At 38.6% G+C, this 53822-nt stretch overlaps 8 protein-coding genes and 1 long non-coding RNA gene across 21 annotated transcripts; 7 read left to right on the top strand and 2 right to left on the bottom strand.

The window, feature by feature from the left end:
• Positions 1-8396: 8396 nt before the first annotated feature.
• On the top strand, positions 8397-9899 carry LOC103445473 (uncharacterized). Of its 6 annotated transcripts, none has more exons than XM_017335063.3 (5): positions 8397-8532; positions 8818-8916; positions 9127-9225; positions 9303-9389; positions 9483-9899. In XM_017335063.3, exons 1-5 carry the CDS (start codon positions 8466-8468, stop codon positions 9797-9799), a joined length of 669 nt encoding a protein of 222 aa, XP_017190552.3. In that variant the 5' UTR covers positions 8397-8465; the 3' UTR covers positions 9800-9899. The 6 variants fall into 6 exon arrangements, with proteins under 6 accessions (XP_017190552.3, XP_017190553.3, XP_008382716.3 ...); XM_017335064.3 differs by having other exon boundaries at positions 8818-8950; positions 9167-9225; XM_008384494.4 differs by having other exon boundaries at positions 8431-8699.
• Positions 9900-10819: 920 nt separating this feature from the next.
• LOC103445474 (pre-mRNA-processing factor 39-1) lies at positions 10820-19720 on the top strand. Of its 3 annotated transcripts, none has more exons than XM_008384498.4 (14): positions 10820-10973; positions 11881-12359; positions 13017-13120; positions 13805-14034; positions 14642-14809; positions 15466-15829; positions 16319-16462; positions 17202-17354; positions 17445-17561; positions 17956-18036; positions 18176-18325; positions 18676-18984; positions 19122-19235; positions 19315-19720. In XM_008384498.4, exons 2-14 carry the CDS (start codon positions 11918-11920, stop codon positions 19414-19416), a joined length of 2478 nt encoding a protein of 825 aa, XP_008382720.3. In that variant the 5' UTR covers positions 10820-10973; positions 11881-11917; the 3' UTR covers positions 19417-19720. The 3 variants fall into 3 exon arrangements, with proteins under 3 accessions (XP_008382720.3, XP_008382719.3, XP_028954811.2); XM_008384497.4 differs by having other exon boundaries at positions 19312-19720; XM_029098978.2 differs by lacking the exons at positions 10820-10973; positions 11881-12359; positions 13017-13120; positions 13805-14034 and adding an exon at positions 14428-14504 and having other exon boundaries at positions 19312-19720.
• Positions 19721-21073: 1353 nt separating this feature from the next.
• Positions 21074-26574, top strand: LOC139188940 (nuclear transport factor 2-like). Its single transcript, XM_070807043.1, has 9 exons — positions 21074-21591; positions 21697-21831; positions 22593-22902; positions 23314-23570; positions 23791-23977; positions 24154-24278; positions 24359-24424; positions 25475-25556; positions 26109-26574. The coding sequence occupies exons 1-9, from the start codon at positions 21553-21555 to the stop codon at positions 26252-26254; spliced, it is 1347 nt and encodes a 448-aa protein (XP_070663144.1). The 5' UTR covers positions 21074-21552; the 3' UTR covers positions 26255-26574.
• A 117-nt stretch (positions 26575-26691) lies between these two features.
• On the bottom strand, positions 26692-29373 carry LOC139188941 (uncharacterized). Of its 2 annotated transcripts, none has more exons than XM_070807045.1 (4): positions 28915-29373; positions 27501-28356; positions 27160-27332; positions 26692-26925 (listed from the first exon to the last, which is right to left on the bottom strand). In XM_070807045.1, the coding sequence occupies exons 2-4, from the start codon at positions 28296-28298 to the stop codon at positions 26796-26798; spliced, it is 1101 nt and encodes a 366-aa protein (XP_070663146.1). In that variant the 5' UTR covers positions 28299-28356; positions 28915-29373; the 3' UTR covers positions 26692-26795. The 2 variants fall into 2 exon arrangements, with proteins under 2 accessions (XP_070663146.1, XP_070663145.1); XM_070807044.1 differs by having other exon boundaries at positions 27501-28342; positions 28915-29321.
• Positions 29374-33795: 4422 nt separating this feature from the next.
• LOC114827438 (uncharacterized) lies at positions 33796-34215 on the top strand. Its single transcript, XM_070806318.1, has one exon. It carries the CDS (start codon positions 33796-33798, stop codon positions 34213-34215), a length of 420 nt encoding a protein of 139 aa, XP_070662419.1.
• Positions 34216-36863: 2648 nt separating this feature from the next.
• On the top strand, positions 36864-38135 carry LOC139188661 (uncharacterized mitochondrial protein AtMg00810-like). The gene has a single exon (XM_070806317.1). The coding sequence runs from the start codon at positions 36864-36866 to the stop codon at positions 38133-38135; it is 1272 nt and encodes a 423-aa protein (XP_070662418.1).
• Positions 38136-40958: 2823 nt separating this feature from the next.
• On the bottom strand, positions 40959-41676 carry LOC139188485 (uncharacterized). The gene is made up of 2 exons (XR_011571955.1): positions 41537-41676; positions 40959-41437 (listed from the first exon to the last, which is right to left on the bottom strand). It is a non-coding gene; the product is annotated as an uncharacterized lncRNA (long non-coding RNA).
• LOC103445472 (hypothetical protein At1g04090-like) lies at positions 41484-45224 on the top strand. Of its 5 annotated transcripts, none has more exons than XM_008384491.4 (3): positions 41496-41909; positions 43150-43234; positions 43432-45224. In XM_008384491.4, exons 2-3 carry the CDS (start codon positions 43183-43185, stop codon positions 45033-45035), a joined length of 1656 nt encoding a protein of 551 aa, XP_008382713.3. In that variant the 5' UTR covers positions 41496-41909; positions 43150-43182; the 3' UTR covers positions 45036-45224. The 5 variants fall into 5 exon arrangements, with proteins under 5 accessions (XP_008382712.3, XP_008382713.3, XP_070662159.1 ...); XM_070806058.1 differs by lacking the exon at positions 41496-41909 and adding an exon at positions 42007-42261; XM_029109957.2 differs by lacking the exon at positions 41496-41909 and adding an exon at positions 42007-42434.
• An 865-nt stretch (positions 45225-46089) lies between these two features.
• Positions 46090-48288, top strand: LOC103412238 (uncharacterized). The gene is made up of 4 exons (XM_070806316.1): positions 46090-46110; positions 46311-46504; positions 47201-47388; positions 47842-48288. The coding sequence occupies exons 1-4, from the start codon at positions 46090-46092 to the stop codon at positions 48030-48032; spliced, it is 594 nt and encodes a 197-aa protein (XP_070662417.1). The 3' UTR covers positions 48033-48288.
• The last annotated feature ends 5534 nt before the right edge of the window (positions 48289-53822 follow it).

Raw genomic sequence — 53822 nt, 5'->3', positions numbered from 1 at the left:
AGAAATATTTGTCAAATAACCATTTTGTTAAACTGAAGTGTCTTTACTCATTTGGAAGTGATTTTGGTTCTTTCAAAAGCACATTCAAATGACCCCTTAAATAGTTCTTGAATTTGCAGGCGAGTTTAGTACGGTTACCATACCAAATTCTCATACCAATTATCATACCAACATTTTGGTATGACAATGTCTAGTATCATTATTTCGGTATGCTATAAAATTCAATTGGCATACGGTATGCCATAAAATTCGATTGACATGGTAATGTAGTATCGTAAGCATTGTGCCAATTTGGTATTGGGCTATTTTATATTTGGGCCCAAAAAAAGTTTTGTTTCATTTTTTTGTTAAGTAGCCCACATATTAAGATGAAACTCAGTATCATCTTTAACTTTTGAAATAATCTAATATAACTATAACCTACAACCAAGAAATCATCATTCTTCATTATTTCACACACATTTATTGTAACATCCCACATCGTCCAGGGGAGTGATCCTTAAATGTATATTTTCATCCTTACCTAGCACAAGATCTTTTGGGAGCTCATTGGCTTCGGGTTCCGTAGGAACTCCGAAGTTAAGCGAAATCGCAACGAGAGCAATCCCATGATGGGTGACCCACTGGGAAGTTCTCGTATGAGTTCCCCGAAACAAAACTGTCAGGGCGTAGTCAGGGCCCAAAGAGGATAATATCTTGCTACGGTGGAGTCGAGCCCAGGATGTGGTGGGGGCCCGGGCCGAGATGTGACAATTTGGTATCATAGCCAATCTCTGGTCGAAAGTGTGCCGACGAGGACGGGCCCCTAAGGGGGTGGATTGTAACATCCCACATCGCCTAGGGGAGTGATCCTTAAATGTATATTCTCATCCTTACCTAGCACGAGTCCTTTTGGGAGCTCATTGGCTTCGGGTTCCGTAGGAACTTCGAAGTTAAGCGAGATCGCAACGAGAGCAATCCCATGATGGGTGACCAACTGGGAAGTTTTCGTATGAGTTCCTAGAAACAAACCAGAAGGTGTAGTCGGGGCTCAAAGCGGACAATATCGTACTACGGTGGAGTCGAGCCCGAGATGTGGTGGGGGCTCGCGCCGAGATGTGACATTTATCAAGTCAAACCATGCATCAAGTATTAAAGATAAAAGTTAGGGTCACAATCCAAATCAAATATAAGCTAAAAAGACTTTGAGTTGCAAACTAAATGAAATAGAAGTTGTATTCTTTTCCACTTGTAAATGAGAGGTCTAAGGTTCGATTCTCACCAGAGGCAAAGTTGAACCACATTATTATGATAAACTCATTGTAAGGTTTAACTCATTTCCCCACCTTTTTAGTGTAGATACTATCCTTAATTTGTTAAAAAAAAAAAAGAGTTAATAATTAGTATTATATAATGGAAAATTTTATTGGCACTTTAAAATTCTTATTATACACTTCAAACTTTTAATATATAATAAGGGCACAAAAAATTATGATACTGTATGATAAGAGTATGATACGATAAAATGACAAAACATTCCACCCCAAACTATATTGGATGAAATACTCAATGAAAAGATAGATGTCAACTTGTGAGACAATTGCGTCGACCCGATTTTTTTTTTTTTTGGACAAATGCGTCGACCCAATTTATTCAATAAGATCGAGCCCGAAGCCTAGGTGACCAACAAAGTGCAATAAATGTAACTTTTATAATGCAGGGAAAATTACATCCTTGTTAGAATTTGGCTCCTAAACACACAAAATTAAGTCAAATTGTCACCTCTATAAATTTTGAGAAATCCTATGAGAATCTAACTTTTAAGAGAATCTTCTTAGCATTTCTCATCAAAATTTTATCGCAATGTAAAAATTGCGCGCAACTTTTAAGACACAAAAATCAAACAAAATCAGTTGACCTGTTGCAACGAAAATTTAATTGAGAATGGCTTAACATTTTTTAGATGGCCATTTTAAACATAATCTGTTGTCCAAGTAGCACTTGTGCAGTATCCCGAAACCTATATCGAACTTGGTATGAGATTGGAAACTAATCATTGTGTTTCATCAAATAGTTTAATTTTCTAACAATGTTGATCTACAAACTATTGCAAAATTATGACATCATGCTATAGATATTGTATAAAGTTTGATGACCACATTAATAGAAGTAAATCCCTAGATATTGTACAAAGTGTTAATCTAGAGTCCTAGATCACGTACATTATTCGTTTGTTACTTGTATACTTAGAATATTCTATCATGTAATCTAATCTCATATAGGACTCTTGTTGATAATGTATTATATAATCCGCATACGATAATGAATGAAGTGTGAATTCCAACAATTTCTCTTTATCTGGTTTATGTTTCCTACCCTATTGTTCTTCATTTTCTACATGGTATCATCCCTTTCAGGCTTTATTGCTTCCTAACCAATCTTCACCTTCCGCTATGTCAACCTCTGGTGTTTCTTCACCTCACTTACCCGCCCCAAATGTTGATCAATTTCTAAAACTAACGGAGATAAATTATCTCAACTGGATGCGTCAACTTCGTTCGTTCCTTATCGGGCATGATTTATGGAAATTCATTGATGGCTCTTTTCCTTCACCGCCGAGTACAATCACCATTACCACTCCTGCTCCTCCACGCACCACAACCGACTCTAATGGTTCTTCTACTGATGTTACATAGGCCATTCTCTCATCTATGGTCCCTAACCCTGCATACCTCACATGGTACCAACACGATCAACTTGTTGTAAGTTATATCACCTCCACTCTCTCTGAACCTGTTCTTGCCTTAACAGTTAGCCATGACATGGCCAAAGCCGTTTGGGACTGCCTAGAGGAACATTTCTCCCAGAACTCTATCGCCAATGTAGCCAACCTCTGTTTCCAATTACTAAATCTTCATAAAGGCATCCGTTCCGTCTCTGAGTTCCTGCAACACGCCAAGAATCTCGCTGATGAACTTGTTCATGTTGGATAACCTGTTTTTAACAACGACTGGGTTTTCATGGTACTTTGGGAGTTAGGACCCGACTATTGTATGCTCCTTACAACCGTCATTAACTCGAAACCTTTGTCATCCTTCACCGAGTTACATACACAGATTCTTGCTTTTGATCTTCAGAACCCCAACAGCTCATCCACTTCAACTACTACATAGACAGCTCTCATCACCACCCACTAACAACCCCAAAACCATCCCCGTGGAAATCAATCTCATCCACTTACCAAAGGTAGCTGGCAAGGTCACAAATGAAGATGTGGAAGACAACATCGCAACAACAATCATGGTCGTAACGGTCTTCAAAATCACAGCAACTGGAATGCACCCTTCCACCCTTGGAATGGGCCGAATATAAATGACCCTCCTCGTGGCATGTGATGTGGTCAGTGGAACTCACAAGGCTTATTGGGCTCGGTCCCTGGCCCTTGGTGCCCCAACTGTTTAACGAATCAACACTTAGCCCAATAGTGTCCTCATCGTTATCATGGGCTTGATTTTTTTCCACCTTTTGCTGGCTCCCAAGTCATGCAATACCTGGACCCCACGTGGTGCCCAGACAACGGTGCCACCCATCACATGACCGGTGATCCTAGCACCCTCTAATATCCACAACATTACAATGGTAATAATTCAGTTCAATTGGGTAATGGTGACCATTTTAACATAACGTCCATTGGTACTATTCCTATTTCTCTTAATTCTCTTCCCTTCACACTTAAAAACGTTTTTCTTGTTCCATCTCTTTGGAAAAATCTCTTATCTGTGGCTCGATTTACCGCCGATAACAATGTTGTTATATGTTTCTTTCCTCAATTTTTCCGTATCCATGACTCACGCTCTGGTTCCCTACTTTTTCAAGGCCCATGTAAAGATGGTTTATATCCATTGTCCCTTCCGTCACCTCACGTGCTCACTGCCCTCTCCATTGTCTGGCATCAGCGTCTTGGTCACTCGTCTGCATCAATTTTATCTCGTTTAGGTTCTGCTTTAGGTTCTAAATTTTCAATCTCATTTCCCTTTTGTAAAAGCTGTGCGTTGAGTAAATCAACTCAGCTTCCCTTTCATTTACATAATAAACGTGTGTCAATTCCGTTTTATTTAATACATTCTGATGTTTGGATGTCTACGGTTGATTCTATTTCTGGCTTTAGGTATTATGTGCTTTTCACCGATGATTATTCTCGTTACTCATGGATTTATCCAATGAAAAGGAAATCTGAAGTTTTTCATCATTTTCAAACCTTTGTGGCTATGACTAAAAATATATTTAATATGCACATAAAATTCCTTCAAAGTGATGGAGGCACTAAGTATGTTAATAATTCTATGTCTGAACTATGTCGTCTTTTTGGTATTCAACAACGTCTTTCCTGTCCTTATACACCACAACATAATGGCTTGGCTGAGTGCAAGCATCATCATATCGCCGACATGACGCGTACCCTACATGCTGCTGCACACGCCTCACTTAAATTATGGGTGGAACCAGTGTTCACCGTTGTTCATCTCATTAACTTACTTCCCACTTCTACACTTCGTTGGTCTACCCCTCATACACTTTTGTTTGGTCGATCCCCATCCTATTCTCACTTACGCACTTTTGGTTGTTCCTGTTTTCCATTTCTTGGACCTTATGTTAAGAATAAATTAATGAACCGATCCATTGAATGCGTTTTTATTGGGTATAGTGCTAACCATAAAGGCTACCGCAACCTTGATATCACTACGGGCCGTGTATACATTTCCCGTCATGTTGTTTTTGACGAGACAACTTTTCCGTATCAACAGGTCAAGCCTTTAGCCCCTGATTCTTTTGTTGAATTAGACCTATTTCCAATTGCTGATAGCTACCCAACACCTGCACCACCAGGCCAGTTGTCCCCGGTAGCAGGCCTATTGTCTGCCCTGCCTCTTGAACCCTCATCTCCCGTTCTCGTGTCGTCACCTCCTCGGCCTCCCAGTGCGTCAGCACCTAATTTGGAACCTGCCATCTCCAATAGGCCCGTTTCATCTCAACCCGTGGGTTCTGCTCCTCATGCACAACCCACTCATCCTATGGTCACTAGAACCAAAGCTGGCACTCGACGACCAAAAACATGGACTGATGGCAGTGTTATGTATCCCTTACCCCATGCATTACAAATTTCTTTGTCTACTGATGAGTGGTGCTTCTCTCAGGCTAATTGTAAACAGGAGTGGTGCGATGCTATGTTTGACGAAATTAATGCTTTAATGAATAGCCAAACTTGGATACTTGTTCCTCCATCGCCGCATCAAAATAAAGTGGGATGCAAATGGTTCTTCCGTATTAAACGAAAGCCTGATGGCAGCATCGACCGCTACAAGGCGCGTTTGGTAGTAAAAGGATTTCATCAACAACCTGGCATCGATTATGGTGAAACTTTCAGTTCTGTGATCAAGCCCGCAACCATCATAACTGTTCTCTCCCTTGCAGTTTCTCAAGGATGGGAACTTCGTCAATTGGACGTTAAAAATGCATTCCTCAATGGCCATTTGACTGAGGAAGTATATATGTCGTAGCCATTGGGGTTTGTTGACCCTCAACATCCTCATCACGTGTGTTGTTTAGTCAAGGCACTTTACGGTCTCAAACAAGCTTCGCAAGCATGGTTTCACCGTTTTAGTTCATTCCTGCTGAGTTATGGGTTCCGCCAAAGTCGTGCCGATGATTCCTTATTCATACTTCGCCATCAATCTCACATTGTCATCTTGCTACTGTATGTTGACGACATCGTTCTCACCGGTAGCCACCACCACATCTTGCAACAGATTGTCTTCCACCTTGGCTAAGCTTTTAATCTCAAAGACCTAGGTCCCTTAACCTTTTTCCTAAGCCTGCAGATGCATCGCACAGATCACGACATTCACATTTCTCAGACAAAATATGCTTCTGACTTGTTGCATCGTGCTCAAATTCTAGAGTGCAAGCCCAGCTCCACTCTTGTGGTTGCTAAACACATCATCTCTGCCCACATTTGTGACCTGTTAGCTTCACCATGGGAATATCGCTGCCTCATTGGCTGTCTACAGTATCTTACGCTCACTCGGCCAGATATCGCCTTTGCCATTAACAGTGTGGCTCAATATATGAGCGTTCCTCGGGTTCCTCATATGGTTGCAGTTAAACGCATTCTACAGTACGTTAAGGTAGGGGTGGGCAGGGCCCAAATTTAGAGGGACCGGATCAGACCCGCTTAAAAAAGAAACAGGACGGGTCGGGCTGGGCATTGCAAATCTGATAACTGGAACCGGACCTAACCCGACCCATTGGAAATGGGCCGGTTCGGGCCGGTACATGGGTCCTCTATTTTTTTTTCCCCACCCAAACCCTTTGTTGCCAGCGCCGCAGTCTGATTCCATTGCTTGTCGACTTTTGAGAAAGATGATGACGGCGGTGGCGGCAACAATAATGATGGATGATCGGACCGCGATGATGGGGACGACGCTGAGTTTTGAACCGGCAGAGACACCACCCAACACCTGTTCGTCATTCAATCCACCATCATAGAAAACCCCTAAATTAGTAACCCTAGGCCCTAAAACAACACAATAGATGGGACGCCCCAACCTCGAAATCACAACACATCAAGAACAACCAGAAAATCTTAGATAGAAAAAAGGTAGCCTCACCTGAGTTCTAAGTAGAGCTTAAAGCTCTCGGACTCTATGGAAGAACACCTCATAGTGCTCTAATGGTGCATGCAAACCACCATATAATTCCTTGTGTCCCATAAGTCTTGTAAGTAGAAGTTTGGGGTTTTGATTTGGACAAAAATGGCGTGGGTGAAGGTGGTCTCCTTCTCGAAGCTTAGAGAGAGAAAGTTCAAATGTTACAGAGAGAAAGTGAGGCTGCTCATGAGGGAAAAATGGTGTGGGTCATGAGTGAGGGAAAGTTGCAGACATGAGGGAAAAAGGGTGTGGGTCACGGGTGAGGGAAAGTAACATGACTTTGGGCCGAGTGAACAAACTACTAATAGTGAGAATAAGGAGAAACGGGCCCAGCCGGGGCCCTATTTTTCTTAGGCCTTTGCACCCCCCCCGCCTTGATAATTTTGTGAACTCGCCCCGGCTCACCCCGTTTTGTCTTTACAAATTTAAGACCCACCCCGTACCCACCCCGAACTGCATATAACCGACTCGCCCCACGGGCCTAGGGCCCGTTTGCCCACCCCTATGTTAAGGGCTCCCTTAACCAAGGTTTATTCCTCACACCACAGCCCCTACACTCTCGTATTTCGGCTTACTCAAACTCCGATTGGGCTGGTTGTGTTGACACATGACGATCCATGACATGTTATCTTGTTTACCACGGTACCAATTTAATCTCTTGGTGTTCAAAGAAACAACCCACAATTTCCAAGTCAAGTGCGGAATCCGAATATAGGGCTCTGTCTCATGCTTGTGCCGAGACTCCGTGGTTATCCTACTTATTTTATGAGTTAGGTATTACTCCAGTTTTCCTAGCATATCTTTACTGTGACAACTTAAGCGTCACCTATATGGTGGCGAACCCTGTTTTTCATGCACACACTCGGCATATTGAGCTCGACTATCACTTCATTCGTGAACGCGTAGTTGTTGGCTTACTAAAGGGTTGCTGAAGTCGTGCCACCAGCAGCTATGATCTAAACTCGCCCGTCCTCTGTCGTCGAGTTTGCCGGGGGAGGGGGTGTTAATCTAGAGTCTTAGATCACGTACACTATTCATTTGTTACTTGTATACTTAGAATATTCTCTCATGTAATCTAATCTCGTATATGACTCTTGTTGATAATGTATTATATAATCTGCATATGATAATGAATGAAGTGTGAATTCCAACAATTTCTCTTTATCTGGTTTATGTTTCCTACCCTATTGTTCTTCACTTTCTACACAAAGTTTGCTGACTACATTAATAGAAGTGAATCTCACTTATGTATGTGAGATCAACTTGTATTAGAAAGATGATCATCAACGTAATAAATAAATTTGGTCCACATAGCAATACTCTAATTATTTTACAGAGTCCTGTAACGAATTGGAAAAGTAAGACAACCATGAACTTATTAAAATAAAATGGATTTTGACCTTGTATTAGAAACCTAAACCCTCAAACTTCATAGCTTTTGATTTAATGGGGATACCAAGATGATATTGTTTCCAACATCTCACGCATCATGATATAACTTTACCACATCACTACTCCTAATAAGTTTGACAAACTACCACTTTAGCGTTTCAGTTTCACGTAATTCAATCAAGATCCACAATGTTTGAGGAAAAAAGATTAGACAAAATGCCCACTAACCCACATGTGCACTCATAAAAAAGAATCAATTCAACTTGGTTTCCAAGTCAAGAAATGGAGATTGCATATTATTCGGTTTATGAGATGGGACTTGGGAGTACTTCCTTCTTACTTCTCTCTGACTCCAACAACTTGCACGTGTAATTTGAATCGTTTTTTATGCTTCATGCCTTCAAAGTTCAAACACAAACAGATGTACAAGAACCAAATCCATTCAAATTTGAAAGTAAAGACGACAAATTACAAATTAAATTTCTTCCCTTTTGCCTTTTTGTGTCTTTTGCTTTTTCAGCAAACCTTCTATAATTCTTATCAACCTTCAATATTTTCCAATACCGATAATTTGGAAGTAATCTTTGTTTCCGGATTTCGAATCACAAACGAAACAACAGAGTGCGAAAACTCGAACTCGGAATTTACTCTTTTTTTCAAGTGTGTGTTCAAATTTTTCTTGTATTCATGATCTTAATTTTGTGTTTAACGTTCTTTTGCTTGTTTTGAATTCTGGAAGTGTATCCGAAGGTGAAGGTGAGGCTACATGATCAACAAGAAGATCAGTTTTCTCCACAAGATGATCACAGAAAGTTGCTGTTGGCAAACATCCATGCAGGTGTAATTTCCAGGTTTTTCAAGAACGAATACAAGTTACGTAGAAGATATTCTCGACGGATATTAAAACCATGCATATCGAAATTCAATTTATAAATAGTTGAACTACGATATAATTTCCATTACTTCTCGAGAATTATTAAGTTGATTTAAGCAAAAAAATATGTATTCGTATAGGACGATACCTAAGTTTCATACGTATATTTCGCAGCGAAGGAGATTAAAAGTTGTTCTTCACCATTGCTTGCCAGATTAACCATGGAGGCTTATGCACCTAAGCTACCCAGACAATCAATTTCTTCATCCAAAGGTTGAGCTTTAGCTTTAAAAAATTTACCCTTCTGGTTATTACCATCTAAATTTATCTGTACTTGTTAATGACAATAGAGAACAGCAAAAATCTTGGCAAGGCTACAACACCAGATGCTAAAGCTTGCTTAGTCCTCCGTCCTCGCGCCGTGTTATCGAGTCCTGGTAATTGATCTTCTGAGATTCTTCTTTCATCAGAATTTGTATATTTCACGCAAAGGATCGAGGTTTTTTATTTTTCGATTTTTTGGTTTTCAGAAAATGATGGGATGATTGGAAGCATAAACAAGATAGTCGATCGTAAGAACTCACCGGCTATCAAAGTGCAAAACCCTAATACTGCTACCAGTTCTGCACAAAGGCTCCATCAAGAAGCCAAGAAAGCTCCAAGTCAGGCGAAGAAGAAGGCAACTGCAACTGCAAGGCCTATGGCTATGAACACGAACAAAGGCTCCAATATTAAAACATTATTTAACAGTAATAATGGCGATGTGAAAAGTAAGTTTCAGAAACCCTTGGTGGGAAAACAGCATGCAAGTCTTGGAACGTGGAAACCAAGTTTCACTTCAAGTTAAATTTTGGTGTGCTAAATGATTTGTTTCTTTCATCATTTGAGCTTTGTTAAGGTGTGATGTATTTCACTTGTGAGAATTTATATATCCAGTTCTTCTCTTATTCTGCTATTGTAAGTCGATAAACGTAAATTTGTCATTTGGATTTTAGATTTTAACTTTCGAGCTTTGTCCAACGTACAAAGACAAGACACTATTAAACTTATTGGAAATGATACAATTATTTGTTTCTTGAGAAAAGGAAAAACATGGCTTCATTGGTGCGGAGATGGAGAGTGGAATTTTGGGTATAAAGAGAAAGTACGTAAAAAAACATGTTCGCGAAAAATGCTTTTAACTATTTTTAAAACACTTTGAAATAAGCCATTGTTCTCTTTCTTTCATTTGGTTAATTGGGCTAGTCTATCACAACAGGCCCAAACCTTGTATCCCCTATCTCCAAAATTGGGACGGCCCAAATCCAAAAAGACCTCCACGTCATTAAAAAAAGGAAACAAATAAAGAAAAGAAAAAGAAATAAAATAAAGAGTAAATTATAATTATGGTCTCTTAACTTTAACTAAATTGAAGTAATGGTCTCTCAACTAAAAATTCATTATCATTGGCCCCTCAACTTATCAAAATGTGCAGCTATGGTCCCTCAATTGAAAATCCATTACCATTGGTCCTCCAATTTTAATTCAACTAGAGAAAGAGTCTTTTAACTTTAACCCAATTGTAGCAATGATCATTCCAACATAACTCGTTTTGACAAATTTTTTGACGTAGTTGACGAAAAGAACCATAATTACACACTTTGATGAATTGAGGGACCCTAATTGTATAAATGGTCATTCGAACATAACTTATTTTAACAAAATTTTGATGAAATTAATAAAAATGACTATAGCTACACATTTTGATAAATTAAGGAACCAATAATAATTAATTTTTAATTAAGAAATCATTATTTTAATTTGATTAAAATTGATGAACCATTGCTATCATTTCTCTAAAATAAAATCTAAGACCCTTCAAGTTGCCGTCTCTCTTTTTCTGCTGCTTCTCGTTTTACCACCAAAATTTATGTTTACTGAAAGGGCTTTAAATCTCTCTCTCTCTCTCTCTCTCTCTCCATATCTTCCTCGAAGCTCAGTTCCAGAACTCTCTTCAAAACGCCGCCGTATCTTTCCCTCAGGTACCTCTCTCTTCTTCCCAACCCTTTCGTTTCCGTTTCCGTTTCCGTTTCTTACTGCTATGTATTTCAATTAGGGTTTATCTTATCCTACCAAACCCTAGGCTTTTTGCTTGTTAGGTTGTTCTTTGTTGTTTTAATTTGACTGCGAATTGTTTAATTTTCAATGAGAGTTGTTTTCCCTGCTGGTTTTAGTTCTGTTAGTATTCAGATTGGACATGTAATATGCAGAAACTTAGGTGCAGTTTTGTTTGATTATTTAAAAATTTGGAGTTTCGACATTTAAATTAAACTGGTAGAAATTGCACCCAGATGTAATGATGAATAGTTGAAAACTCATCAGAATTTTATCGAACCCGCATTTTTATTGATTCGTTACTAGTGTCTGCGATGATTTGAATACATTTGTCCTGAAAGGGTTATTTACACGGCTGATCTGTCAAATAGTGGCCGAGCTGTGGTTTTGATGGCGAATTAGTTGTCGTAATTCTGTTTTATTAGTTCGACACTAATTACAGTACATTTTTACACTACATATTATGAATTTAAAGATTAACCAGTTTCTCTACTAAAGCATGTCATAATGTGTTTGTAAGAACTATTTTGTTAGTTGAATATATGTGTGATGGATGTTTGAGGACGTTAGTCAATGTGCATCCGTGTCTGATCCGTTTTTTAGAGGCTTGTACTTGACTTCATTCCTACTGTTCCATGATAACAGCTCTAGTAGTATCCAGAGGTTACAATGTTGCCAAAACAAATAGTTAGAACATTCTACTCTCCTTTTTTTAAGTGGTTAGTTCTTAATTACTATATGTTTTGGATTGCATACCTAATTGTAAGTGGGACCCCGTCTCGCTCCTCTCAATTGGCTGTAGTGCTTATAAGTTTATTGTTTATATTCTTGCAGTTGGTACTATAGGAAGGCAAAAATTTGATCGTCAAGTATGGCAGACAGTGAGACAGTTGTTGCTCAAACATCTGCAGTGATGGGGTATACATCAGCAGGATATACTTCAACGGGGTATGCTGATGCCAGCTCAAATATTGCTACTGATACGGGTGCATTGCATTCTGAGGCTACCCCAGAGTTTTCTAATACACCTGGCGGTTCTAACATAGGTGATGGAAATGCATATTCTGCGGATCCCAATTCTCTCATGCAAGAAACACAAAGTTACACAGCATATGAAACCAAACCAGCTGTTGGAGTGACAGATGCTAGTGGGAATGTTGTTAGTAATGAAAATGACGCCTTGGAGTCATCTCAAGTTGCTAGTTATGATTCTTCTATGAATGGTGTTATTGCTTCTGGAGTGGGAACTGTTTCATCAGTTGATAATGGAAATGCCGAACCTCTTGATCCACAACAATTTGGGGATGCTTCTGGTATGTTCTCTTGCATGTTTTCTGGGTGAGATTACCGGTGACTTTTGTTTAGCCACATGAAACCTATACCTTTCAGTAATTGATCTGAAAGTTAGCGTGTGATTATGTAACAGTAGTTTGTTAACCAAACCTCGTATTCTTGTATTAATTGAACATTTATTAAGGAAGTGTTTAGTAAAAGATATGCACTCATCTTGTAAGCATATCTGGAGAGATTTCTAACCATGACAAAATTATCTTGTTGCTGTCATGGGAGTGGGATTTAAAATGTGGTAAATATCCTGTTTCTGGTATATCCATAAGTTGTCAGTGAGCCAATAGAGACAGTACTATTTGCGGATAAAATTCTGAACTTGTCATCAGATGCTTTAAGGTTTCAGTAAATACATGATGATGCTTGTCCTGTCAGATAGTAACTGTACCCTCAGGAACAGGTTGTTTTGTTCATTATGTTCCTTTAACGAATCTGCCATTTTTCAAAACACGGGGATATTAAATATTGGGATTCCAATAGGGAGTTTGTAGTTATATCTTCTAATCTTCATCTGTTTGCTATTTTGTTCTTCCTTCTAGATTATGGGTCTGGACTCTGGAGTTACTTCATTTATCAGTTTACATGTTTTCATATATTTATTTCTTTCGTTTCTTTTATTGCAGCCATGTCTGTCGAAGAAGATAGACTGTGGAACATTGTGAGGGCTAATTCCTTGGATTTCAATGCCTGGACTGCTTTAATTGAAGAGACAGAGAAGATTGCACAGGTATGTTAGCTGGATTTTTGAGTTATTAGATTAATCTTTTGGGTGAGTGTGAATCATCTGAGGTTGCAAAAGATAAGGTTTTGGCCGAGAAATTGTTGTTATTTAAGTATGATTCATATGAGGTTGCAAAACTGTGAACTTTCTGTACCTTGTATATGTTCTTAGATATTTCTTTGATGGTCAGCTGCCTTAGCATACCATGGTGCTCCCATGGTTTGCATTAGTGGGTAAATATGAAAGTAGCTAATTTTTGAAATAGCTGTAGTTTATCTGTATAATCTTAGATATTAGTTTTATTTTATTTTATGAGGCATAAAAAGATAGAAGCTAAGTTTTAGTAATAGTTCTTCTGACCGAGAAATTAAATTGATAGTAGTAGTATCAATTGGAAAATGAAATAATAGTAGTAGTAATAATAATTGTAGTGAGACGGTGAGGAAAGGAGGATTTCCAAATTAGTAAGTCTGCTCCTTTATATTATGGAAATGGTAATATGCAATAAATATTGTGGTTACTTAATCATATTGTTGTTCTTATAAGTGAAATCTTTACTTGGTGTTTGCAATCAAGTTGGTGTTTGCCACAACTCTTGCTGTCGGAATCTACTGACTATTTGAATATGATTCATACATTTATCAAGCAGTTCTTTTTTGAACTAACAAATTGCTCTGCATTTATATGCAGGATAACATATTGAAAATTCGGAAAGTTTATGATGCTTTTTTAGCAGAGTTTCCGTTATGTTATGGTTATTGGAAAAAGTATGCGGATCATGAGGCACGTCTAGGTTCTATCGATAAAGTTGTGGAGGTTTATGAACGTGCAGTTCAAGGTGTTACCTATTCAGTTGATATCTGGTTGCATTACTGCATTTTTGCTATAAGCACATATGGAGATCCAGACACTGTTAGAAGGTAATAGCTCTTCTTTTATGCATTGTTTGTGCTGGTCTTTGCTTTGGTAGTTCATGGTTGTATGGTTTCTCAGTTGCAACATACTGGTGTTCTTGTTTTCTAACGTCATTTCAGTATGATTCAACAGTGATTCCTCACATGTATTTCCAGAAAGGTTTGATGGGAATGCACTTTTGAAATGTTTTTCTGATGTGCAATCCCTTGGTTTTGAGGCTACAGTATGAGTGTAGTTTTTTTTAATTTTTAAACGTTCTAATTCCATTTTTGACCTCAAATGTATGTTCCACCTTACCATGAAGACCTGCATCTTAGTAACTTAGAAGTCAATGAATTATGGCTCTATTTAACTTTGACACTCTGAAGTGCATCATTATGCAAATTGCTGCCGGGAAGATCTCATCCAGTTAAGGGCTTAGATGGCCTCTATCACTGCTCCATTTGACGGACATAGTATGGTTTTTTTCAGGAAGGTAAATTCAGCGTTTAGAAGTGTCATATGGTGTTAGACTGAATTGTGCCGGTGTCTCCCTTTCATGGATGTGTTTATCTCAGCTGTATAACGTTTGTACTCATCTCATCACAATACTTCATGTTTATGGCATTTCAGGCTTTTTGAGCGAGGACTTGCTTATGTTGGAACAGATTACCTGTCCTTTACTCTGTGGGATAAGTATATAGAATATGAGTACATGCAGCAGGAGTGGGGCCGCCTTGCCATGATCTATTCACGAATATTAGAGAACCCAAATCAGCAACTGGATCGGTATTGGAACAGGTGTTCACCAGCTGCACATTCACATATTTGTTTAAATTTAATATTTTATTTTTTGGGGTTTTTTCCTTCTCTTTTTGGTTACAGTATTTGAGGTTTTCAGTTTATTCATTTACATCTTAGATTTGTATGGCATTGAAGATAATGTCAGCGGTGATTGTCTGTGCTTGTTGCTGTTTTTGAATTATTTACTTGGTAGGGCCGGGGACAAATGTATCACTGTGTGCTTGGCTAGTATCACAAGTAGCTTCTGGAAGTTTATGGAAGAGCTTATGAAAAGATTCACATTTGTTATACTCGTTTAAACTTCAAGTAGTTAATTGTCTTATTTTCGTTTGGGGCGCCGGGTTCCACTTTGTTGTCTTGGAATGCATGACTGTAGTTGATGGATGTGCTGTGCATGTGGGTAACCTGTAAATTCGAAGTGTTCATATATAGTACAAATATATTCTATTTGCCATCAAGCTAAGAATGCCCCTCATAATGTTTGGTTATAAGTATGTATTTGTGTCTGATTTGTGGTTCTCATAGAATTATACTAAATCTACAATATTGTATGTTTACATGCAATTTCTCTATGTGCATGAACACTTATGTGGATAGTGCATCTTTACTTGCATGGTATTGAAATTTGTTTGTATTATTCCTGGTGCCAACAGCTTTAAGGAGTTAGCTGGAAGTCGGCCACTCTCAGAATTGAGGACTGCTGAAGAAGCTGCAGCAGCAGGAGGTGCACATTCAGAGGGTATTGACAAAGTCAATGGGGAAGATGTTCAATCTGATGGTGCAGAACAATCTCCTAAACCTGTAAGTGCTGACTTAACAGAAGCCGAGGAGTTGGAGAAGTTTATCACCATTAGAGAAGAGGTGTATAAGAAAGCTAAAGAGTTCGATTCTAAGATCATTAGTTTTGAAACAGCTATTAGGAGGCCCTACTTTCACGTGCGGCCTCTCAATTCTGTAGAGCTTGAAAATTGGACCAGTTACCTAGACTTTATAGAAAGGGAGGGCGACTTGAGCAAGGTATTTTCAGTGAATTTGATTTCATTTTTTTATTTATGGCTTGAAGTTTTTAGTTGCCCTGCTTGTTATACATTAACTCACAGCCGAGTAATATTTGCTGCACTATGCTTTATTGGCTAAATCGTTGGATGAAGCAACTTTTAAAACGGGAATTTGAACTGAGACTAAAGCATGGGCCTTCGATTTGGTTTCTTTGAGGCTAAGTATTTCAAACTCTCATTTGTCAGTGCACGTTCTAGGTTCATGATGTGTTAATAAATTTTATTGTTTTTAAAGTTCCAATGTTATGCATGCAGGTATCTTCTTATCTTCCTAACCATCTGTCTGTCAGGCAAGGAGGGTCCCTCCTTTCCTATTTGAGGGGCCTCTCTGTTCTACTAATGGAGTATTTCTTGGGCATATCTCCTTTGTGTTTTGTTTATCCATTCATTTCTTTTATGGTTAATGAATGCACCTTTTTTAATTAATTTTTATTTTGTTTTTGTGAAGGTTGTCAAGCTATATGAAAGGTGCCTAATTGCTTGTGCTAATTATCCTGAATACTGGATTCGATATGTTCTATGCATGGAGGCCAGTGGAAGTATGGATATTGCCAATAATGCTCTTGCACGTGCAACCCAGGTTTTTGTGAAGGTATTTCCTTGTATGCTATCAACTTAGACACGATTTTGTGGTGAATGAACTTCAATGATTCTTTATTTTGAAAGAGATAATGATGATAAAACTATGTCTTCCTTTTTTCTAACTAATCTTGTATCCTCGTAAATTGTAGTTTGTGGACTGAAAATGAATCAGTTAATGAATTAGTTTGCGTGGAGAATTGAGGTCCAATGTTGTGCATGCATTTATCAAGATTGGTCTAGAATGTTGTATATATTACCTGTCACAGCAGTCACAAACATGATTATGAACTTAGATTTTAAAGTATTGAAACTATTGTAGATTACCGACCATTGAACCCTCAAAGTGAGCTAGGCAGATACAGAATATGATCAAACAATCATCCATGGCATTTTCTTCTCTCTATCTTTGCCTTGTGTTATGTTTGTAAACCTTGCCTCTTCCAGTTGAAGATTAGGAAATTTCTTTTTCTTTTTTTACCCTACGTTAGATACAGAATTACAGATGCATAACAGAGACCTTTTTATGCGACAGTACTACCAGCCTTTCATACGGGATGCATTCGTTTTCCTTATATTGAAGTTAGTGATATATTATCATATGCTGATTTAGTTTAGTTATGTGTTGAACTGGAGATATCATAACTGAACAAATTTTGGGAACATGCCTTCTTTATGTTATCGTTCTGTTGAGTAACGTTTCTTTTTTCTGGTAATGTTGCATGTTTGACCTGTTTCTCTTGAAATTACAGAGACAACCGGAGATGCACCTTTTTGCTGCTCGATTCAAAGAGCAGAGTGGGGATATACCTGGTGCTCAAGCTGCCTATCAACTTGTACAATCTGAACTCTCGCCTGGTCTTCTTGAAGCAATCGTGAAGCATGCAAATATGGAACACCGTTTGGTAAGATGATGTAAACAAGTTGATCCATACCAGTTTCGTTACACATATTGCATGTTTAAACCTGGTCATTTCTTTAATTTTTTTTCATAGGGAAATGTGGAAGCTGCCTACTCTTTATACGAACAGGCCATTGCCATTGAAAAAGTAAAAGAGCATTCACAGATGTTACCCATGTTGTATGCTCAGTACTCTCGGTTCACTTACCTGGTAGGTTATTAGTTGATGTCTGTCTTTTATTTTGGTTTACTGTTGAAGTTTTAGCTTATTTTTATATTTCCCTATTCATTTTTTTACTTCTCTAGATTGGACCCTGTAGCATATATATGCTATTTTGATTAAATAATTTTTCATTTTTTTATGGTTAAAGCATGGGCTTTTTGTATTGATTTTTTTTTTTATAAAATAAAAGTCTTGTGGATCGTACTAGAGTTGTTTTTGGTGGTTCCTTTTATATTTTATGTGTATGTGTTTTTCCTCTGAAATATATCACCTATTACTTGCATTTTTCTTTTCAAAATCAGAACGTGAAATTGATGATGTGAAATTTCAACTGAACTAAATGTTTTGGAATTTTATTGCTTTTATTTTCTATTGTTCCTAGGTTTCTTTGAATGCGGAAAAAGCTAGAGAAATTTTAGATGGAGCACTCGAGCATATACAACTGTCAAGAGCATTTCTTGAGGTTCTCTCTCTCTCTCTCTCTCTCTCTCTCTCTCTCTCTGTATAGATAAACACACAAACACACACACACATGTATATTTTTCTCCTCTCTTGTAGCCAATGTCCTAATTTCTCCGTTTTCCTTTAATTTTCGCATGCAGTCCATGATGGTTTTCGAGACAATACAGCCACTGCCAAAGCGAATTGATCACATAGATTCATTGGTTGTGAAGTTCATAGAGCCCAGCTCAGAGAGCCCCAATTTTGCTAGCGTTGCAGACAGAGAAGAGCTATCTGGCATCTATTTGGAGGTATAGATTTTTTGTTTTCTTGTAAGATTAACATTTCACTTTTTCAGAGGTATGTATAGTGTTGCGTTGAATGATATTTGAGCGGACTCTCTCTCTCTCTCTCTCACACACACACATACACATTTAATTATTGAAAGGTGGAACTAGCACTAAAGTGCATGTTTATGTTCTGTCACTGGTGAAATATTTTAATGGTTCCCTGCGAAGGATGCTGCTCTTGAACAAGTTTGTGCTCCAAGTTAATTTTCATTTGTCCTTTTGGCCTTTTAAATGCCTGAATGTTCCGTTTCTTTCAGATTTTATTTTATTTTGGCTTCGTAGTTCTAACGTGCTAACAAATGATTTTGCAGTTTGTTAACCTCTTTGGAGATGCACAGTCTATCAAGAAGGCTGAGGATCGACATGCTAAGCTCTTCATACCTCATAGGAGCAGCACGTCAGAGTTGAAAAAACGTCAAGCTGAGGACTTTCTATCTTCAGATAAAGTGAAGCTAGCTAAAGCTTACTCTGGTGTTCCATCGCCCGCCCAGTCGATCATGGGAGCATATCCAAATGCACAGAGCCAATGGCCAGCTGGTTATGGTGCACAGCCTCAAGCTTGGCCACCAGCTACGCAAGCTACTCAGGGACAACAGTGGCCAGCTGGTTATACCCAACAGGTAGTTTTCTAACATGATTCATTTGATAGAGAAACCTTTCGTTGTTCAACGATTGAATTTTCACGTTCGCCCATTATTTTGAATCTTAAAAGTAGAATTGATTATCTGATTCGTTTGGTCAAATTTTGTTTCAATAGCCGTACAATGCATATGGTGGTTATGGAACTGCTGGCTACGCTAATCCACAAGCGCCCGTGGTGGCGCCACAAACTGCTGCTTACGGTGCTTATCCTTCTACGTATCCTGCTCAGGTATGTTACGTTGTCTTTCATTTATTCTGGTGTTTCGTGTAGTTTCCGAGAGCTGATAGTTTAGTTGCAATTTCAGCAGGCCGTCCCGCCACAAAGTTACGCGCATCCAACCGTGGCAGCAGTAGCACCGGCTCCGCAGCCTGCTTCAGTTCCTCAGGCGTATTATGGGAGTTACTACTGATGTGGCGGGAATAAGCCTGCATATTTTGCCTTTGCAACTTAATTTTCTCCTTTAGAAAACCGGACTGATTGACTGAGTTAGGTTTTTCGGAAACATTGGTTTGTAGCTGACAGATTTTTGGGGACACAGAGAGTGATCAGTTTAGTCGTTTTGGAAATTGTATTCGTGTATCGATCTTTAACATGATGGTTAGTTGTTTACTGTAAATTTAACTTGTCATCGTCGTCGGAATCGGAAGTCTCGGAATGCCGACATGGCTCAACCCTTTAAATTTATGTTAGATTGTATCATTGGAAGTTCATAATTCTTTTTTGTCAAAAGCAGTTCTAGTAAAAACGCTTGTATTAGGAGCACGTTGAAATTTTAAATTAAAATTCAAGTGTTTTCTAAAATAAGCACATTGCAATTGCTTATTTCATACGGCACTTTTAATTTTCTGGTCAAACACGATAAAAAAACATTTTGGTGATTTGAACATGTTTTTGAAAACACTTTCAAGTAAGTCCTAGTATGACGGAAATTTGAACATGTTTTTGAAAACACTTTCAAGTAAGTCCTAGTATGACGGAAAGAAGATAAAGTACTCACTATGTAGATTTCTCTATACGAATTAGGCAAATGATGATATTGATTGTTGATGTAAGTTACAATGAAGAACTAGACAAACAAGAACGAGATTGTCAACGCACGTGAGTCTTGTATTGTGGCCTACATTGCATCTACGCAATTTCTGATGCAACTCATGACTCACCTCATCAAAATTTTAGACAAATCAGGAATTGGACTGTCAATCCACATAAATCTTATAGTTATAGCTGAATTCACATGCATTTGTGCGTAACTTTTTGACGTAGCGCACAACTCATCTCGACAAAATTGAAACAAACAAAAAACTTCACTGTTGACCCACTTGAGTCTTATAGTTATTGCAGGACCCACATGCGTTTGGGCGCGGCTTCTTGACTCAGCACGCTACTCGTCGTCGTAAAATCCTGAAGGGGAATAGTTCTTTTTAACCTAATTGGGTAATTTTACTTACCTTATTTAGGTGGTACAAATTCAGTTGCCCAAACCCCATGTCCCTGTGTTTGGCAAAAACCATTGCAAACACATGACTTAACCCTAATTGGAAAAAACCACTCCATCTTTCCTCTATTGGCTTTTCAACTCGGCCTCACAAAATCAGGAAATTTAGCAAACCCCGACCAAAAGATCAAGTGGAGCGCATTTGATCACGCTCTCATCCACCACTACTTTCCCAAAACACCCCTTGCAAGGATCTTGGTGATCAATTTGATCCTACCCAATCAAATCGACGGATGAGATTCTGATTTTCGACGGTTGAGATCCTACCAAGGGGTGTATGGTTTAAGTTATCTTCTAATAGCTCTGAAAGTCACATTTAAGATTAACATGTAAGTTTGATACATTTTAAAATTTAATAGTTGTGAAAGTCATATTTTATAATAATTAAACTCATGAAATTCATATATTAAACCAAACAATCGACCCGCTTCTAATAAAAGTAGACCCATATATTCAACTTGCGAAAACCCGTCTTTGAATAATTTAGTGGGAAAACTAAGAAAATGTGATACAAGTAACAAATACTAGCAAATTGGCACGTTATAAAGGATTAGACATTTAAAACAAAATCGAAAGTCGAGAGGGTAAATCGAAGGAAGTTCATAAACTTGTGGGTGCCTACATAAATACTTGATATTTCCCCATTTTATATCTGTACGCAAAGCTTTGCTCGGGGTTGCGTTGAACGGCCGAGATTCGAAGCAATCGAACGGCCGTGATTTCCTGCCGCAAAACCCTTTAAAACTAGCGAATCGGAGGCTCACAAGGCAAAACCGGAAGCAAGCAGCAGAAGCAGAGCCCTCTGGGAGATACAAAGCCATTTTTGAGCTTCCGTTTACTTCCGGTCCTCGGCAAGCGAAGACGGGGACGAATCCCGAGGTGCCCTAAAACCTTTGGGTTTGGGGTTTCGGATTTGTAGTTGCTTCTCTCTGTGTGTGGATCTGCGTCCGATCAGAGTGTTGACGGGGACGACTGCGATTTAGGGTTTTGCAGAGTACAAGAAAAAGTCTTTCTCCGTCGCTGCATGCTTTTTTGCTGAGAGAGGAGGCAATGGCAAGTTCTAATCCGGGAGCTGTTCGTGCTGTTCAGGTCAAGATTCAATCTTTATACTATTTGCGGTGTGTGTTTATTTGTTGTGTGTATGTATAGGTGGATTTGTACTGTGTGTAATGGGTGGTTTGGGGGTTTTTGCAGGTGGGTTCTTACTTTGTGACCCAGTACTATCAGATTCTTCAAAAGCAACCTGATGTTGTTCATCAGTTCTACTCTGATGGAAGCTCCATGATTCGTGTCGATGGCGATTCCACGGAATCTGCTGCCGGTATACTGGTAATTGGTGTCTTCTTACTCTTACCGGCACGGAATTGAGTTTCTTGGTTCAGTTATTTTTATTTTTCTTTGGTCAATGATAAATCATCCTGTGTTTCTAGGAAATGATAGTCACTTTGCATTGGCTTGGTCCTTATTTTTTACTGTTTGGACCAAGAGGTGCGCCCCAGTTTGCTTTTAAAACTTACCTCTCTATTATTATGTTAAGCTACAATTAAATGTTTGTTGAAGTCTGAATATCAGGGATTGGAATGTTGTTTATTGACTTTCTCTGCATATGTACCGTTTGCTCCCTCTAGTGTCCCCGATGCTTTCCTTTAATCTTGGATAACTTAAGATTGTTGTTGTCTGTCATCATCGGTAAGATTGCAGATAAGTGGTAGTTGATGAGGTTCATCCCAATTACGAACCAACAACATATAAAAAAGTCACTTTAGATGTATAGAGTTGTTGGAATTGATTATCACCTTAAGATTAGTGTTATTGGTACCTTGCAGTGCTTTAAGTTGTGAGGGAAAATTTATATGTAACCCCTGCTTTATGTTGTGGTTTGTATGTTCATTATATAGATCCTCTCTCAAGTTGTGTTTGAATGTTTATGCACAACCTTCTACATTCATACACGTGTGTTTGCCATTTCAAATGACTCATTTGCATTCCTAGGTTGGATAGTTTTAGACCTTTGTGTTTTTTTTGTTCCCCTGTTATGTAATTAGCTCATTTGATGCCTTTTTTTTTTTTTTTTTTTTATATCTGTGCAGCAAATTCATTCACTCGTAGTGTCACTAGGTGTTACCTCAATTGAGATCCAGACAATCAATTCCAGCGATTCTTGGGATGGAGGTATTCTTGTGATGGTTAAAGGGTTTGTTAAAACAAGGGAATCAAGTGGAAGGAGGAAATTTGTCCAGACTTTCTTTCTGGCTCCCCAGGACAAAGGTTACTTTGTTCTCAATGATATGCTTCAGTTCATTGAGGATGAAGTTGTATTCCAACATCCTGAACCCATACAGTCAGAAGGCAGATTTGATATGCAACTAAATTCTTCTAGCCCCCTTCCAGAACCACCAGGTGCTAACATCTTTTAATTGTTATTTTGGATTTAATTTATTGAGTTATTCTCGGAATGGGGTTCTTATTTGTAGACATTGTCATTATAAATTTCAGAGTACTATGCCTTTGTGCATGTTAGGATTTTCATTATGTTTCTGCTTTCCTTAATTAGCGTTTGGCAGAAATGTTTGGTGAATCCAGGTCGAGGGTAATATTATTATATTACTATCAGAGGTGGGAAAAGCTCGTGTACATTACTGTGCTTTTTTGGTTGCTTTCTTTTTTTCTAGCTGTTAATTTTGGGAGGTATCCATGCATGTATTGTTATAGCGTTCTCCATATGCATCATTGGAAAGATGTTAAGGATTACTTTGCTGGAGAAAGTTGGTCTGTATGTATTGGCTATAACTCAGATTTTTTTCCCTGCAGTTTCTGACTATGTCTATGAGGAAGAATCCAGGGAGTACGTGAACTCCGTTGATGTAGAAGATGATCCAGTTGATAAGTATAGTCTCCCAGAGCAACAGGTGCAGCTTGATTTTGAGACTGAAGTGGTGGTGGAAGAAACTCCTGTGGAGGAGACATATTCGTCGTTTCAAAGTGTGGTAAACAATGTGCAAGACGCACCTGCTGCTGCTGTCGAGGAACCAGTGGGAGAGCCTCAAAAGAAAACTTATGCTTCTATAGTATGTGCCTAAACCGATTCCTACTACTGTTGTGTGAGCTTGTCTTTATGTCCTTGTCTGCGTCTTTGTGCATGTGAATTTTTCTTTTTTGCATCAGCTGGAAACTGCTTCGACTATACTGCAGTTGCGCAACAATCTGATATTCCGTTAGCTCTATTTTGTTGAATATGCTTTAGTAACACATGTTTTATTTTTTGTTGTATATGACCAAAAAAAATAGTTGCGGGTTGCTAAAGGACCGTCTGCACCAGCAGTAGCTCCACAACCTTATAATAGAAGTGCTCAAACTTCGTCAGAGTGGAATTACACACCTCAGCCCGCTGTTGAACAATCCAACTCTGCTCAGTCATTTGTGCCTGAGTCTGGGGCAGAAGCAACAGAGGAAGGTTATGCAGTGGAGGAAGAAGGTAGCTTTTGAGCCATATTTTACTCTATGACACCTGAATATGTTGCATTCGACCATATTATTAATTTAATAGATTATTTTGTTTTGTCAGAATGAAAATGATGCAATGACCATACTATTAATTTTTTGTATTTTAAGCATTTGTAAGTTGAACCTCATGTTAAATTATTGTTACAGGTGAACTTCTGAAATCTGTCTATGTAAGAAATTTGCCTCCTACGGTTACTGAAGATGAGATCGAGGAGGAGTTTAAAAACTTTGGTCAAATTAAACCTGATGGGGTCTTTGTTAGAGCTCGCAAGGTGAGTTTTTTTTTTCTCCTACAATTAATGCCAGTATCTTTGAACTGGATTGGAGCTGAAGTAGAAATTGGTGCATGCAGGAAATTGGAGTCTGCTACGCTTTTGTTGAATATGAAGACTTTGCCAGTGTTCACAATGCACTCAAGGTTTGATTTTATTTTATTTATTTTTTTGTGATTTAAGTTGTTGAGTTTTTGACTTTTGCTTCAAAATGCTCAAGGATTAAGGAAAATTTCCTGTTATTTGATTAAGTCCTCACAGTTCTCGTATGTGGTTATGCATCTACTGCGAATTCTTAGGGTATATTGCATTTGTCTTTGGGCATTGAATTATTTAGAGTTACCGTAGGCCTGGTTTGGTACTGAGGTGATTCTGAAAAAAGTTGGTAGCTTTTTTTGTGTTTGGTAAACATTTAGCTTCAACTTTTTTTCACAGTTTTGGGTGAAAAAAGCCAAAAACAAGAAGCTGCAAAACCAAGCTTTGAAAAACCGGCTTTTTTTCACATCTGTTTTACATAAAAGTTTATCAAACACTATAATACTGTTTTTTTTTTTTGAAAGCATTTTTACAAAAAAGTTTACCAAACACTCTACAGCTTTATTTCACAGCACAGCAAAAGCAGCTTTTTTTCAAAGCACAGCAATATCAAATCAGCCCTTACTCTTGCACTCTTGTCACCATTGATTATCTATCTGCCTGTGTATTTGCTTTGTTATATATGTTTTGGGTTGTATCTGTAATTTGTACTTTATACTTAAATGTGTGGGGTTTGGCGTTTTGATGTTTAAGGTCATTTAATTGCTGATGAATGGTTGAATTTTTCAGTGCAAAGTGTTAACTGGATTTCTTGTGGGATATGGTCAATTACTGGGCAATCTCTATGGAATTTGGTATCTAAAATTAAAGATTACTCCATTCTTTTCTGTTAATGTGGATTGATATGCTGTTGTATCTTCAGTCAGTTCCCTTTTCAGGAGGTTATGATGTCTTTGGGGCTTGGTGTCATTCTACAATGTAGTTTTGATTGTAGGGTTTTTATTTTGGAGTATATCTCTTGTATTGCTGGTCCATTGCTTGTTGTATTTTGCTGTTTAGCACATTTTAGTAAAATTTATCAATCTTCTACAAAAAGCATTATTTTTGTAAAGTGATCTGTATATATTGTGGATGGCCTAAAGTGTGTTTTTTCCCTGTAGGCATCTCCAATTCATTTAGCTGGAAGGCAAGTTTACATTGAGGAACGGAGACCAAACAGCGCTGGAGCAGCAGCTCGAGGAAGTATGTGCTTAATTTCATTTTTCTTTTCTTAACATCTTTGATTGGCAAAATTGTCAGACTTAGGCCTGCATGATGTAATTCTTAAATACTGTATCTGTTGGAAAAACTTGAGTGTTAAGGGGGTGTATCGGGGATGTTGTGTGGAGTCCTGAAGTGGCCCTTACGGCTGTGTTTGTCCTAATGTTGGTAGCTGCTGCAAGGAAGTGGTGTTGCCTTCATAAATCTTAGAAATTTTCTGTGTTAGAGATAGAGAACATGCTTTTTCCCAATCAGTCTCGGAATCAAATTTGCATTGCAATCTTCCTTCTTCTAAGATGTTGTTTAGATGTGCATTACTCTAATCTGTCAGTACGATGTGCATTACTAGTGTCAAGGTTTTTCATGGAACCAAATCATTTATGTTCATGAGCTTACTGAGTCTATTGGCATAGCCAGCATTTAGAATGTGATCTACCAAACTATTAAGCATCTATGCATCTGTTTTCATTAGAGAGAACATTTAATTTGCTCAACTTTTGGTCTTCTTACGTGGATTTTGAATTTTTCAACCAGGAGGAAGGGGCAGGGGCAGAGGAGGTTACCAAACTGAGGCCACAAGGGGGCGTTTTGGTGGCCGGAGTTCAGGCAGGGGTAGTTACCAGGATGGAGATTACAACAGACCGAGAGGCAATGGTTTCCATCAGCGTGGCACACGATAAGCCAGCAAGGACTTTAGTTCTGTGTCCATACGGGCAGAAAATCGAAGCAAAATTTACCTGGGGCGGTAGAAGGCTTTTCGAATGCAGAAGATTCCTAGATAGTTTCGTCAAATTGTATTTGTACTTTTTGAGTATCACATGAAAAGTTTATTTGAACTTCCGTCTCTGTTTACAGTTAACAAGTTTTCGTTCCCCTTGGATGGTTTTTATCATGCGATTCAAGCGGGGAATTTTGGGCATTTCAAGCCCCAGTTGTGAGGGAATGTGATAAGATATTTGTTTCCAGTTTCCCATATGAAGCTTTTCTGATTTCGTTGATATGTTTCTTGTGTTTCTGTGTTCTCGTCCCTTTGTTTCAAGGGCAATTATTCTGTTCTTTCGGGATATCGGATTTGCTTCCGTTCTCATTCCGAGTCCATCGTCGCCAACGGAAGAGGTAAAAACTGAGAGGACAACCATTCATCTCAGAAAAATGTTTATACATAGGTCATGAGCTTTCATGTTGGCAACCTAGTCACCATTACAAAGCTAGCAAACAATTTTAGGCACTTGCAGATGTCATGATTCCTTCGTGAAGATACGATGGCACGCAATGATTGTGCTCTGCATCGGCTTCGTCCTCGTCTTCCTCTACTTCCCAGAGAAAACTGGCATATGCTGCGTGGACATGGCTGAAATTGGAAAATGGCAAGTCATGTCAAAATTGGTGCCTTAAAATTCATTCCAGATTAAACTCTTCATCTGAAGACCGCACACAAGCTTTCTCCTCCTGCACACCTCTCTTTATTTTCGTCCCACGATTCTTCTTTTGTTTATTCAATACAAAGACAAGAGGAAGGCGTGCACGAGAAAAATGGCGTACATAAATAATTTCCGTTAATTTTTTGAGCTAAAATTCAAAGTACCTGTCTTGAGGTGCAGCTTGGACTGCTCGTTCATAGTAGCTCAAGGCTCTATCTTGGTCATGGTGGAACTCCCATATCAACTTAGCATATTGAGCCATAACTTCACCATCATTAGGATCTGCTAGGATGGCTCTAGAGTAGTACTCCTCTGCACCACGAAGATCTCTCTTGGTCTGAAAACAAACATTTGATGTCAGTATAAAAAAAGTCAAAAACACATTAGACGTGAGTTAGGTTGGTTGGCCGGAACAGTGTGTCCATCCTCTTAACCCGAGGTCAAATTGTCATCCCGTATATTAGAAAGTCGAAAACACTAAGTTATAGAAGCGGAGAAAGTTCACCTGATACAAATATTGAGCATAATTTCCAAGGAACAAAGGGCTTCCTGGATTTTCCTCAACCAGCTTCTTGTGATACTCCTCTGCCCCACGGTTGTCATCTCCTCCATCACTACCATAGCCATCCCAATTAACCTCTCCACCACCACGGCTACCGCTGCCACCACCACCAACCCCAAGCCCCTTTGCAAGATACATTTCTTGACTCGCAAGCTCTCTTTTTTCTTCAATCCCTGCACTCCATATTTTGTCCAAAAATTTCAAATCCTGAGTTAAGCTCACGTTCTTCCTCTTCTCCTCTAAACCAACATTTTTGCCTTCCGTTGCCACAACTCTCTCCGTATTCTCCTCACCAAACTCCTCTTCCTCATACTCCACGTCACTATCGTCCTCATCATCTTCATAACCTCCCGACTTATGCAACGAAAAAGACGGTATAGTTTCCAGCATCATGCACTTGGATCTTGCAGAGAACATGTTGGGTAGTTTTGAATCCAAGAACTGATCTTCGGTGTCACAAGAAGCATAGGCCAGTCCTTCCAAGTTCCCATCAGACTGAGCCCTTCGGAACCCGGTTAGCGAATGCCGGTCCAAATCGAGGGAGGAATGAGAGATTGGTGAGGAGTTGTGTGAGATGTTGAGAGATCCAGGTTGGTGGAATGAAAACTTGGTGGGAGTGTGTTGGTGGAAGGTGCTTGGTTTGGGATCAGAGTGATGATTGCTGATGATGTTAGGACTTTCTGAGACGTAGGATGTAAGGAGAGATCCAATTACAGGTGTTGATGAGCTCCTTAGCAACATGATTGAAAGTTTTTGCTGATGATTCTTTGCCTTCTGTTCTGATTCTGATGATGAAATTCTGTAAAAGTCAGCAACAATATAATATACACACACATGGTGGACTTGTATTATGAAGCTCAATTATTACAATATTCAGCCAAAATTTTAATATATTTAATTTTCATAGCTCATGGAGGGCATGTTCGGGAGTGCTTATGAAAGAGCTACAAGCTTTTATGTGAATCAAAAGTGTTTTTGGGTTGAAAAGCTTTTCTTGGGTTAAAAACACTTGATTTTTTACTAAGATTTCTACAATATCTTAATAAAAATGTTCATAACAAAAGTGTTTCTAGTGGAAGCACTTATTAGCATAACTGGATAACTGTTTCTTACAAAAATAGTCTCAAACAAACATACTTTCCAGTTACACATTGAAAGAAATAGAAGCTGAAGCTGTCATAATCCCAAAATATATATATATTTTACTTGAAAAACAATGAATCCTGAACAAAGAGAGAAGAAAAATTGGAAACTAAAGAATAAGAGTCCCATGAAGAAAACCTTTGAATTCAATCAGCTCTTTTCAGAAAAGTGAAATTGCAATGAGGAAGGAGAGAGAGGGAAGAAGCTGCATTACCACTTTTTGGGATATTCCAGTTCCAAACGCTTCCAGTGGTTCAAAGGACAAACAATTATTTTAATTATCTTTGAGTCTTATTTGGACACCCTTTCTTCTGATGTATAAAGGGGCGGTTGGAAACGTGTGTTCTTGATGAATTTGATATGCCTTTTCACTTGGAAAATAAAAATTTATGATAATATTTGCATGGTGGAGAACAGGTTGTTAAGTTTTGCTTGGTATTTGGCAGGCTGGAAAATGTGGAAGGTGATGAGAAATGAATAGTATACACTTCTCTCTCTCTCTCTCTCTCTCTCTCTCTCTCTCTCTCTCTCTCTCTCTCTCTCTCTCTCACCCACCTTTATCAGAAAAATCACATGACACTTGACATAAGCAAGTAGCATGTAAATGTGTCACAAGGCGCCAACGACCAACCGTTCTCATTGAGTTAACACATTGGTAACGTTTTGATACCATAATTCAAGATTTTTCTGCGCTTTGATTCTATACCATAAAAAAAATATGAGTTTTAAGTCTCAAACGATAGATACATGTGGCTTGTTTGTTACCCACCACATGATTGATTTACGAGGTGGGCGCCGTGAGGCTAAGTGTATCGGAGTATTTAATACTCTGCTATTCAAAGCATTTAGATGTATAAGAAATTTTTGCGATTTATGATATGATAGTTATTTAGAGATTTCCTAAGAGTTATTCATATTAAGGCCCTTCATGCTTACACAATTTATATTAAATCACTTTATAAAACTTTTATATTAAAAAAGCCCATTTTAACTTTTTAAAATGCAAAAACTAATTTAAGTGACATACAAACATTGTATAATTCTAGTAGGCTTTTTGTTCTTCTCAAATTTTAACCTTATAGTGTACACTTGTAATTACATACACTATGAGTTTGGTTTACTAATTTTATAATATGCTCTAGTATATATGATACAACGAAATTTTTCATCGTTAGATCCTTAATTAAGGATCCAACAACCGAGATTTAACAACTATAAATTCTGATCTTATAAGATGCACCATAGCATAATCGAGTGTTCCTGTTATTTTGTACACATTCATTCAAGTACGTAGTACAAAAGGTAGACAAAGTTCACATGAACTTTATTTTTTTGTTGTAAACTATATATATAAAGGGAGAATACAAAAAATGGTAAAGCTTTCATAATACTTAAATTATCTTTCTCCCATTAGGATTTCAAAAAATAAATAAATAAATAAACAAAATTCACAAAAAAATAAACTCTTGTAGTGAGAGTGTGGGTGATTATATTCATTATTTTTAAAATATATTTTACTAAAAAACAATAATATCTAAAATAAGTAAAAAAATAAAAATTTTAAACAACAAAAAAAAAGTCATTTTCACACGCGTTAGGGTGTGACAAGAGGATAATGTATTTAAACGTGCTTTTAGCAGAATGTGTCATAGGTAACTTAATCTATATGTATTATTTATGTCCTAAAAGTTTACTATTCTTATTGAAATAGAAATTTTAACATGAACACACTCTTAGACGAAAACTAAACATAATTATAATTTATATATTAGAGGTGGCACATTATACAATACAACCTTGTCGTGCACATTGATACAACAAGATCTTAAATTCTTATGGCTTTGCTATTATCTGTCCATATTTTGCATGTCATTAAATTAGGGAAATTGTGCACTGTATTTTTCTTTGTAAATATATAAAATTTTGAGTGCACGATTAATTTTTAGAATGTTAATAACAATTCTGTTAAAATAAAAGAAAAAAAAAGAAAAAACAGTTTTTTCTATACTTTTTAATTTTGTTAACCATACACAAGATTCTAAAAGTCATTAGTCGCTAGTCGGATGACGGGAAGGGGCCTAGGTGGTTTGTTTTTAATTTTAATTACATATATTATAACATATAATAAATGTCTACTTTGTGACCGAAAAGTCATGAGTTCGAGTTATGGAAACAGCCTCTTTGCAAAGCAAGTAGAAGGCTGCGTATGATAAACGTTCTTCTGCCAGATCCTCGCAAAGTGGGGAACCTTATTAGCTTGTGGTCATTTTTTTATTATTATATACATATAAATAAATGTCTACTTATACTTAAAAAAAACACTTAATTGTATTGTGATACGTCAATTGTAAAATAAAATATATATAGATTATAGGCTTAATTGTCAAGATGGTCCCTGTGTTTTACTCTATTGGCAGATTTAGTCTCTATGTCTTCAATTTGACCAAACTAGTCCCTATATTTACATCCGTTAGTCAATTCAAAACAATTCGTTAAAAGATAGTTAAAATTGACATGTCCTAAATTGCATAGTATTGAAGTCAATTGAACAAGCGACAATCTCTAAAAATAGGCATCGTATTTGTTTAGTGGGTGTACATAAAATTATGTTTTTATCCTCTCACGTACTTGACACATGTCAATCTTATCGATCATTCAACGGAATGTCATGAATAGGCTAACAAATGTAAACACATGGGCCAATTTGGCCAAATTAAAAACACAAGGACTGAATTGGCTGATAGAGTAAAACAAATGGACCATTTTTACATTTAAGCCTAGATTATAAAGTATTGGAACACATTGAAAATATGAAGAACAATCATATAATGATTGATCATTCAAGTATTTAACAAGTCTCTTACAATTTATTAAAAAAAAAAATTTATTTTTTGTCTAAGTGAAAATCACGGTCTATACAAATCTAAGCGCTGTATCTTAATTTTCAAACCCCTGTAATTAATCACGGCAATGGCTTATCCTAGGCAGGACTATTAGGAGTTAGAACAATGATTATACATTACATAGATGTATGTAGACGAATGAAATTATTGAGACTAGTTGGCCTGCCTTGCAGGAAAGCCAAGTTGACTATATCAACCAAACGAAGAGTCGTTGAAGTTGAAAACACATGTGGTTTGTCCTTGTTGTCCAGGTCACTTACAGCCGTTCGCACAGTGGCTGCCTGTCTGTTTTGTTTAGACTGGAAAATTACGATTGGACCGACACGACGTACATTCATAGTGACAAAAATCTTCTGAAGAATATTTCATTCCATGATGCGTTGTAGTTTCTTTTTCAAATGCATTTGATTTGAGCCTTGGGGCATTATAGTATTTGTCTTCTAAACATTTTTAATTGGAAATTATGTTTCTTCTCATTTGTAAGTGGAAGATTTTTATTTTTAAAATTTGTCACCAGTAACACGACTTCATCCTGTTTCTTTCATTTAGAGCATCTTCAATGCAATAACTTAGGTTTATATTTCTTTGGATCTCAAAAGGACGGTGGGTTAATATATTGAGATGAGGTATTCACACATCATTTTTTACTTTTCTCACACCCTTCTAATTTTAGACAGTTTAATCGAATAAATTGAAGAAGATCAAATAACAGAAATTAATAAGGGATGTGGGAGAAGTAAAAAGAAGTGTGTAGATAGCACACCCCAATATATTTTCGTTTGAGCCTTAAGATTTGAAGCTTTGCATTGGAGGAGTGGAGAAATCATTGGACTCAAAACTCATATTTAAGCTTTAACAATTTGGCTATGTGCATTGAAATGATTAGACTCATAAACTCAAATTCAAATAAGGATGACATTCATCACAATTTAATAAAAAAATTAGGGTTAATCTCAGTTTACTACCCTGAATTTTTATGGTTTTCAACATTTGGTACATAAAGTTTTTTTCATCCCAGAGTCATACATAAAGTTTTTTTCATCCCAGAGTCATACATCAAGTCTTAATTTTGGAACAGTTTCATACATCCGTTAAGTTTTCTGTTAGAACTTCTGTTAACTGCGTGGACAATAACTGAGCGCTACGTGTCAATATGGACCCACTTTAATATTAAAAATACAAAAAAAAAAAAGAAAAAGGCCAAGGCGTCACATAGCTTGGATCTAGGGTTCCACTTTGGATTTTGCTCTTTGTCTTAGCCTCTCTCACTCTCTCTCTCTCTCTCTCTCTCTCTCTCTCTCTCTCTCACGCCATTGAAGCCATCAGAATTTAGATTTCAAGCTCTCTCTCCCCCTCATATTACAAAAACCCTAATCCATGTGAATCCGATTTTAAAAGGAGACTAATTAACCCTTAATCTCAATCCTTAATCCGCCATGAATTTACATTGACAACCCAGAAAATCCCACCCCTCATTTCTCATTTTTCCAATCTCTGCAAATCTCCCAATTTGTAGAGAGAGAAAGAGAGAGGAGAGAGAAAGAGAGAAATGCCAAACATAGTTGTGAAGCTTTACAATGTGTTCTTCAAGTTCCTCTTGAAGCACCGTTTGCAGAACCGGATCCAAACCTAACCCGATGAGTTCAACCCGTTTGGTGTCACCTCCCGACCTGAAGAAACAATCGCTACCCCCAATATGATATTCAATGATGGCGTCGCCACCAAGGACATCCACATTGACCCCAACACTTCTCTCTTGATCTTAATCTTCCTCCCTGAGTTCACTCTCACTATTGGAAGAAGTTCCCTCTTAGTTGTAAAATTAAAGTTACTTAGCTGTAAAGTTAAAGTTATTGGAAGAAGTGTAAGGAGGTTGGCTGTTTACATCAGCTAAGGAGTGTAAGAAGGTTGCTGTCTTGTGTCCTTAATTCAAGGGATATCTGACAGATTGTGTCCTTAATTCAAGAGAGCTTTCTTAGCTGTAAAGTTAAAGTAGTTAGGCGTGTGTTATGGGAGGTCAGAAGGTTGTCTTCTACCTTGCCTATATAGTGTAACCATTTCTCTTGTATTTTTTTCACATTTTTGATAATATACAAAAACCTTCAAATTACAACATGGTATCAGAGCAGTAACCCTAACAGGTCTGTCTCTGTATATCCTTGTGTGTTAAAACTCTTTATCAACCTTTTACAATGGCTGAAGAGAGTCCAGTTATTCAGGAAGCAAAAAGCTCCCATGCTTCTCTGTCTTCCATCTTGTCTAATGTTGATGTAAACCCAAACCAACGTCTGAGTTCAGTGTTATTAAATGAATTTAATTATCTTCCATGGGAAAGAGCTGTAACACTTGCTCTGGGAGGACGATCGAAACTCGGTTATGTCAATGGAGCTATTCCTATTCCTGAAGTCTACTCATCAACGTATGATGCATGGCTCTGCAAAGATCAGCTTGTTGTGTCATGGTTGCTCAACTCTATGGAACGAAAGATTGCTGAGATCTTCAGCTATGCCGAATCTTCCATGCATCTCTGGAAAAATCTTAAAGAGATGTATGGAAACCAGAATAATGATGCTCGGGTTTTCCAACTCAAGAAAGACATTGCTGGGTTGTAACAGGAAGGGAAATCATTTGTACACCATCTTGGAATGTTGACAACAATGTGGAATGAACTCAATGTCTATCGCCCTCACACCATCGACGCTGAAGTGCTGTTGAAACGAGCCGAGGGAGATAAAATATTCCAACTATTGGCAAGCTTAAGTTCAGACTTTGAGGATCTTCGAAGTCACATTCTCATGAACGTGGATCTTCCTTCTTTTTCAAGCATTTGTGCTACTATTCAAAGGGAGGAAATTCGTAGAAAGGTGATGAACATGGAGGTGAAAAGTAACCTACTTGAAACTAGGGCTTATGCTTCAAATTATAAGTCTATTAAGGAAATGAGTTACAAAGGAAAGCGAGGGGATTTGAAGTGTAGCTACTGTAATAATGGTGGTCATTCAAGGGATAGGTGTTGGATCCTTCATCCAGAATTAAAACCTAAATTCTTGAGAGATCACAAGGCTCCCTTAAAGGCTGCGTATGGATCACCTCATAAAGCTAACCTCGCAGCCTCTGATCTTGTAGCTTCTGTCACCCTGGATGAGATGTTAAAATTCACTGCCAATCCTGTAACTCTAATCAATGAATTTTTCACCTTCATTCACAAGAAACAAGGAGTCAGAGATGGTGAAGAAGGTTCCTCAAATCAAACAGCTCTACTTGGGCATTTTGCAGGGTTTCTAGCTGAAAATAAGAACATTGCCTCTGAAGACATCCCAGGTATTTTGAAATCTTTTTCAACTACCCTCTTAGTTAGTAGTGCACATGATTATTGGATTGTAGATTCAGGTGCTTCTGATCACATGACGAATAAGGTTACAAACCTACATAATTTTGAAACAATATCCGCACCCTCTCATGTGTCAGTTGCCAATGGTAAGGGGGCTTCAGTTCTAGGAAAAGGGAAAATAAACTTGATGTCTAATAATGTTGAGTCAAATGCACTCTATGTCCCTTCATTTCCTTTCCAACTTTTATCTGTCGGACAACTCACAAACTCACTCAAATGTCTTGCCATTTTTTCTCCCTGCAATGTTGTGTTTCAGGACTTAGTCTCCAAGAAGAAGATTGGTGAAGGTTTTTATGTAAATGGTCTCTATTATGTGTCCAGGGAAATCCAAGTACCAAAAGCTTTTCAAGTCAGTACAAGTCAAGATCAAGAACAAATTTTGTGGCACCAACGATTAGCACACCCCTCTGAGAAGGTCTTGACCTCATTGTTTCCAAACCTATGCAAAAATGTCAACCAATGTGATGTTTGTCACTTGTCTAAGTTTGCTAGGTTACCTTTTTCTTCTTCAATGTCTAGGGCTAGTAATCCTTTTGAAATCGTGCATTCTGATATTTGGGGGCCAGTTTTAGAGTCTTTTGATGGATACAAATATTTTGTAACCTTTGTGGATGATTTCACAAGGATCACTTGGTTGTACCTTTTGAAATTTAAGAGTGAAGTTATGGATGTTTTCCAAGATTTTCACAAACTTGTCACTACTCAATTTTTGTCAAAAATTCATATCTTAAGATCAGATAACGACATTGAATATATGTCCAATAAGATGTCACACTATATGAGCACACAAGGTATACTACATCAAACAAGTTGTGTTGGAACACCTCAACAAAATGGGATTGCCTAAAGAAAAAATAGGGACCTTCTTGAGAAAACTAGGGCTCTTATGTTTCACATGAATATACCAAAGAAGTTTTGGTCCCAAGGAGTGCTTACTGCAGCTTATCTCATTAATAGGTTACCAAGTAGAGTTTTGAATTTCAAATCACCTCATGAAGTTTTGAAAGGAAAATCTCTAAATCTATCACACTTGAGAGTATTTGGTTGCACATGTTTTGTTCATGTTCAAACACCCCATCACGACAAGTTGGATCCGAAGGCTACAAATTGTGTGTTTCTGGGGTACTCATCCACTCAAAAGGGTTATAGATGTTACAATCCAACAAAAAAAAAATGGTGATCTCAAGAGACGTAAAGTTTGAGGAAAACATGCCCTACTTCGCTTGGCCAACTAACTATTCTAGTCAGGGGGAGCACTTGATGGATCTTTTTCCCATGCCTCACTTGGGTCCTATTGAGCATGATGTCTTAGAACATCTTCCAAGCCAAGTAGCTCATATTATTCAGGAAGAACTTGATGAGCAGGAAATATCTTTGGCACTTGAACATTCGCCCAGTCCAAATGATACCATCCCCTCAATAATGGCACCAACTCTACAACCTGCCAATCAAGCTCGTCGTAATCCTTCACAACAAAGAAACCCCCCACCTAGATTGCATGATTATGTGACCTATAATGCCAAGTACCCGTTGACAAGTGTTCTTGACTATGAGAAGTTTTTGTCTAATCATGCAGCCTTCTTAACGGCAATCACCAATGCTCATGAGCCCCAGACCTTTGATGAGGCAAACCTTCATGACGAATGGAGAAGGGCAATGGAAGAAGAACTTGAGGCTCTCCATAACAATCACACATAGACAGTGGTCAAACTTCCTAAGGGAAATAAGGCTGTGGGGAGTCGGTGGATATACAAAAATAAGTTCAAGTCTGATGGAACTATTGAGAGGCATAAAGCTCGTCTAGTTGCTTGTGGATTCACACAAACTTATGGAGTTGATTATAAGGAGACTTTTGCCCCTGTGGCAAAAATGAACACTGTCCGAGTCCTCTTATCAGTCGCAATCAATTTTGCATGGCCTCTTTTTCAAATGGACGTCAAGAATGCCTTCTTGCATGGTGATCTCGAAGAAGAAGTTTATATGAAACTTCCACCAGGCCACTCACAAGCAGGTGACAAAGATATGGTATGCAAATTACATAAGTCCATCTATGGCCTTAAGCAATCTCCTCGAGTGTGGTATGCCAAACTCAGCTCGGTGCTGGAAAATGTTGGTTTTCGACGGAGTAATGTTGATTCCTCTCTCTTCATTCGAATTGGTTCCACTGGAAAACTTGTTGTACTCATCTACGTTGATGATCTTATCGTGACCGGTGACAACTTACCTAAGATTCACTCCCTTAAGCAGTATCTTCGTAACAAATTTGCTCTCAAAGATCTTGGTATTCTCAAGTATTTTCTGGGCATTGAACTGGCTCATTCTAGCAAAGGTTTATTCCTAAACCAACGAAAGTATGCTTTTGATCTCCTGCAAAAAGCTGAAATGTCAGCATGCAAACCAACTCGCACCCCATTGGACACCAATCTTAAACTAGACATTCAAGGAGAGCCACTCACAAATTTGAGCTATTATCAACGAATGGTTGGCAAGCTCATTTATCTTACCATTACAAGACCTGACATCTCGTATGCCGTTAGCATTGTCAGTCAATTCATGCATTCCCCAACTACAACTCACTTGAAGATTGTACATCGCATTCTTCGTTATCTCAAAGGTTCAATTGGTAGGGGCATCTTGATGAAGAAGAACAATCATACAACAATCATCGGCTACACTGATGCAGATTGGGTAGGCAACTCTATTGATCGCAAATCAACCACAGGTTTTTGCACGTTTGTTGGTGGCAATTTGGTCAATTGGAAAAGCAAGAAACAAAGTGTTGTGGCTCGATCAAGTGCAGATGCTAAGTATCGTGCCATGGCATCCACTGCCTGTGAACTAATTTGGCTTAAAGGTCTCCTTGGTGATTTGGGTTTCTCTCATACTCAACCCATGTCTATGTTTTGTGATAATCAAGCTGCAATGCACATTGCATCCAATCATGTGTTTCACGAACGCACAAAGCATATCGAAGTTGATTGTCCCTATGTTCGCACCCAGGTTCAATCCAATATCATTGATACTCACTACAAGCGAAGCTATGACCAGTTAGCGGATATTTTCACAAAAAGTCTTGCTTCTATTCGTTTTCAGCGTATTTTGGACAAGCTTGGATCAATCAACCCCTTTGATCCAGCTTGAGGGGGAATATTGGAAGAAGTTCTCTCTTAGCTGTAAAATTAAAGTTACTTAGCTGTAAAGTTAAAGTTATTGGAAGGAGTGTAAGGAGGTTGGCTGTTTACATCAGCTAAGGAGTGTAAGAAGGTTGCTGTCTTGTGTCCTTAATTCAAGGGATATCTGACAGATTGTGTCCTTAATTCAAGATAGCTTTATTAGCTGTAAAGTTAAAGTAGTTAGGCATGTGTAATGACTAAAATATCGATAATATCGATGAAATATCGCCGATATTATCGTTTATCAGAGAAACCAATATTTTCCCACGTATCCTCTAATTGTCGTCAAAATATCGCGATATTATCGAAACAATCTCGTGGCTCCGTCGTCGAAAAGCCAGCCAAGGCTGCGTCATTTGGATCGCCTCCCGGACTTGCTCTGTCGCTCATCCTCCAGATCTTTGACATCGCCGGAGCTTACCGGATTCTGCGGAGAATATGTAGAAATTGTCCAGGGTTAGAATCAGTTCTATTCCTTCACCAAACTAAATCAAAACCCTCCAGAATTGATGGAAATATTCAGAGGTTAAGAATAGAAATAGAAATAAATCTGAAACGAAAGCACATGCATGTGTTAGATCTTGCTCTATTTCAGTCCAACATATAAATCTGAAACGAAAGAACAAAAAAAATTAACACACATGGAGGAGGGATTTACCTTCATGCATCTCAATTTTCATGATTATAGAGACACGGAGGTGTGTATGTTGCTGGGCTTCAGGTTGCAGACAATAATGAAGAGCTATGAGAGAGAGTGGAGCTGCTGTGAGAGAGAAGGCTGTAAGAACGGGCGCTGCGCTTGAGGTTGGAGAAATGAGAGCATCTCTCATATTCTAGAGAGAGAGTGAGAGAGTGGTTGGGAATCTGAAAAGCATCTCCTTTTTCTTTCTACACGGGTTGGTTTGAAAATGAGAGTGGCTCATGGCTCAAGGCAATTGAAAGAGGATCCAATGTTTCAACACATGCTAGAACAAAAACATTAATGTTCTTTTCTTTTGTTGAACAAAATTAAAATTTTTGGTTCTCTTAAATCTTTTGTTGAACAAAATTAAATTTTGTTTGGATTGTGTTTAGTTTGCGGATCTATTTTTTGTAAAAAAAAAAATGGTGATAATTAATCTTGGATCCATATGGGTGGCATGTTAACAATTACATGCAAAACTATTTTGGGGATTTATCATTTGATGACTACTCTTCACAATACACTTACTCTACACATAGAGATGATGAAGAAAGTCAAAATTTTGAAACTCACACGAACTCTATGTGGTACTAAGTCACTCATGTATCTTACCATGCAATGTATAAAGTGTAAAATATTGTACTAATTCATTATATATAAATGATTATGGTGTGTTTAAACTTCTTTCATTAATTACTACATATTTTCTACACTTACAATGTTTGCCAGCTCGCTATATAATCAACTTGATAATGTTAAATCCATCATGCAATGCATTTCCTTCCAATTTTTTGTGATAAACTAATAGATAATTGACTAAATAAACATCCTGCAAAGTTTCAATAAAAATTTCCAAGTTTTTCTTACAATTTCCGTGGTTTTCATATTATTTTTATCGATATCGATAATATCCCGATATTTCCATCGATATTTCCGTGTTTTCAGACTACCGATATTTCCAATATCATCGATATTTAATACCTTGGGCGTGTGTTATGGGAGGTCAGAAGGTTGTCTTTTACCTTGTCTATATAGTGTAACCATTTCTCTTGTATTTTTTCACATTTTTTATAATATACAAAAACCTTCAAATTACAACACTCACCCTACCCGAACCTGCTTCCAAGCCTAGCGTTAACAATTTACCGAAGCGATCCAATCTCAATAGAGAGCCCAACCAGGACATGGAGGGATTGAACTTGATGGCGAACGCTGGCATGGGAGTGTACAGAGGCTACTTGCCGGCCAGGTCGAAAATTACCGATCATGCTGCAGTTTAACGGCGGCGGCTGGGTCAATAGGAGCACCGACTCGGTGGCCAATGATATATTCTGTAGGCGGATCGCGAAGTTGTGTGAAGTCATCATTTTGGCCGTAGGTTATCGTTTCGGGAGTGAGCTTGGATCTGAGGGAAGAATGAAGGGAGGGTGCGAGTTGGGGGAGACTGGTTTTGGTGGTGAAGGAAGGTTGGGGGAGACTGGTTTTGGTGGTTGGAGTGAGCTTGGGGGAGGTTTTGGGGGAGAGGGTGCGGGTTGCAGAGGGAAGAAGGAAGGGAAGGGGTTGGGGGAGGTAGAAGACAAGTGGGGTTTAGGGGTTTGTTTTTTTTAATTTTTTAATATTGAAGTGGATCCATATTGACATGTGGCGCTCATTTATTGTCCACGTGGGCGCCACGTCATCAATTAACAGAAGTTCTAACGGAAAACTTAACGAATGTATGAAACTGTCACAAAATTAAGACTTAAGGTATGATTCCGGGATGACAAAAACTTCATGTACCAAATGTTGAAAACCATGAAACTTCAGGGTAATAAATTGAGATTAGCCCAAAAGATTATAAGGGCTCATTTGGAAATGCTTTTAAAATAACTAAAAGCGCTTTTAGAGAAAATATTTTTGAGTTTCAAACACACTTGGAGTACTTTTATGTGCTACTTCCAATAAGCACTTTGAGTGTTTTTTCATAATTCACTTGTATTTTTACTAAAGATTGATTCCAAAAGTATTTCATCAAAAATGATTTCAGTCATTTAAGCACTTTCAAACGAGTCATAAAAAGCTGAATTTGGATGAAATGGCTCACCAATCAAGACCAACTCTATCAACAGATTTTTCATTGGGATATTCTTCTAGTGCAAGCCCTCTTTCTTATTCTTATTTCCTCGAAAAGTCTCTACTTTCTTGTTTGTAGATAATCAATGAATGAGTCTAACCCAACAAAATAGACAAAAAACTCATAAAATTACACTTATATCAAGTTTCCTCTAAAAAGAATTAGAAATAAAGAACTTGAAGACGGCTTAAGCACCATCAAGAAAAAACACTAATGAATGGAGGTTTTCATGTTGCAAACCAAGATACCCTCCTTTTCTGCGGCATACACAATCGAAGCTCCAGAGAATCCAATCGATGCTCCCATTTTGTTTTTATGCAAACTTGAGAAGACTTATATAAACATTTCAGTTTTTTTTTTATTTTTTAATATTATTGTGCGATTCATTGGTGATAAGAATTGTACCGAGGACGTGTTGTGTGAAATACGAACAGAAAATTCATCATCAACTACTGAGTCATCTTGTGAGGATTACCTGTTAGATATTTATTATTTATCAATAAATAATATTTTGATAATAAAAAAATATGTAAAATATTCGGTACTCGTAAGTTTTGTAGGAAAGGAAACCCACTCCGCCATGAACACAAATTCATTAATCATATCATCTTCATCTTTCATCTTTCATCTTTCATCATCATCATCAACATCCATTGTAAACAATTAAGTGTGCATTGTGGGAATCGGCCCCACAAACATGACTATTTCCTCTCACACATTTAAGCATTCTATTCGTCACTTTCACAACTGTTCTATCACAACTCCGATAATTCTGAAATCGAGTTTCATACCAGAGGCCGAGACAGAAGCAGAAAGTTTCGGTTTCGGTTTCGGGTAAGTGATGTTCGGGTGCAAGTGCTTCCATTGGAATCAACTCACCGATTTATTCCCACCTGAGCCTGAAGAGCCCTTCTCTCTGCCTGATCCCATCCCTCAATGGCCTCCAGGTATGAAAACTTCTACTGCTAAAGCTCTCATCTTTTTTGGATTTTCTTTTTCTTTTTGAAAATTATGATCTGGGTTTTTATTTTTTTAGCTGATTTGATTAGTATTTGGATTATTGATTTGGATTCATGGATTTGCGGATTGTGCTGCATGCAAGCAGTTGTAAGGCTATGAAAGTTTGCCTTTTTTGGTTAATGGATCATGATTCATGAATAATAGCCGTTCATTTTTTGGACAGAAACTGTAACTTTTAGAAAAAAATGAAAGTCTCTCCTTTTTTTAAGTTTCTAGTTGAAGTTATTTTGCTTTTGCAACTACTAATCAGTGCTTGATTGGGAATTAGTGATTTGTATGGTCAGTAATTAATCTGAATTAAACATATTTTGGGTATCATGATGAAGCTCCACTGGTTGTTTGAATTTGACCTTCATTGCTAATATGCAAATTACAATCTATGCGATTTAGGGGGAAATTGTTCTTCATCATCGACCTGTTTTCTGTCTGTATATGTTGTTTTGTATGCTCTGGTAAGTTTGTAAACATGCTGATACTCGCAGTTTTACGGTCCAATCATAAATGGGTCTAAGCAACTGTGTTGCTTTGATTACTCGGTTTTTTAGCGGAAGTGTGGATGGTGTGTGAAAGGGGCCAGTTCATTGATCATATGCTTCAGACTGGGGATAAGTTGTATGGTATTAGATATGATGCATGGTAACAAAAGAATGTACCTTTTGGTAGGCATGGTTTAACTCGATATCTGTTGTTTAATGATTCTACTTGAACACTTTTTTTCTCCTTCGTTTCCTTCTTGAAGCTTCTCTCCCCTTAGAATGATCTCTGATAGGTAATGCCCTTAACGGGCATCTTCAGTCTGTCAAGGCTTGTAGAAGGTTGTCATTTTAGGAACTATTAGATATTATTTTTGCTCGTTCTGGTTATGGTTACGAGTTTCTAGTCAATATTGGTAATAGGTACATATTTTCTTTCTCTAACTACATGATCGCTGACTTCAAAGCTCCAGAAGTTAGGGTCTATCTATTCTTCCTTTACTTGAATAAATGAAATAGGGGTTAAAGATTTAAATTCTTTTGTGCCACAACGGATTATAAACTTCACCTTATCTTTAAGATGGTTTCATTCTTTTGGGTCATTAGTATGCTTGGTGTTAATTGTGAATTTAGTAGATTATGGTGTATTTCTTCTTTGTTTTCTTAATAATAGCTAGCTCGTTTCTTTTTGTAGTTTTGTATTCACCTATGTTGCAGCTGAGTATTGATGAACATGCAAAATTTTGGAGGTTGTGCAAATTCAGAAAGAATCTCTTCAAGTACGACTAAGCATTAACTTTATGCAAAAAAATTGAAAAAAATTATAAAGTCAATGAGAAACACATACTGCTTGAGAATTCGTAGTATAGAATGATGAGAAGAATATGTCCATAGCTCTTGTGATTCCAGTTAATTATTTGAACTACAATTTTGGACTACTTTTCTAAATGATTTACGGATGTATTTTCCTTCTCAGGTGAAGGTTTTGCTTCTGGAAGAATCAATCTTGGAGAAATAGAGGTTTTCAAGATAACCAGATTTGAGTTTATCTGGGCCTGCACTCCATCAGAGGACAAGCAAAAAACTGTTACGTTTTATAAGCCGGTGGGAATACCTGATGGATTCCATAGCATTGGTCACTATTGCCAATCTAAGGAGAAGCCTTTACATGGTTTTGTTCTTGTGGTTCAAGAGGCAGAGTTGCCAGAAACAGCTGATGTTGGGGAGCCTGTCAAGTTGCCAGCTCTTCGAGAGCCGCTTGATTACAAGTTAGTATGGAGCCCTGATGATGGGAATGAGGACAATTATGGTGCATATGGTTACTTTTGGCATCCTCAGCCACCAGAAGGTTACAAAGCAATGGGCTTTTTAGTGACTAGCAGGCCTGATAAACCTAGGTTGGATGAAGTGAGATGTGTTCGAGTTGATTTGACTGATGTTTGTGAAACTTACCGCCCAATTCTTAATGCCATTACAAAATCTCTAATTCTTCCTTTTCAAGTTTGGTCTATGAGACCACATCATCGGGGAACGATGGGGAAGGGGGTTTGTGCAGGTACATTTTTCTGCAGTAGCGACATGAGCATTAGAAAGGATCTGAAGCATATTGGTTGCTTGAAGAATCTGAATTCGAAGCTACCTGGAATGCCAAATCTTGATCAAATTCATTCACTCATCCATCATTATGGTCCTACCGTATTCTTTCATCCAGATGAGATTTACTTGCCGTCTTCTGTTTTATGGTTCTTCAAAAGTGGAGCGCTACTGTTCAAGACTGGCACGTCAGTTGGTGAGCCTATTGATGGCAGTGGCTCAAATTTGCCTGGCGGTGGTTCAAATGATGGGGGGTTTTGGATAGACTTGCCAAGTGATGAACGAGGAGAGATTATAAAACGCGGAAACTTGGAAAGTGCAGAACTTTATGTTCATGTGAAACCGGCTCTTGGTGGTACTTTCACTGACATTGCAATGTGGGTGTTTTGTCCCTTCAATGGACCAGCCACTCTCAAAGTTGGGCCTATGGACTTCCCTCTTGGCAAGATTGGACAGCATGTCGGTGACTGGGAGCACTTCACACTCCGCATCTGCAACTTTTCAGGAGAGCTCTGGAGCATATACTTCTCGCAGCACAGCGGTGGCAAATGGGTGGATGCATATGATTTGGAGTACATAGATGGGAACAAAGCCATTGTCTACTCATCCAAAAATGGACACGCGAGCTACCCTCATCCGGGGACTTACCTTCAGGGGTCAGACAAGCTAGGCATTGGGATAAGGAACGATGCTGCTCGTAGTAACTTATCCGTGGATTCAAGCGTCCAGTATGAGATTGTTGCAGCCGAGTATCTTGGAGACGGGGTTGCGGCCGAGCCGTGTTGGCTGCAGTTTATGAGAGAGTGGGGTCCAACAATTGTGTACAATTCAAGAACTGAGCTTGATAAGGTGATCAATCTTTTGCCTGTGATGTTTAAGTATAATTTGGAGGACATTTTTAGTAAGTTACCGGTTGAGCTTTACGGGGAGGAAGGTCCTACCGGGCCAAAAGAGAAGAACAATTGGGTGGGAGATGAGAGAAGCTAGGGTTTTGCTTGCGGCAAGAATCACTTGTTGTAAGTTGTAATCCTAATGTATCCATATTTGTCCATAGCTATTAATACGATTAGTAGAAACTCTGTTATAGTCATTTATGTACATTTAATGTATTGTGCGGATAGAGGAATATATAGAGTTGAACGTAGTAAAATGAGAAATTGAAAGTGTTTGTTGATATTTCTCTTAGGGAAAAACTTCAGTGCGCCAATGGGTCCTTTCTTTGGTCTTGCCCTCTCTCACAAACACACACAAACCTTGAGTAAATCTTCGATAGAAGCACCATGTGGTCGGCATTGTAGGCCTTCCAATAAGAAAAGAGATATTCTCCGGATCTTTCCCTTTAAAGTTCAGGGATCAAGTGATTTGGGCTTTTAAAAATTTGATCTACGGTTAAAAATTATTATAGTTTTTAAAAGTTTTTACTAACTTCTCTGTTTTTAGCCGTTAGTTCAAAATTTAAAGGTCCGGATCACTTGATATCTTATCTTCCAATAAGAAGAAAGTTACATTGTCATGAGTGGGCTCGAATTAACTAAAAACAGGGAGAGTTTGTGTGTTTTTTTTGTGAAAAAGATTACAGTTGGGGCCACATGTGATATGCCCTACTGAAGTTTTCTTCCCCACAAACTCTTTGCTTTTTGGTTAATTCGACCACACCCACAGCAATGTAACGTTGTCTTACTAGCTGCTCTATAGGCCTGACTACGTGACACCCCTACCGAAAATTCAGTCCTCTTCGGATTCTCTTTGTGGGGATCCAGAAGATCAATCAATCGTATCCGTTCATCGTACATCGTGCAGTCAGTTTTCATTATGTAGTATTTATATTTATTTTTAAATAAAAAATTCAAAATAATTTATAATCGCACGATGTACGATAAATTAACACAATTAATTGATCATCTGAATCCCCACAAATAGGATCCGGATAGAATTCTATTCCCTCTTCTTGATGTCGGAAGACCTAAAATTCTAATATTTCTCTCCATTAATTTGTTTAATAACAAACAAGCAAATTATGAATCACGGGCCTTTTGACGAAATGGACCTCACCCCCAGATCAGTACCGGCCCATATTCTGTGCTTTTGAGAGGGACAAAACGGTCCAGTCGGTGGGCGCTTGAAAGTTGAAACTCTGAAGCGAAGGCCGAAGGGCCGAAGGGCACCACCGCACCACGCCAGTAGTACAACCCAACACACAGCAGCACAAGCAAGCGGAGCAGAGAAAATGCTGGCGAGGAGGATGGTTTCGTTGTTCAACAGGAGCTCCTCAGCACCACACTTTTCCAGGTTCAGCTTTTGTTTTATTTGCACAGTTCGGCGGCGAAGACGGTGGATGAAGGGAAGAGCACGTCGTCTTTTGGTCGAAAAGCGGTGTCTTTTATTCTGATTACCACTACCGGCGGTGTTGCTTTGAGTGCTCTTAATGATCTTGTGATTTATCAAAGCTGCAGCAGGTATCTTTCCAACTCCAAGTAGATGGGACTTTTAACTCTTCTGTGTTAAATGGTATGATTGATCTATTTGCTCGTATAGGGAAGTATTGCTGGTCTAAGTTTGAATCTATGCTTGAACTTGTAAAGGGGGTTTTCATTTTTTGGTTTGCGAATAGTTGGGATCAACGACATTCTGATCAACAACGTGTTCAAATGAATTTGGAGATTGTATTTGTAGCATCTGTAATATAGCTTATGAGAAACTTCTTCTCGAAAAGCTTTGTTAAAAACGTATAGATTACAAACTTGATTGTAGAGGAGGGAGGGAGGGAGGGTGAGAAAAAAACTAGTTGGCGACTTGGATTGCTTCATCGTATACATAAACAATGCAGCCCGTGGAATAATTTTCATATGTATCAGCAGCTTGCTTGGTTGATGTATGTTCTATTACCCAACGCCTTACATAGATCATGACATAATGCCCCCACATAAGGGAGGAAATGTGGGCGGTTTTACTCATAGGTGGCTGGTTGTTCGTTCGTAGTAGTGTGTAGGAAGAATGAAGAACGAGGGAAGAAGAGGGAGAAATGTGAGTTTTCTTTGAAGGGATAAAAGATCCATACAGAGTTCGAAAAACAACCTTAAACCGTTTCAATGTTACATATGTATACTTAATTTAAGGTTTCATGTTTTAATCAATTCCTGGAAACTTTGCAGCAAGGCCATGGAGAAAGCCAGTAAGAATCCAGCAATCATAGAGGCTATAGGGGAACCTATTGTGAAGGGCCCATGGTACAATGCATCGCTTGCAGTAGCTCATAAACGGCATTCTGTATCTTGCACATTTCCTGTGTCTGGACCGCGAGGTGCTGGAGTCTTGGAGGTGAAGGCTGTACGTAATGGAGGTTTGTATTGATTTAAATAAAAAACCAGACATATATGTGCAAACACACAAGCACATACGCATAAAGACATACATCGTGTGCATGTGCTCATGTACTCTCACACCTGCTTATTTTGGTGTTTGGGTTCTAAACAGACTTTCATATTTTGCTCATGTGCTACTTGATATTACATGTAAAACCATAATAATGGTACATGATTTTGTATCCAACGCCGTATAATTGATCAACATCCTATGCTGATATTCACTTAAACTCGTTGTCAGTGTTAGATCTTTTCCGAATTGGTTTGATTGAAACAACCAGGCTATCCGATTTGTGCTTCAAAAGTTTTGCGAAGAATGTTCAAAAACTAGCTAGACTTTTCTGTTTGATGCATTAAACTACATTTTACATATATCGCTTGGGTTTTGATAACCCTTTAAGTATATTAATGATCAGATTTCTCGTTTGCAGATGACACCTGGCTTTCGTATCTCATCCCTCGCGATTGGGACATCCTAATCATGGATGCCCTCGTCCATATTCCCGGAAATGAAGAGAAGCAGCGAACGGTGCGAATTGGTATTTCCGACAGTGCCCCCGGTCCTGCTTGCACGGCATGCACCGGTTGTCCCACTCAAGTATCGGCGAGTCCGAAGAACTGAAGTAATAAACACATCGGTAGGCAAGAGTTTTTGCACTTTTAAATCATCCATTTCATACAAAACTTGGTACGGAATTGTAATAGCAGAGAGGCTTCTCACCTGAGTTTTTTGTCCGGTTTTTGTGTTTCAGTTTTTTGGGTGACCGGAGGGAAAGCTTTCGGTTTTTAATCTTGGGCCGGGTTTTAGAAAGTAGAGCGGTAGAGAAGAGTTGGGCCGTATTTCCTTGTAACGCCCATAAACATTTCCTTTAGATTTTTTTCTCTTCTTTCTTTAACAAGGAAGAAAATATCGGTAATATCGGAAATATCGGTAGTCCGAAAACACGGAAATATCGATGGAAATATCGGGATAATATCGATATCGATAAAAATTACATGGAAACCACGGAAATTGTAAGAAAAACTTGAAAATTTTTAATGAAACTTTGCAGGATGTTTATTTAGTCAATTATCTATTAGTTTATTACAAAAAATTGGAAGGAAATGCATTGCATGATGGATTTAACTGATTTAAGTTGATTATATAGCGAGCTGTCAAACATTGTGAGTGTAGAAAATATGTAGTAATTAATGAAAGAAGTTTAAACACACCATAATCATTTATATATAATTAATTAGTACAATATTGGGAGGTTTTATTTAGGATATTAAAAAAAAAAGGAATTGAATAAAAGGATGAAGAATAATGTGCCGAATTTGACATTTTAAATTTCTTACACATAAGCATGCGTCTAGGCGTTGAAGTTCCAAATTATAGTATATCAATTAACGATTGAAAATCAATACGTTGAATAAGACTAAACTTTAATTTGGATGCCGATTATGTTTTTTCAAGTTTATTTAGTCAATTATCTATTAGTTTATCACAAAAAATTGGAAGGAAATGCATTGCATGATGGATTTAATTGATTTAAGTTGATTATATAGCGAGCTGGCAAATTTTTCACTCTTTCCCTAAAATTATATATTTTCAATTTTTCCCTGAAATTGAGTCCTTGGGTGACCGGAGGGAAAGCTTTCGGTTTTTAATCTTGGGCCGGGTTTTAGAAAGTAGAGCGGTAGAGAAGAGTTGGGCCGTATTTCCTTGTAAAGCCCATAAACATTTCCTTTAGATTTTTTTCTCTTCTTTCTTTAATAAGTAACTAGTATTTGCCTACACATTTTGTATGTATGAACAGAGTTTTTTAGAAAATGAGAATGAGAGGGAGGGAGAGAACGTGGGGGGAGTGGGATTTTATTTTTTATTATTATTTTTTATTTTATTTTTTTATTTTTTATTATTTTAATATTGGAGGTAGTTTAACTCCGCCTATGTAAGTTTATCTTACATGGCCGGTCCCAAGCCCGGGTAAAGGAGGAGGGGGAGGGCATCAGGTAGTCGACAGCCGGCACTCCACAATCACGTCGAATCCTTATGAAAATGAATTCAGAACGAAATCGCGCTAAAGCTAGGGCGTCACCCGTAAGTGGCGCGCTGTGTGGCCCGAGCACAGTGATAAGTGAGCAAGGGTCGTTGTATTTCCATAGGCACCCGGATGCAGTGTTAAATGAGCAAGGGGGCCATAGAAACTTCTTTTCGAACGACTCCACTCAAAGTTGTTTGGGAGCATATGCACCTATCAACTTTACACGGGACACACAAAAGAAGTACTTTGATTCCATTGGACGGGGGAGGGTGAAGAAGCTAGGACAGAAGGGTAGAGTTCAGGAGAGTAGAATGCGTTTAGGAACGTGGAATATAGGAACCTTAACGGGAAAATCTATGGAAGTAGTGGAAGTTATGGTGAGGAGAAGGATAAATATTATGTGCCTACAAGAAACTAAGTGGGTTGGTCTTAAGGCAAAGGATCTAGAAAACTCAGGGTTTAAACTTTGGTACTCGGGCACAAATAGAACGAGAAACGGTGTTGGCATCATCGTGGACAAAACCTTGACACAAGATGTTGTAGATGTCAAGAGGGTAGGAGATAGAATCATGGCAATCAAGATTGTAATAGGACAAGAATTTATCAATGTGATTAGTGCGTACGCACCTCAAGTAGGGTTGGATATGAGTTCGAAGGAGAAATTTTGGGAAGACCTTGGAGACTTGGTGCAAGGAATTGCTCAGACGGAGAAGTTATTTATAGTAGGAGATTTAAATGGACACGTGGGCAGGGAGACAGGCAACTATGGAGGTTTTCATGGTGGCCATGGTTTTGGGGAGAGAAACGAGGATGGGGAAGCTATCTTGGATTTTGCAATGGCATATGATCTCTTCTTAGCCAACACCTTCTTTAAGAAGAGAGAAGAACATGTGATCACCTACAAGAGTGGGTCGTCAAAAACACAAATAGATTTTCTTCTAATGAGGAAAGGGGATCGTATAACTTGTAAGGATTGCAAAGTTATACCAGGAGAGAGCGTGGCTAATCAACATCGCTTGTTGGTGATGGATGTACATATCAAAAGAGTGAGAAAAAAGAACAAGACTTGGAAGTGCCCAAGGACTAGATGGTGGAATCTAAAAGAAGAAAAACAAGTCATTTTCAAAGAGAAAGTAATCACCCAGTGTGTGTGGGATAGAGAGGGGGAAGCTAGCCAAATGTGGGATTCCATGGCTAGTTGTATCCGAAAAGTAGCAAAAGAGGTGTTAGGAGAGTCCAAGGGCTTTGCCCCACACCAAAAGGAATCTTGGTGGTGGAATGAGGAGGTACAAACAAAGGTGAAGGCTAAGAAGGAATGTTGTAAAGCCTTATACAAGGATAGGACCGATGAAAATGGTGAAAGGTATAGAAAAGCGAAGTAAGAGGCGAAGAAAGCTGTGAGAGAAGCTAAGTTAGCGGCTTATGACGATATGTATAAGCGACTAGATACCAAAGAAGGAGAGTTGGATATCTATAAACTAGCTAGAGCAAGGGAAAAGAAGACAAGGGACCTAAACCAAGTGAGGTGCATCAAGGATGAGGATGGAAAGGTTCTTGCTACAGAGAACGCGGTTAAAGATAGATGGAGAGGTTATTTTCATAATCTTTTCAATGAAGGACATGAAAGGAGTGCTTCTTTAGGGGAGTTGAGTAACTCAGAAGAGTGTAGAAACTACTCTTTTTATCGTCGAATCCGGAAGGAAGAAGTGGTTGTAGCTTTGAAGAAGATGAAGCATAGAAAAGCAGTAGGCCCAGACGATATACCAATCGAAGTGTGGAAAGTTTTGGGAGAGACAGGTATAACATGGCTCACTGACCTTTTCAATAGGATTTTGAAAACGAAGAAGATGCCAAATGAGTGGCGAACGAGCACTTTGGTGCCTACCTACAAGAATAAGGGCGACGTACAAAATTGCATGAACTATAGGGGTATTAAGCTAATGAGTCATACAATGAAGCTCTGGGAGAGAGTCATTGAGCATAGATTGAGGCAAGAGACACGGGTTTCGGACAACCAATTCGGGTTCATGCCAGGGCGCTCAACCATGGAGGCAATCTATCTCTTACGAAGATTGATGGAAAGATATAGAGATGGGAAAAAGGATTTACACATGGTCTTTATAGATTTGGAAAAAGCGTATGATAGGGTCCCAAGAGACATTCTTTGGAGGATTTTAGAGAAGAAATGAGTACGAGTAGCATATATCCAAGCTATAAAGGATATGTATGAAGAAGCAAAGACTGCCGTAAGAACTCATGAAGGACAAACCGAAAGTTTTCCCATAACTGTAGGATTACATCAAGGCTCATCCTTAAGTCCTTACCTTTTTGCGTTGGTAATGGATGAGTTAACATGACATATTCAAGATGATATTCCTTGGTGTATGCTTTTCGCAGACGATATAGTGTTGATATATGAAACTCAGGAAGGGGTAAATGCAAAGCTTAACCTTTGGAGAGAAGTGTTGGAATCTAAAGGTCTTCGCCTAAGCCGATCAAAGACAGAATATATGGAGTGCAAGTTCAGTGCAAATGGAGGCCAAAACGAGTTAGGGGTAAGGATCGGAGATCAAGAAATACCAAAGAGCGATCGTTTTCGTTACCTAGGATCTATCTTGCAAAAGAACGGAGAATTAGATGGAGATCTCAACCATAGAATACAAGCTGGATGGATGAAGTGGAAGAGTGCATCCGGCGTATTGTGTGACCGCCGTATGCCACTGAAGCTCAAGGAAAAATTTTATAAGACGGCAATAAGACCGGCGATGCTATATGGCACAGAATGTTGGGCGGTGAAGCATCAACACGTACACAAAATGGGTGTAGCGGAGATGAGGATGCTTCGTTAGATGTGTGGGCACACAAGAAAGGATAAGATTAGGAATGAGGATATCCGGGGTAAAGTAGGAGTAGCCGAAATTGAAGGAAAGATGAGAGAAAATCGGTTACGGTGGTTTGGACATGTGCAAAGAAGGCCTACTGACGCTCCGATTAGAAGATGCGACTATGAGACAGAGGTTCAGGGCCGAAGGGGTAGAGGAAGACCTAGGAAAACTTTGGAAGAGACTCTAAGAAAAGACTTAGAGTACTTGGATTTAACGGAGGACATGACACAGGACCGAGCACAATGGCGTTCAAAGATTCATATAGCCGATCCCACTCAGTGACTTGGATTTTCCAAGTCTCAAACCGAGAAGTTTTCCTCATTCGGGAAATTAAGGGTGTTTATACCATATTTAGGGCCTCATATTTAGATCTCGTACAAATACTCGGGGGACTTAAATGTAATTATGTGGTAAAGGAAATGGAAAATATGTAATAAGTGATGAGTCCTTATTCTATAAAAGGACCCCTCATCCTCACAATTAGAGAGGCTCATTCTCACCCTCAGAGGCCATTTCTTAAGGCTCATTCATCCTCTCAAAGCTCTCACATTACAAAGCTCATTCTCTCTCTCCCTCAGATAAATATATATTTAGTGTGGACGTAGCCCAAACCTTGGGGTGAACCACGATACATCTTGTGTTATTTACATTTCATGCAGATTCACGGTCGGATTTACGTTGTACCAAGACCTCTGGTTTTGTGCATCAACATTTGGCGCCGTCTGTGGGAAACGACACAAAAAACTATGTCGGTTCTCTTTCATTTTTTTCATCAAATCTCACCACTGTGAATCTGCAAAATCTGCAAAACCCAAAATGATGCAAACCTGAGAAGAGAGGTTTGGAAATTGAGGCAAAAAGAACAGGCCAGAGATGCAATTTTATCAAACACGAGGGCTTTTCAGAAAATTCAACTGCCGGAGAAGGCGACAAGTGTAACATCATCCAACAAGCAAAGCATCCATGTCCACAGCAGCAGAAAGCCTTAATTATATTTCGTCTTGTGAGAAGTATTGTCCAGCGCTCCCTGTGAATCTTGTAGAGTTGGCGGCCAAGACTCTCTCCCTCTCACTGATGAATCCTCGAAGTCAACACCCAGGGGGACGCCTACACATCCTGGCACCTGGCTCACCCTTTCAGGGTCCTGATAGAAATCTGCAGACCGTGACCATGGGGGTGGTGGGGTCGGGTAGTAACACCTCATCTCCGCCGTCTGAAATCTCTCGATTCGCTGTCCATCAGCTTGTCATGGCTTTCCAGGCCGTTGATTTTGTCACCTTGACTCACTCCAAAGCGAGAAACCTCATCTCCGATCTTAAGGTCGCGCCGCCTCTAGATGATTCGCTTGCTTGGTATTTGGACCACAGCGTCAAGCTCTTGGACCTCTGCAACTCCATCTCTGTCGAGATCGAACGCCTTCGCCAGCGCCGCCTTCATTTCACCTTCGTTCTTCACCTTCTCGGCGACCGAAGGGGTGAAGAGCTCCTGTCGCCGGAGAAT

Source organism: Malus domestica, chromosome 10 (assembly GCF_042453785.1).
Source record: "Malus domestica chromosome 10, GDT2T_hap1".
NCBI classification, from domain to species: Eukaryota; Viridiplantae; Streptophyta; class Magnoliopsida; order Rosales; family Rosaceae; genus Malus; species Malus domestica.
This window is presented reverse-complemented; position numbering and strand designations above follow the sequence as displayed.

Coding starts and splice junctions, on each gene's coding strand:
- LOC103445473 (XM_017335063.3), top strand. CDS start 8,466: ATGCTTCATGCCTTCAAAGTTCAAACACAAACAGATGTACAAGAACCA. Junction 8,533..8,817: donor AAATCCATTCAAATTTGAAA/GTAAAGACGACA, acceptor GAATTCTGGAAG/TGTATCCGAAGGTGAAGGTG. Junction 9,226..9,302: donor ATCAATTTCTTCATCCAAAG/GTTGAGCTTTAG, acceptor TAATGACAATAG/AGAACAGCAAAAATCTTGGC.
- LOC139188661 (XM_070806317.1), top strand. CDS start 36,864: ATGAACACTGTCCGAGTCCTCTTATCAGTCGCAATCAATTTTGCATGG.
- LOC103445474 (XM_008384497.4), top strand. CDS start 11,918: ATGGCAGACAGTGAGACAGTTGTTGCTCAAACATCTGCAGTGATGGGG. Junction 18,985..19,121: donor CAGCTGGTTATACCCAACAG/GTAGTTTTCTAA, acceptor TTGTTTCAATAG/CCGTACAATGCATATGGTGG. Junction 19,236..19,311: donor CTTCTACGTATCCTGCTCAG/GTATGTTACGTT, acceptor TTGCAATTTCAG/CAGGCCGTCCCGCCACAAAG.
- LOC103412238 (XM_070806316.1), top strand. CDS start 46,090: ATGGACCTCACCCCCAGATCA. Junction 46,505..47,200: donor ATTTATCAAAGCTGCAGCAG/GTATCTTTCCAA, acceptor GAAACTTTGCAG/CAAGGCCATGGAGAAAGCCA. Junction 47,389..47,841: donor GAAGGCTGTACGTAATGGAG/GTTTGTATTGAT, acceptor TCTCGTTTGCAG/ATGACACCTGGCTTTCGTAT.
- LOC139188941 (XM_070807045.1), bottom strand. CDS start 28,298: ATGTTGCTAAGGAGCTCATCAACACCTGTAATTGGATCTCTCCTTACA. Junction 27,333..27,500: donor ATGCTCAATATTTGTATCAG/GTGAACTTTCTC, acceptor GTTTGTTTTCAG/ACCAAGAGAGATCTTCGTGG. Junction 26,926..27,159: donor CAAGCTGCACCTCAAGACAG/GTACTTTGAATT, acceptor TTCCAATTTCAG/CCATGTCCACGCAGCATATG.
- LOC103445472 (XM_008384490.4), top strand. CDS start 41,804: ATGTTCGGGTGCAAGTGCTTCCATTGGAATCAACTCACCGATTTATTC. Junction 41,910..43,431: donor CATCCCTCAATGGCCTCCAG/GTATGAAAACTT, acceptor TTTCCTTCTCAG/GTGAAGGTTTTGCTTCTGGA.
- LOC139188940 (XM_070807043.1), top strand. CDS start 21,553: ATGGCAAGTTCTAATCCGGGAGCTGTTCGTGCTGTTCAG. Junction 23,978..24,153: donor TTATGCAGTGGAGGAAGAAG/GTAGCTTTTGAG, acceptor TTATTGTTACAG/GTGAACTTCTGAAATCTGTC. Junction 24,425..25,474: donor GTGTTCACAATGCACTCAAG/GTTTGATTTTAT, acceptor TTTTCCCTGTAG/GCATCTCCAATTCATTTAGC.
- LOC114827438 (XM_070806318.1), top strand. CDS start 33,796: ATGGCTGAAGAGAGTCCAGTTATTCAGGAAGCAAAAAGCTCCCATGCT.